Source organism: Choloepus didactylus, chromosome 7 (assembly GCF_015220235.1).
Source record: "Choloepus didactylus isolate mChoDid1 chromosome 7, mChoDid1.pri, whole genome shotgun sequence".
NCBI classification, from domain to species: domain Eukaryota; kingdom Metazoa; phylum Chordata; class Mammalia; order Pilosa; family Megalonychidae; genus Choloepus; species Choloepus didactylus.
Genome location: NC_051313.1, coordinates 122,206,398 through 122,278,486, shown reverse-complemented (window position 1 = coordinate 122,278,486; position 72,089 = coordinate 122,206,398). Strand labels below are relative to the sequence as shown.

The window sequence follows — 72,089 nt, the reverse complement described above, 5'->3', positions numbered from 1 at the left end:
TCGACAGATTATACATAGGGCCCATTTCCTAAAATCTGGAAGCCTGAAGGCAGGCTCCAGAATGGGAAAAGGCCAAAAGGTTTGCATGTCTGAAAGCAGACTGCAATTTAGATAGGGGAATAGTTTCTGAGCTCTTGCTGGGCTCCTTCCGTGCTCCTGTCTCCTGCCTCCTGCCCCCTGCCCCTGCTGTTTCCTGTCTAGCCCCCAAAGAAATTGTCCCTTCAGACTAAAGATATGTAAATACACCTCATGGCTTTGGAGAGAATGCACCCCTCCCTGAAATACCTGCGGACAGTCACGTAGGAAGCTACCTTGTATGCTATAAAGACCTGTAGAAATGAGTAGAATAAAACTTTCCTTTTGCATGGACACGGAGGATGGAGTGTGTTCCCCTTCCTTCACAGGTCTGGGTAGACAAAGTCCATAAATGGCTGCCATCATTCCTTCCCTCCCAGTGTGTGCATGTTGTTCCTCATGTCAAGCAGTAGAGTCTAATTCCCCTACCTTTAAATCTTGGTTGGGCTTAGTGACTTGCTTTACCGAGAGTATTCTGTAAAAGTAGTGTTCTGGAATTTCTGAGGCAAGGTCGTAAGAAGCCTTCCAGCTTCCCCATGGGTCACTTGAAACTCTCACTCTTGAAACCTTATGACCATGCTGTGAAAAGTCAACATACAATGCCCAGCAACAATTTGCCAGTCATGTGAGTGAACCATTTTGTCCACCCAACTCAATTGAGTCTTCAGATGACTATGTTCATAACTGACATCTGCCTGTAAAGCATAAAAGACCTCAAGTAAGAATTGTGCAGCTAAACCAAAAAAAAAATTACTAGAAAGATAGTAAGTTGACATTTTAAGTCACTTAGTTTTGGGTTGGTTTGTTATGTGGCAATAGACAACCAAAATAGAGACACAGTTCTTAAGGACAATGCTAAGATTACCATTCTGGACATACTAAGAGCTCCAAATCCCTGTTGAGATTTCTAGATTAATAAAATTTTAATATTACTTGAATACTTAGGAGAGAAAATTATTTTCTTGTATGTCTTTCTCTGAAGGAAAAAGCTTGTTAGATGTTCAGAAATCCTTGGAAGTGGGGAGGAGGGGCAAGGAAGACCACTTAGGGAAGGCAGAGGTGTGTTTACCAAAAGCCAGGGTAGAGTGGTCTTGATCATTGGGGCCCCGGAGTATCTCCTGTGTGCAAGGTCTCTGGATTTGACCCAGCCCCACCCTCTTCTTCAGCCATGTTGATGGCAGAGGCAGAGAAGATAAGAACTTAGACCTCACTTCTCATTGGAGAGGAAAACTTGTCATCTGGCCTTGCGGAGAAGGTTCTACCTTATGCTCATAGTACATTATCTTCACCATGTGCTAGGATATATTTAAAAGGCCAAAAAAAAAAAAAAAGAAATGTAAAATACTTGAATGAGCTTGTATTATAACATTAACATTATTGAGAGTATCTGCTTTCCAGGCTGAAGTGATCCATTCAATATTCTAGTCCTGCTTTAGTCCTCTGTAATTTGTGGTAATTATGCTTTTCTTTTTAATACAAAAAAAATATATAAAAGTAAAAACTTGAAAAGGAAAAACAAAAAAAAATGTTAATGATTAATTAAATTCAATTTGACAGTTAATATCTACTCTGAGTAATGCACTGGCCTCAGTGGTGTTGGTAACACAAACATGAATTAGATTTGAGTCACTCTTTCAAGGAGGTAACATTCTAACAGAGATTGCTAAAATAACTGAAAGGGGATAAATACCAATATATTATTACCAATCAGGTGAAGAAATATTCCCTAATCTTATTCCACTAAATTCCAATCTAATTTCATTTTGAGTGGGGAAGTAACAGCATTTTTTTTAAATATGCTCAATGATATTACCTGGATCCAACTATCATTATGAAAATCAACTCTTACAGCTCCAAAAACAAACCCTGATTAAAATAGTTAACTTCTATACATACCACTATGTCAAAACATATCTTTCCCTGAGGCTATCATTTCAAAAACATGTGCTTTTCCAATGGTTAAAAGAAAACACAAAATAGCATAGAAGAGACTTCAGTGTAAGCTATCATTTCAACTCAACCTTCCAACTCATTGTCAATGCTTGTCATTATTATGAGCTAATAATAACATTACAAAGGTTTAATATAAGTCCTCCATTTTTTGCTTGCCTCACTTCCTGCATTTAGGGACCAATCCTTCCCAATTAAATAATGAAAAAAGTATCTGGTGTCTCTGATGACACTGGACAAGGAAACATGCTCTTTGAAATAAAATAGAATTTAGAATATAGAGTTGCAATTTGCAATTTGTGCTTGTGAAGCTGGAGATAGAGATTTAAAAACAGGAAAAGTGAAAAATGTTTAGAATCTTTCAAAGATTGAGTAAACATAGTAAATCTTATAAGTAGCTTAAATTATCTGCAGTAGTATTCATTATAAGAGGGAACAGATCTGCCCTTTTATATATTAAGATCAGAAACAGCAAATTGGAAGCAGATTTGACTCAGTATGAGGAAGACTTTTTTAATGTTTTCACCTGTTAAATCCTAGATTATAGTGTCCTAAAGATATATTGAAGTCCTATAATTGGAGAATTCAATATAGGATTAACGACAACCTTCAAAGAGGTGAAAAAATGGATTTATAATTTGGATAGTATGTTGGTAAAGATAATCTCTAAACTTTCCTCCCATTCTAAGATCTTTGAGTTTGCAATAATGTCCAAATTTATAAGCATGAAGATCACACAATCCAAGTCACCTCTGCTTTTTGGCAATGCACAAAGGGATATGACTCCCCTATACATGCATTTACTTTGCATGAACAAATTGAAAAAGGGATTTAATCCCTTTTTATTGGGTGTTCCAAAATCTAAAACACAAATTACAATGCTTTTAAATAATTTGGTCCAATGAACACAAATAGACTGAAATTCCACTTAAATAGGTGTGATAATTAACAGAAAAATAGTCTACAGGAAAATTCCAAGTAATTGCAAGTTTGGATCCCAGGGTGTTTACAAGGAGTCCCAAACACCCAGAGCACTCAGGGGCCTCTCTGCTCATGTCAGAACAGCTACATAGCCTAACCTCCAGTGGCCAGAGAAGGATTGAAATGACTTTATTTTTCCTCTCCATAGACCAGATTTTACTGAAAGTGGCTGGATTGCAGAGATCTAGACATTCTGCTAAGCGGTAGCTGCTCACACTGACAGCTTCTCCTAAGTTTAGGAAGGAAGTTCCTAGCTATCTTCTGGTGAGTTTTCTTGGACTCTAAAAGAAAAGATCATTCTAAGTAACAGAAATCCAATGAATTATAGAGTTAGAATAGGCAGAATAAAATCTTGCATTGTCATTTAGCTCATAAAAGCTAAAATAAAAAACTAATGAGCTGTTGTTTGTTTAAATGAAAATAAGCAATCTGTGAGAAAGTTGTAAACTTAGACTCAGAAATATTTTGTGGAGTGCAATTTCCATCTTCCCAGCAATGGCTTCATTTGTGCAACTATCAAAGAAGAAATCCAGGGTGAATAGACCACGAGAAGATACTTGTATCTTCTTGTATTCTTATGTATTCTTACAAGTGGCTTATAAGAGATATGAGAGCCTTCCAATATTAGAGGTCAAAGATAAATTGTTCAAACATAGTAGAAAAGTGAAAAACTGAGGATGGATCAAAATATATAATGCCATCAAAATGACCATATTTTCCATTTTCATAAAATAAGGATCAACAAAGTTCCATAGAGAAAGATTGTATCATAATGATTGTAAGAAGCATGTAAGACCATCCTTCCTGTAGCTACTAATCATTCGACTTTCTTGTCTCTTCTATTTCTTAGGAAGAAATCCTGATGTACATGAAATTCAAGAAAATCTTGGAATGGCCAAGCTACGGTCCATATTTTGAGAAAAATACAGAAAATGATATGTGACCAAAAATAAATGGTAAAAATCATTATTTCCTTGTATAAGACTTTCTGTTATGCTTTTTAAAATTCAAAATCCACCTAAAACTAAGATACAGCCATGGAGATTTGACTGTCTCCTTTGGTAAAGGACAGTAATTAAGGAGAAAGAAACAGTCAGTGGGATTAAAAAAGCAAAACTAATGTAAAATCTTGCATCAATACTCAAAATTGAAAGCTAAAGAGGATTTGGAATTTCATAGAAGAAGAAAAGTGACCCCCTTTATCTTCTTAATACAGAAAGTGTGATTCATTCTTTAGCTTTTGAAAGTACTAATATCTTGTAAAGAAAAAAAATTTTTATGTGATATCAGTACCAACCAATGACATACTCAAAGTCCCTTTATTTATTTTCCTTCTTCTGCCCATAGTATCAAAGATAGATGAGGCACTAGTAGATTAAACAAGGCTTAGATAGGTATTTATATCCCATAATAAAGTTATTTTTACATAGGTAGATGATGATGATAGATAATAAATATATATTTATTTATTCAAGAAAGGAAAAAGGAGCATATAGAAAAGCATAATGAAGAAAAAACTGCACTCAATTCCACTATATGACCACAATATATTAACCAATGTCAGTAGTACACATGAATTAATGGAAATACCAAATGTGGATGGTCATTTGGGGATAAATCAAACAATACTTCCATACACTTGGAATGAAGTCCATTCTGTTGGTTTTCATGACAGAAAAATTAGCAACATTCTCCCTGACACATGGAAATGAAACCTTTCAGGGTCCCTCAAAACCTTACCTAATGAGTTACAGTTGCAAGAGAAAATGTCTCAGTATATGTGCCATTATAATCTCTAGAAGCATAAGTGGTATCCTCAATGTCTGTGATTAATGTCTGTGTGCACACACACACAGGCATGTTATGAGGCTGAATCAATTTATATATAAGATAAACTACATGTGTGTTAGAGACTACCTCTTCTGGGCCAGGTGCTCGCCATCAGTCTCAGACTTAATTCTGACATAGTATATTACAGAACATAATACATAGTACATCACAGCTACATAATCTACTACAGGCACATCCCTGGATTTAGTGCTGGGGAACAAAAGGGAGGAGGGCATCAGTTTTCCATCTATCTCTTGGGGTCAGGATAATAAAACTTTAAATCACCAGTAATAATTAACTCTTGTCATGTGATATATTTCCTTAGACTCTTTATTATATGTTTATTCTATTTATTTACAGAGAGTATATATACTGTATTGTACTTTTATTTAATCCAAAATTGTAGTCACTATCTCATTTCATGAAAAATGTGTCATAATCATAACTTTCAAAGCCACTTAGAATATTTAACAATCCTCAGTTTGAATATTTTAAGGCTTTTCCTTTTTTGCCACTGCAATAATGCTAAATGAACATATTTTTTCTTAAATAGTCATTATTCAGATGATTTAATAAAAATATTTAGCATAAAATTAATTGGTATAAAGTACAGACTGCTTTAAGGCTTCTGTTCAGTGAGTTGCTGTTTTTCAGAAAGTCAGCACAAATTGAATATCACAGCTGCATGTTTTAGCTCTTAGCTTACTCTCTGTGCAATAGCCTTGAGTATTTCAATTTTGCATGTTTACTAATTTGATTAGTTTAAAATTTGTATGCCATTGTTAAATTTTATTTACTTAAGAACAAGGATAAATAATTTTTGATGTTTTCATTAGCCATTTTATTTCATTTTAAAAAATATACCTGAAATATCTGGCCTTTTGCTATTATTCTAATGGGAACTTAGCATTTTTAAGGTCAATTTATGTGATATTCTATGTTAAAGGTAATGATTGTATATCACAACTGTGCAAGACACTATTAACATACTATATGTGTGTTTAATTTTCTCTATTTTTCTGAGGAGTGTTTACAGAAGAAGAAAAATACATTAGGAGTTTATTCTCTCATATATGAAACATTATAAAATTGCATTAATAAAACCAGTGTCTTGGTAGTGGTGGTATATGAATAGATAGAAAGATTAATGGAAATAATAGGTAACTCAGAAACATCTTTATAAAAGTATGTGTGTTTATACTGAATGAAACTTTTAATGTTTATAAAATTTAGATGCTTTATGTGTTTCCTTTCCTTTGATTGAAATGGAGACATTAACATTTATAATCTACCTCACCCAATCTCCCTTATCACTGAGGCTAAATCATTTAAAATTCCTTAATATAATGATCACTAAACCAAGCTAATTCACACTTATGCTAGGTTAATGATGAAGTGATGATCCTGACTTCATGCCTTAACTTCATTAAGTGGCTTAATGAAAATTTCTTTCTATTGGTTGCCATCCTGTATTTCAGGCAGCATCATTCTTGGAAACTGAGAAGGAAGATGGCTAATTTCACTATAATTAGTTCATTTCTCCTCATGGGGTTTTCCGGCAAGCCTGAGCTAGAAATCTTACATGCTTCTCTGTTCTTAGTCTTATACCTAGTGGCTTTAACTGGCAATATTCTCATTATCACTGCAACTTCTAAAGATCATAGTCTCTCATCACCTATGTATTTCTTCCTGAAACATCTCTCCTTTTTGGATCTGTGCTATATTTCTGTGACTGTACCAAGATTCCTTTACAACTCTTTCATGCATAATGGCAATATTTCCCTCTGGGAATGCATATTGCAGTGTTTTGCATACACTCTCTGTGGTTCTGCTGAGATGGCCATGCTCACAGTCATGTCCTATGATCGCTACGTGGCCATCTGCCTTCCACTGCGCTACGAAATCATCATGGATGTCACTACCTGTGTTCACGGAGTTTTAGCAGTCTGGATCAGTGGGGTCATCTCTGGAGTCATGCATACCGCAGCTACTTTCTCCATCCACTTCTGTGGTACTAATATCATTCACCAGTTCTTCTGTGGTGTACCCCAGCTCCTGAAACTCTCCTGTTCCAATGAGTATATCAGTGAGCTGGGGGTCACTGGCTTCCTGTCCTTGGTGGCCTTCCTTTGTTTCATCTCTATTGGTCTCTCCTACACACGTATTTTCTCTACTGTCCTGAAGATCCCATCTGCTGAAAGCAGAGCCAAGGCCTTTTCTACTTGCCTGCCCCACCTATCTGTTGTTACATTATTTCTCTCTACTAGTGTCTTTGAGTTTCTGAAGCCACCTTCTGACTCTTCAACTGCATTAGACTTTTTGCTCACTATTTTTTATGCTGTTGTGCCACCAATACTCAATCCAGTGATCTATAGCTTGAGAAACAAAGCCATGAAGGCAGCTCTAAAAAACGTTTTTAAAAGGAGTGTCCACCTCTTTTCCTGAGGCACAACTATTAATTCCTGGTTGGGAGGCAAATTCAAAAATATAACACAATCAACCAAGAAATTATAGCTAAAAAAGAATTCATTATAGGGAAAGTCCTCATCTGAATGGATTGTCTCTGAGCAATAAAAACACTGAAACATAGAGTTACATCAAATTACTCTCATAAATACAGTAGATTCAAATCTCACATAATAAAACCAGCTGTGGAAAAAAGGCAAGTTTCTGTAATTTCAAAGAATTCAACTTAATTTCCTTTCCTGGATTATTTCTATCAGGGTGATGGAAAACCCAGTCAATTTGAGATTCCTCCCTCATTTTTTCCTGAGTTGCACATGAGTTTGAGTATTATATAGTATCCAAGCATTGTGGAGAGCCACCTGGATCTCAAGCTCTTCTGGCAATTAAGGGGTCCACTAAGGTTTATTAACCTCTTAGGGCTCCAATTAGTAATATACAGAGGTCACTCTGGAAAAGTCTCATTATGTTATTTATATTGTCTCTTCAGATGTAATGGATTACAATGACACCCACGTGGTGTGATTTTTAAATAATACAACAATCCGATAGAGACTTTGAAATACAGGTTTTTAACTCTTAAAATGAATAAAAGAAGACATATAAACAATATGAAAAGACTAATACTCTAGTAAAAAAGGCATATTTGAAAATTAAGCAAAAAATACATAAATATAATGTATAATATTTGAAATTTAAAACTCATGGATAGATTAAGCAGGAGATAAAACACAAGGAATGATAGAATAAGTGAACTAAAAGGTAAGTCAAAGGATTTCCCACAAAATGAGCATTAAGAAATGAAGTGATTTTTTAAAAATACATGGAAAACAGATTGGGAATCACAAAAGATAGAAAAAGAGGGTTCAATATTTATCTAATGATAGTTCCAGAAAGATATATTGATTTCTTTGTCCATTCTTTGAGAGAATGAGTTAGTCAATATTCAGAGAAATAATTTCTAAGGGTTTTTCCAGAATTAATAAAGTCACAGTAAAAATTGATCAGCATAAATAAGATGAATCCATGTGTAGTTATATCATACTGAAACTATAAAATAAACCAAAATTTTTTTAAATCTTGAAGTATAACAAGAAATTTTAAAACAATACCAATAAAATATTCTGAAAGCTTTATTATTTCACCTTTCACATTTAGTTCTATAATCCATTGGAAAACAAGCTTTGTACATTGTGTAAGGTAGAGATCAGTGTTCATTTTATTCACATAGTTACCCAACTGAACCAGCAACATTAAATGAGAAATATCTTTTTCATATTGAATTATGGTGGTGTTTTTGTCATAAATTAGGTGACTGTGTATGTGCGAGAGCCTTAAATATGTTCAGTTAATCTATACTCACACTTACAGTATAAAACTCTATTAATTACTGTAGCTTTACAGTGGTTTTTATATCTTCTGACCTAAGTTTTCTAATTGTGCTCTTGCAGAGTTTCTGGGCTACTCTAGGTCTTTTGAATATCCATGTAAGTTTTAGAATCAGTTTTTAATTTCCAGAAAATACTTGCTAAGATTTTTATTGGAATTACATTGAATCTACAGATCAAATAGAGGAGAAATGTCTTCTTTAAAAGAATGCATCTTTTAATCCATGAACAGGGTACTTTCCTGCATTTATTTAGATTTTCAAAAATTCTCTCAAATATGATATATGGTTTTCCATGTAATGGTTTTACACATCTCTTATTAGATTTATTTCTATGCATTTGACGTATTTGGTGTTATTGTAAATTGTATTTTTAAATTTAATTGTTAAAATTGCTGTGTCTAGTATTTAGAAACACAATTGGTTTTATATATTGATCTTATATACAGTGATCTCGCTCATTTTACTTATAAATTCTAGCATATCTTTAATAGATTCTGTTGAATTTTTATGTACACATCATGTTATCTGTGAATAAAGGTTTTCATTTTTCCCTTTACAATTTTTAAGACTTTTATTTCTTCTAGTATTTTGGTGCTGCCTGGGAACTGTAGGCCAATGTTGAATAAAGGTGGAGATAGTAAATTTTCTTGTATTATTCACAAACTCTAGAGAAATACATTCAATATTTCAAGGCAGCTAACAAAGAAGTACTCAGTTTTGGGGTATCTCCAAGTGGCTCATAAATGGGTCGAAGAAAGATAGACTTGGCTCCATACATCTGACATAGCCAAGGGAAAGTTGCCAAAACAAGTCACTCTGCTAGTTCAACATGACCATTCTTGCTGTCTCATCACCTGCCTCCCTCACTTCAACCCCAGAGAAACCAGAAGCAACCTAGAAAATTGGAAGAATGCATAGAATTGTGTAGCTGGTAAATACAGAAAGTGTGAAAATGGCCCCTACACTTTCTGCAGATTTCCACCCTGAAATAGAGTTGAATTGGATGTGGAGAGAAGCTTAACTTTGCATGAAGTTCAGTAATTTGAGTTATTACATTGGATTGAGTATATTAAATACTAAAGAGATACTAATCTTGTGACTAACAGTGATTATAGGACTTTTATTAAATATGAGTGAGACAGTTAATTATAGAGTACAAGCAATATGGGAAATATCAATTCTATTTGGGAAATAGGGCCAAAAAATGTTTTTTTATTGCAATGGTTGAATCATAATTATTTAATAGATCAGTAGCAATAATTGTAATAATAAAGAGCTAATATCAATTAGAGTTAACATATGTAAGGCAAAGTGTTAAAAACTTTTTCTAAAGGTATCTCATTTTTCCTTCTCAATAACACTTCCAGGAAGCCATAAGGACCACACTCCCCTTTGTCTAGTTTATGGATGGATGAGTAGAAAAATGGGGGAAGGAAAAAAACAAACAAACAAACAAAGGCACCCCGTGTTCTTTTATACTTTAATTGCTCTTTTTTACTTTAATTATTATTCTTGTTATTTGTGTGTGTGTGGTAATGAAGGTGTCAGGGATTGATTTTGGTGATGAATGCACAACTATGTAATGGTACTGTGAACAATCGAATGTACAATTTGTTTTGTATGACTGCATGGTATGTGAATATATCTCAATAAAATGAATTTTTTTAAAAAAATTTACCATAAATGAAAAAAAAAAAAATAACACTTCCAGGTAGGATTTATTATTATTATTCCACTGTCATAAATGAATGATTTAAGCCAGAGAGAGATAAGTAATTTATCAAGATACACATAGCTATTCAAGTAGAGAGATGGGATATGATTCCAGAAAGTCTGGCTCCAGACTTTATAATTTTAACACTAACCCCACCCCTAAATTTAGATCTAATCCTCATCCTAACACTTGAAAATGGAAGCAGATATTGCTTGAATATTGGGAAAACAGTTTAATATGTGGATTCAATTTTAAAAAGAAACAAGATATCTGACTTACAAATATTTATTTTGGGTATTGAGAGGAAGAATGAGAGATAGAGAGAAAATTCTACAATTAGCATATCAAGTTTAACACATTTGATAAACAGACCAGCATGGACAGGGATGGAAGAAGGACCTATGCCAATAAACGTCTATTTTCTCCCCAAACCCAATTTTATCCATCTTCATTAAAGATACTTCTCATAAACAGTTAGTACATTTTAGCAAAAACTTGGGTGACAATTTGTAACAGTATACAGCAATTTTCCAATACCATGCCTGCACAGATTATTTTTTCAAAAAAGTCACTGCAGATGGCTGAGAGATTTCAAATGGAGTCGAGAGGCCACTCTGGTGGACATTCATATGCACTATATAGATAACACTTTTAAGGTTTTAATATATTGGAATAGCTAGAAGTAAATACCTGAAACTACCAAACTCCAACCCAGTAGCCTTGACTCTTGAAGATGATTGTATAACAATGTAGCTTACAATGGGTGACAGTGTGATTGTGAAAACCCTGTGGATCGCACTCCCTTTATCCAGTGTGTGGATGGATGAGTAGAAAAATGGGGACAAAACCTAAATGAAAAATAGTGTGGGATGGGGAGGGTGGTTTGGGTGTTCTTTTTTTATTTTTATTTTTTATTCTGATTCTGATTCTTTCTGCTGTAAAGAAAATGTTCAAAAATAGATTGGGGTGATGAATGCACAACTATGAACAGTTGATTATACACCATGGATGACTGTACGCTATGTAAATATATATCAATAAAACTGAATTTAAAAAAAATTCAGTCCTCATAAATAATAAAAAGTCCCTGTAGAATTCAAGGAGGTTTTCATTTGATGCTTTTAAACAGAAAAAGTTTATAGTAAGTGTGAACACATTCAGCTGGCCCTGAATTTATAAAATGAAATGAAAATTGCAAAATTCTCATACTGAATATCTATAATATAAAATTGTGTTACATTTTTATTGTTATCATTTCAATGTCATCCCTGGATAGTACAAATTGCCTGGCAATTTGGAATCCAATACAATTCATTTTGAGAAACCAGGTCCAAATAGGTCTTTGTGTTTAAGATAGTAAATTCTATTCTGGTGGAGGAGAGGGAATGAGAAGAGAATACAAATACTGTAAGAAAGGGAAGATTTCAGGAATGTAGTGTGAGGAGTTCACCCAGAAAAACAACTATTAAACTGCTCAACATTCACAAAGAAAATCATTCAGAGTCTCCAGATTTTGATCAAAGAATGTACAAAAATTGGGAAGCATTTATGCAATAAAGTATATAGAAAATTGGTAAGAACAGTGGGAGGCTGTGACACTCGAGATAGAGACTGCACCTATTCCCTCATAGTTCTTCTTCATTTAAGGGAGATTCCAGCAAGATAGCAGCTGAGTGGCAGTTTCCTATATGCCCCTAGGGTGGAAGAGCTATTCTGGGTTGATTTGACAGCCAGTGAACATGGCAAAATCACACTTTCTACAGCTCCATTTTGGACAAGGTCTATATTGACCAAGTAGTAGCAACTGTGTGGTGGCACCTGTTCTGCATCTCCAACTCCCATTATGTAGAAGGATCTGAGTGGAGCAGGGGTGAGGAGTGTAGTTCCCCTTTCCCACACAGCTCTGTCTTACATAAAACCTGATTTGGTGAGATTAGCAGCCAAATTGCAGGTCTTATATCTACAGCTGACTGGGGTAGAAGAGATCTTCTGGGAGATTTGGTAGCTGGTGTGATTGGCATGTTCCACACTGGGTCTGGGATACAGAAGATCTAAACTGAGTGGTGACAACAACTCAACAATGGCATTAGTTTGCACACACACACACATACACAAACACACACACACACAAACACACACACAGCTCCTGCTCTAAGGGAGGATCCAAATGGGACAGCCAGTGAAGAGTGAATTCCCCACCTCTCTCTCCAGCTCCTGCTCCATTACATAGAGGACCTTCCCAGGGAAAGGATAGGGCAAACCTCAAGAACTGGAAATACCCTGACCCTGTCAAGGGGCCCAGAATTATTTGAACCATATTGTAGACCAGACCAAGCAATCTATGCCCCAGTCTATTCTTGAAATCAATATAGAAACCAGCTAGCAATTAATAGTGACTGATACCTGAATGTGATACTGTGCAGGTTTGAAGCTGCTATGGACCACAGAAGAGCCATGATCTTTTAATCCAATCTTGTGGGTGGGACCTTTTGATTGAACATTTCCATGGAGATGTGACCCTGCCCAGGCAGGGTGGGTCATAATTAGATCACTGGAGCCCTTTAGGAAAGGTCATGGAGAGAAGGAGCTCAAAGAAGCTGAGAAAGAAATTTGGGAGAGAAGCTAAGCTATGTAATCCAGAGTTTGCCCTGGGAGATGCTAAGAGCTGACACAGACCCAGATGCTTGGAGATTCAGACAGAGAGATATTTGGAGATTCAAAGCTAAGAGATGAAGCCCAGAGTTTGCCCAGGAGAAGCTAAGAGAGGACCCACAGATGCTTAGAGAGAAACACCCTAGAAGAACAAGCAAGAATGCACAGGAGCTGAGAGAGAGAAGCTAAGAGAGACAGAAGCCCCGAGACATTTTGGAGAAAGCCATTTTGAAACCAGAACACAGGAACAAAGGACCAGCAGAGTCCAGCCACATGCCTTCCCAGCTGACAGAGGTGTTCCAGATGACATCAACCTTTCTTTGGTGAAGTATCCTCTTGTTGATGTCTTATTTTGGATACTTATATGGTCTTAGAACTGTAAATTTGTAACATAATAAATCCCTTTATAAAAGCCAATCCATTTCTGGTGTTTTGCATAACAACAGCTTTAGCAAACTGGAACAGATACCCATAAAGGAAGGCAAGCCAGAAACTTAACAGGAAAGGTAGAGAAAGAGACAAAAAGAGCCTAGCTAAAATCAGAGTCATCCCTGGTGGTTGAAAAGACTGGGCATATGCCCAAGACTGTCTCTGAAGAGTAAACAGAGAGGGAACTTATGAGTTGGTAGTCCCTGGCTGAACGTAGATCAACCTCCCAAACTCTCTGAACAGTGAAAGTAGTCTCCAATCCTCCCACATATTAAACAGAAATAGGTGAAAACATTTCCTGTTCAGGAGGCACAACCTCAGACCTTTCAGTGGATGACCACCATATGGTGCTAAACTAGGGGAGACCTCTAGACATCCTTAAAGGTAAAAAGTAAGGGGAAAATTAGATGCTTCAAACTGTGGGGTAAGACACAAACATTAATCTACCCAACAGAAAAAAAAAAAGCCTTTAAAAAATCCAAGTATTATAGCCACAATGAGATCCAAGACCAGACATTTCAGAGTAAAAATGTTGAAAAACAAAAGGAAAATAAAGGGGAGAGTGATATCAACATGATAGTGGAATGACAGCCTTCTGGGTTCCACCCCAAAAAGCACCATAAGAAACTGTCAGAACCAATTTTCTCACAGCTCTGGTAAACAAAGGAAGTGTTGCAATAATTATGCAAGTGCTGAATCAAGGAAAAGTCAACTTAAAAATAGTAGAAAAACCTCATGACACCCTTACTAGCCCTCCTCCCAACCCTTCTCTGGCTCAGTGAAGTGCCAGTCCATGTTTCCAGTACAAGTCCTAGTTTTAGGTCCCAAAGGGAGCAGAATAACCCTTGTGTGCATATTGAGGTGCATGTATGGATGTACCAATCCATTAGGTGGCAGCCTGAAGGATGGTTCCAGGACAGTTATCTTAACCTCCTTGGTTGCAGAACTTGCTCTGGACATAGAAGTGGCTGTCTGGGCCACTAAAACACAATAAGAACATAATGAAACCACAGCTGTCTGAGGCAAAGTATTACCAGTTGAGATATAAAATCACACCCAGGACCAGTAGGAAAGGCAGTGAATTTCCTAAGGGGAGTTGGGCACATACTGAGTATCCAAGTATCAGGGGAATTGATAAGGCTATGCACACATGCCCAGGAAAAATGCATGCTCACCAAAGACCAAAGAGAAATTTATGTTTTTGCCTCAGGCTATTCATTATGCCCACTATAATGCTTGCTAAATGCTGAAGGAGAACACAAGCACAGAACCAAGATACAAGTACTAGGAGAGGCTTTTACTTTTGTTATTTTTATTATTGTTTTCAACTCCTGGCTTTAAAGGTAATCTGTGTCATAACACTAGATAAATACAAGCTTAAAGAATAAGACTTCAGTAACTCCAAAGGTCAAAGAATACAGTCTCTCAATCTTTGCATAAATAGTTTGGAAATTTATTTTTAAAAACAGATTACTATAGCCTTCAGCAAAAAGAAAAAAACAGCAAATCTTGTGGAAGGAGAGAACCTAACTTCCAGAGTTAACATGTTAAAATATTCAAATGTCCAGATTTCAACAAAAGTTCATAAGGTACCCAAAGAATAAAGAAAAGACTCTCCTTTCAAAGGAACAAAATAAAGCAACAGAAACCATCAGTGAAGAAAACCAGACATTGGACATACCAGACAAAGACTTTAAAAACTGTTCTAAAAAGGCTTAAAGAGTGAAAGAAAAATATGAACAAAAACCAAAGGAAACCAGAGAAATGATATATGAAGAAAATTAGAATTTCAGTTAAAATGTAGAAATTATAAAATTGATAATTTAAATTATCCAGTCTCAGGAAGAAAGAAAAAAAATGAAGAAAAGTGAATAGAGTAAGAGGCCCATGGGATGTCATCAAGCACACCAATATACACATTTTAGGAGTCTCAGAAGATGAAGAAAAAGATAAAGTGGCAGAAAGAATATAGGAAGAAAAATGGCTGCAATTTTCCCAAATTTAATGAAAGATATGAATATACACCTCCAAGAATCCTAACAAACTCCAAACAAATAACCTTGAAGAGCTACAGGCCTGGCACATTATAATTAAACTGTTGAATGCCAAAGACACAGAGAGAATCCTGGAACCAGCAAGAGAGAAGCAATATGTCATGTACAAGGGAGTCACAATAAGAATAAGTGCAGATTTCTCATCAGAAACCAGGGAGGAAAGAAAGCAGTGGGGTGACATATTTAAAGTGCTTAAAGAAAATATTGTCAAACAAGAATTCTAGATCTAGCAAAACTCTCCTTTTAAAATGAGGGATAGATTAAGATATTCCCAGATAAACAAAAGCTGAGGAAAGCATGTCACCATCAGCCCTCCAAAAAATGCGGAAGGGAGTTCTTCAAGTTTAAAGGGAAGATATTAGACAGCAGGTCAAAGCCATAAGAAGAAATAAAAAATCTCTGGTAAAGGTAACTACATTGGTAAATGCAAATGCTCAAACTATCGCTTTTGGTTTGTAACTGCACTTTTTGATTCTTACATGATATAAAATACAAATGAATAAAAAGTAATTATAAGTTTATGGCACTGGGCACAAAATATATGAAGATGTAATTTATGACAAAATACCATAAAGAAAAACTGAAACATCCACATATATGAGTAAATTAAACAATAAACTCAAACAACCAATGGATCAAAGAAGAAATCAAAAAGGAAATTAGAAGAACCTTGAAATTAATGAAAATGAAAATGCAACATATCAAAACTTATAGGATGCTGCCAAGGCAGTGCTCAGAGGGAAATTTATAGATATAAACACTTATATTAAAAAATAAGAAAGATATAAAATCAGTAACCTAACCTCACAACTGGAGAAGCTAGAAAAAGGAGAGCAATATAAACCCAAAGTTAGCAGATGGAAGGAAGTAATAAAGATTAGAGAAGGGATCAATGAAATAGATAGTAGAAAATCAATAGAATCAATGAAACCAAAAGTTGGTTCTCTGAAAGTATCAACAAAATTGACAAACTTCTAACTAGACTGACAAAGAAAAAAAAGAGAGAGAGGATGAAAATGACTAAAATCAGTGATGAAAGCAAGGACAATACTACCAAACTTACAGAAATAAAAAATATTATGAGAATACTAGAAACAACTGTACACCAACAAATTATCATCTTAGATGAAATGCACAAGTTCCTAGAAACACACAAACTACCTAAGCTGATTCAAAAATAAATAGACTATCTCAAGATATCGGTAAGAAGTAAAGACATTGAATCATTAATCAAAAACTTTCTAACAAGGAAAAGTCCACAACAAAATAGATTCTCTGGTGAATTTTACCAAGCATTCAAAGAATGACACTGATACTTCTCAAACTATTCCAAAAAGTTGAAAAGGAAGTAACACTTCCTAACTTATTCTATGTGGGCAGCATTTCCCTGATACCAAAGATAGAAAGGACTTACAAGAAAAGAAAGGTGAAGATATATTGTATACATCTTATATAATGTATCTTGTACAAATATATATCAAAATTCATATATCTTTATGAATATAGATCTAAAAATCTTCAACAAAATACAGGCACACTGAACCCAAGAACACTTTAAAAGGATCAGACACCATGTCCAAGTGAGATTTATCATAGGAATACAAGGGTGGCTGGATATAAATAAATCAATCAACATAATATACCATATTTAGAGAACGAAAGGGAAACAACACATGATTTCTCAAATGATGCAGAAAAGGCACCTGAAAAAATCCAGCATTCTTTTTTGATGAAACACTCGGAAAACTTAGAAGGAAACTTCCTTGACATGAAAAAGGACATGTATCTTAGATTGTCATGCTGCTATAACAAATACTATCCAATAAGGTGGCTTAAGCAACAAGAATTTATTGGCTCACAGGTTTAGAGACCAGAAGTATCAAATCAAGGCATAGGTGAGGCCATGCCTTCTGCCAGGTTCAGAAACATTCTGGAGATGGCAGTCCTCCAACACATGGTAATGTCCTTAGTTTCCCCTTGTGTAGTTTTCTTTGACTCACTGTGTCTGATTTTCTTTTGCTGATAAAGGACTCAAATAATACCAATTAAAGTCTATCCTGATTCAGGTCTCAGAAGATCCTATTCACAAATGAGTCAACATGTTAACTGGTAATACATCTAAAAGCTTCCTATATACAAATGGGCTCACACAGGGATGTGAATGAAGATTAAGAACACGTCTTTTTTGGGGTACGTAATTCAAACTACCACAGCATAGATGAAAAACCCATAGATAACATCATATTTAATGGTGAAAGACTGAAAGCTTTCCCACTAGGGTCAGGAACAAGATAAGGATACCCACTTTCACCACTGCTGTTCAGCATCATATTGGAAGTGTTAGCCAGAGAAATTGGGCAATAAAAATAAATTAAAGTAGTCCACACTGGAAAGGAAGAGCTAAAATTATCTGTACTCACAGAGGACATGATCCTATAGATAGAAAATCCCATAGAATCCACAAGAAAGCTACTAGAGCCAATAAATGAATTCAGCAAATTGGTTGTGTACAAGATCTATACTCAAATATCAATTTTGTTTCTATTCACCAGCAATGAAAAGAATTCAATAAAACAATTCCATTTACAAATCATATTAAAGAATAAAATATCTAGGAACAAATTTAACCAAGGATGTGAAAGACTTGTACACTGAAATCTACAGAGCCCTACCTATAGAAATTTTTAAAGAGCTAAATAAATGGAAAGACATCCTATGTCCATGGATTGGAAGACTTACTATGGTTAAGACATCAATACCACCCAATATTATCTACAAAAATTTCAGCAGACTCTTTTTCAGAAACAGAAAAGCCAATTATCAAATCTATATGGAATGGCAAGAGGCCCAGAATAGCCAAAACCATCTTTTAAAAGAAAAATAAACTTGAATGCTTCACACTTCCCAATTTCAAAACTTACTACAAAGCCATAGTAATCAAAAGTCTGTGATATTGCCATAAGAACAGAAAAACAGAACAATGGAATGGAATTGAGATTTTAGAAATAATTCCACCTACCTATGACCAATTGATTTTTGACATGTAAGCAAAGTCCATTTGATGGATAAATAATAGTCTCTTCTTAAAATGGTGCTGGGAAAATGAGATATCCACCTGCAAAAAATGAAGTTGAATCTCTGCTTTAGATTCTTTTGGGTATATACTAAGAAGCAGATTTGCCAGGTCCTATGGTAATTCTCAGCTCAACTTTCTGATGAACTGCCAAATTGTTTTGCACAATGGGTGACAATTGTATATTCTAACCAGAAATGCATGAGGGTTCCTATTTCTCCTAATATGGTATATTACATTGATTGATTTACTTATATTCAACCACCCTTGAATTCGTATGATAAATCTCACTTGGACATGGTGTCTGATCCTTTTAAAGTGTTCTTGGGTTCAATGTGTCAGTATTTTGTTGAAGATGTTTTAATCTTCACAGGTATATACCCTGTATTAGAGCATAATAAAACTTAAACCAAATGGATCAAAGCCCTAAATATAAGACCTCAAGCCATAGAACTCTTTGAAGAAATTGGGGGGGGGGGGGGGTAGGAATCTTCAGAACAAGGTATTAGGCAATGGATTCTTGGAATGACACCAAAGCCATGAGCAACAAAAGAAAACTAGATAAAATTGCCTTAATCAAATTTAAAACACTTCTTGCATCAAAGGAGATTATCAAGAAAGTGAAAAGACAGCCTACAGAATGAAACAAAATTTTTGGAAATCATATAATCTGATAATGGTTTAATATCCAGAATATATAAAGAACACCTACAACTCAAAAACAAAGAGACAAATAACTTGATTTAAAAATGGGCAAAGGACTTGAATAGACATTTATCTTAACAAAATACACAAATGACCAATAAGCACATGAAAAGGTGCTCAAAATCATTAGCCACTAGGGAAATGCAAATGGATACCTCTTCTTACCTGTTGGGATTGCTGTTATATTCAAAATGGAAAATAACATGTGTCAATAAGGATGTGGAGAAATAGGAATCCTCATGCATTTCTGGTGAAAATGTAAAATGGTCACCCATTGTGCAAAACAGTTTGGCACTTCCTCAGAAAGTTGAACTGAGAATTCCCATAGGACCTGGCAAATCTACTTCTTGGTATATACCCAAAAGAATCTAAAGCAGAAACTTGAACAGATATTTTTATACCAATGTTCATAGTGGCATTATTCACAATATCCAAATTGTGGTAGCAACTCAAATGTTCATCAACAGATGAATGGATAAACATAATGTGTTGAACATGTATATGTGTGTGTATATATATAATATCATTCAGCATAAAATAGAATGAAACATTATACTAAGTGAAAAGAAGCCAGACATGAAAGGACAAAAATTGAGTGGCAATTATTACTTAGTAGGTGCAGAATGTCTTTTGAGGTGATGAAAAAGTACGGATAATGGATATTTTTGATCATAGCACAATAGTATGACTGTTATCAATATCACTGAAATGTTTACTTGTAAGTGGTTAAAATGGGAAAATTTGAGTTGTGTATATGTTACTACAATTAACTGTTTTAAAAATTCAGCCAAAGTAGCTATATTAATTTCAGACAAAGCATATTTCTGAGCAAGGAAAATTATCAGGGATAACAGGGTATTACATAATAATAAAGGGGCCAATTATCCAAGAAATATTTATATATCTTTCCCAATGTTAGAGAACATGCCTTCTTTTCTTCAAAGGCACATGGAGCATTCACCAAAATAGATCATATTGTAAGCAATAAAAAGTCAATAAACTCTAAAGGACGTAAATCATACAGAGCAGCTGTCTAACCATTTTCAACAGAATTAAATTAGAAATTGATAGTAACAAACAAAATATTTGGAAATTAGAAAAACACTCCTGAAAAAAAAAACTGTCATTTAAAGAACAAAATATCAAAACTTACACAATCAAAGCAGTGCTTATAGGAAACTTCATAGCTTCAGGTGTCCACAGTCAATGATCTAAGCTTCCACTTTTAGAAGCTAGAAAGAGAGAAGCAAAGTAAACCCAATGAAGTGGAAATCAGTGAAATAGAAACCAAACAGTAGAGAAAATACAATAAAAATTGGTTTGTTAGAAAAAGATTAATAAAATTGATAAATTATTTACAAAACTTAAAAAGAAATGCCAATATTAAGAATTAAATATAGGACATTGAGCTACAAGCAACTGCAGGGGTGCCTTTAGGAGTCAGAACTATGGCAGAAAACATCAAGACCAAAGTCAAGAACTACTGAACTGTCCCTTTTGATAGCTACTTGCCCAGCCAGAACCACACCAGGACCTGCCAGCAGAACTACCTGGATTTCCACCACTGTGAGAAGGCAATAATGCTAAAGGGGATGACACCTCCATGTGTTCCCTTTTATTATCTATACTAATTTTATCATGTCTTTTTAAAAACTTTTCTTATGTAATTTTTGAACAATAGGCAAAATAACATAATAAATTCTTTTGTACCCATCAAGAAAAAAGAGTTAAATATGAAACACCACTACAGGTCCAACAGACATTAAAGGATAGTAAAGGGATATGATGACCAAGTTAATGTCAATAAATTTGATACCTTAGATGAAATGGGCAAACTCCTTAAAAACTTGCATTAGAAGCAACAGAACATTTTAAACAGTGCTCTATAAAGGAATGGAATTTTTAGTCCACAACCTTTCTGTGGTTCAATTTTCCAGGAAACAGACTTTAAGAATAGATTTTGTGCTAGAGGTTTATTAGAAACTGCTCTAGGGATCAATATCCATGCAATGGAGGAAATGAAGCAGAATTGGGATGAGGGAAAAGTCAAATCCTTTAATTCAGACTCAAAGGAAGCTTTAGCTGATCTTGCAGAGTTCTAAGGATAGACTTTTGTCCTTCAGAGCTCTTCTGAGGTTGCCTAAAAGGGCCAGGGTTTTACAGCTTCACCTCAATTAGTTGCAAATTGCAAACTGCTATGGGAAGGTGGTTCCAGTTTAGCTAAAGCAATCATTGAGCGGGGCAGGCTGAGAAATAGCTTCTGGTAGCACTCTGAGCAGTTAAATTAATAAATCCTTTATATATGAAGAGGAATTTTGGCAGCTCATCACAGTGTCCACTACAAACTTCCTCAAAGAAATCTCTACGCCCAGATGGCCTCCCAGAAACTTAAGGACTGGTTTAATATTTTGAAATCAATCATTATAATATGCCACATTAGCAGAATAGAATGAAAAATCACATGATCATTTGAATAATTAAACAAAAGACATTTAAAAAAATTCAATAACCATTTATGGTTTTTAAAATCACCATTAACAAACTAGGAGTAGAAGGAAACATCCTCAATCTGATAAAGAACATCTATGAAAAACCTACAGCTAACATTTTATGATAAAAACAGAAGGAAAAAAAGATAAATAAAAGGCCCTAATATTGGAAAGGAAAAAAATAAAATTATCTTTTATTTGCAAACATCAGGACTGTATACACAGAAAATTCTATGGAATTCATGAATAAAAAAATCTACCAGAAGTAATAAATGAATTTCACAAAGTAACACAATACAAGGTTAACATAAAAACTTAATTGTATTGCAGTATGTTGGCAATGAGCAATTGAAAATGAAATTTTTAAAAATACCATTTACAACAGCTTGAAAAATAAAATTCATAGCAATATATCTAATAAAATGTAGGCATGGCCCTGTATTAGATTCCTCTGAATGCTGTAACAAATTACCACAAACTGGGTGGCTTAAAATAACAGAAATTTATTCTCTTTCAGTTTTGGAGGCCAGGAGTCCAAAGTCAAGGTGTCAGCAGGGCTGTGCTCCCTCTGAATGCTCTGGAGGAGAATTCATTCCTTGCTTCTTCCACCTTCTTTGGTTTCAGGTGTTCCTTGGCTTCTGACTGAATAACTCCAATATGTCTGCCTCCATTTTGCAGAGCTTCTCCTCTGTCACAAATTTCCCTCTGCCTTTCTTTTTTTTCTTCATTAGAGAAATTGTGGATTTACAAAACAACCATGCATAAAATACAAGATTCCCATAAACCACTCTATTATTAACACTTTGCATTCATGTGGTACATTTGTTACAGTTGATGATAGCACATTTTTATAATTGTACTTTTAACCATAGACCATGGTTTAACTTAGGGTTAACTGTTTGTGAATTTACATTTTTTAAAATTTTTATTCCGTTACCATACATAAAATCTAACATTCCCCCTCCTAATCACATTCAGACATACATTTCAGTGGTGTTAATCATGTTCCCAATGCTGTGCCACCATCACCACCATCTGTCACGAAAACACTTCTATCATTCCAAATAAGAGCGCACTATATTTGAAGCCCAATTTCTATTCCCTATTTCCACCCCATCCCCCAGAAACCTTTATTCTAGATTCTGACTCTATGAAAGATTATTTATTCTAATTATTTCAAATAAATTAGATCAAGTTGTATTTGTCCTTTTATGTCTGGCTTATTTCACTCAACATGATGTCTTTTGGTTATATACTGAATAGTGGGATTGCTATGTCATATGGTAGTTCTATATTTAGCTTACTGGGGAACCATCAATCTGTCTTCCACAGCAGTTGCACCATTTTACATACCCATCAGCAGTGAATGAATGTTCCTATTTCTCTGAATCCTCTCTAACACTTGTTATTTTCCATTTTCTGATAGCAGCCATTCTAATGGGTATGAAATGTTCCCTCACTGTGGTTTTGATTAGCATTTCCCTGATAGCTAATGACATTGAGCAACACTTCCAAAGCTTTCTGGCCATTTGTATATCTCCTTTGGAGAGATGTCTATTCAAGTTTTTTGCCCATATCATAATTGGGTTATCTTTTTGTTGTTAAGTTGAAGTATTTCTTTATATATTCTGGATATTGAACATTTATTGGATAGAGAATTTCCAAATATTTTCTCCCATCATGTAGGTTGTCATTTTGCTTTCATGAGAAAGTCCTTTGAGACACATTTTTTTTTATTTTGATGATGTCTCATTTGTCTATTTTTCTTTTGTTGCTTGTGCTTTGGGTTTAAAATCTAAGAAACCATTGCCTAACACAAGGTTCTGAAGGTGCTTCCCTCTTTTCTTCTAGGAGTTTGATAGCCCTGGCTCTTATATTTAGGTCTTTGATGAATTTTGAGTTGATTTTTGTATAAACTGAGAGGTGGGGCCCTCCTTCTTTTGCAAATGGAGATCTGTCTTTCCCAGCACCATTTGTTGAAGAGACTATTCCTTCCCAACTGAATGGTCTTTGCCTCCTTGTCTAAAATCAGTTGGCAATAAATGTGAAGGTTGATTTCTGAGCTCTCAATTTGATTCCCTTGGTCTATATGTCTGTCCTTGTGCCAATACCATGTCATTTTGATTACCATGGCTTTATAATAAGTTTTAAGATTAGGAAGTGCAAGTACTCCAACTTGACTCTTCTTTTACAAGATGGCTTTAGCTATTTGGGGCCCCATACCCTAAATAAATTTGATGATTGACTTTTCCATTTCTGTGAAGAAGGTTGTTGGTATTGGGATTGGAATTGCACCGAATCTATAAACTGCTTTGGGTAGCACTGACATCTTAAGGATATTTAGTCTTCCAATCCATGAACACAGAATGTCCTTCCATTTATTTAGATCTTCTTTGATTTATTTTTGCAGCATTTTGTAGTTTTCTGTGTAAACATCCTGTACATCCTTGGTTAGATTTATTCCCTAGATATTTGATTCTTTTAGTTGCTATTGTGAATGAAATATTTTCTTTAATTTCTTCTTCTGATTGTTCATTGCTTGTGTATATAAACACTACTGATTTGGGGGCTGTGCCAGTTTGGATGTATTATGACCCCCAAAATGCCATTATCTTTGATGCAATCTTGTGTGGGCAAATATTTTAGTGTTGATTAGATTGTAATTCTTTGAGTGTTTCCATAGAGATGTGACCCACCCAACTGTAGGTGATAACTCTGATTAGATAATTTCCATGGAGGTGTGCCCCACCCATTCATTATTGGCCTCAATTGGTTCACTGGGGCCTTATAAAAGCTCAGACAGGAGTGAGCTTGCTACAGCCAAGAGGAACACTTTAAAGAATGCACAGGAGCTGAGAGAGTAGCAGCAGATGAGAGACAGTTTGAAGACGGCCGTTGAAAGCAGATTCTTGCCCCGGAGAAGCTAAGAGAGGATAAACACCCCAAAAGCAACTGAGAGTAACATTTTGAAGAGGAGCTGTGGCCTAGAGAGGAATGTCCTGGGAGAAAGTCATTTTGAAACCAGAACTTGGAGCAGATGCCAGGCATGTGACTTCCTAGCTGACAGAGGTTTTCTGGATGCCATTGGCCATCCTCCAGTGAAGGTACCGATTGTTGATGCATTACCTTGGACACTATATGGCCTTAAGACTATAACTGTGCAACCAAATAAACCACCTTTACAAAAGCCAATCCATTTCTGGTGTTTTGCATCCCAGCAGCATTAGCAAACTAGAAGAGGGACATTGATCTTGTACCCCACCATTTGCTGAATTCATTTATTAGCTCTAGAAACTTTGTTGTGGCTTTTTCAGGATATTCTATAAATAGGAACATGTCAACTGCAAATAGGGAAAGTTTTACTTCTTCATTTCCAATTAGTATGCAATTTTCTTTCTTTTTCTTGCCTAATTGATCTGACAAGAATTTCCAATATTTGCTGAATAACAGTGGTGACAGTGGGCATCCTTGCCTTGTTCCTGATCTTAGAGGGAAAACTTTCATTAAGTAGAATGTTAGCTGTGGACTTTTCATAAATGCCCTTTATTCATGTTGAGGAAGTTTCCTTCTATTCCTAGAGTTGTAAGCATTTTAGTCAAGAAGGGCTGCTGGATTTTGTCAAATGCTTTTTCTGCATTAAGTAACATGATCATGTGTTTTTTTCCTTCATTCTGTTAACGTGGTGTTTCGGTTTGCTAAAGCTGCCAGAATGCAATATATCCAAAATGGACTAGCTTTTATAAAGGGGACTTATTAAGTTACAAGTTTACAGTTCTAAGTCCATACAAGTGTCCAAACTAAGGCATCAACAACAGGATACCTTCACTAAAAAAAGGCTGATGGCGTCCATAACACCTTTGTCAGCTGGGAAGGCACGTGGCTGGTGTCTGCTGCCTTTGCTCCTAGGCTGCACTGCTTTCAGCTTCTGATTCAAGTGGCTTTCTCTTCAAGCATCTGTGGGTTCTCTCTTAGCTTCTCTGGGGCAAACTTGGGGTTTCGTCTCTTAGCTTAGCATTTCCAAACATCTTTCTCTCTGCATCTACAAGTGTCTGAGTCTGAGGCAGCTCTGAACTTGTTCTCCTGAGCTCTCTTAAGGGACTCCAGTAAACTAATTAAGGCCCCCTTGGATGGGATGGGTCACATCTCCAGGAAAATAATCTAATCAAAAGGTCCCACCCACAGTTGGGTGGGTCACATTTCCATGGAAACAATATAATCAAAAGATCCCACCCACAATATTTCTGCCCCCACAAGACTGGATTAAAAGAACATAGCCTCTTCAAATGGAGTTGAGAGGTCACTCTGGTGGGCACTGTTACATACTATATAGATAGCCCTCTTTAGATTTTAATGTATTGGAATAGCTAGAAGTAACTACCTGAAACTACCAAACTCCAACCCAGTAGTCTGGACTCTTGAAGATGATTGTATAACAATGTAGATTACAAGAGGTGACAGTGTGATTATGAAAACCTTGTGGATCGCACTCCCTTTATCCAGTGTACGGATAGATGAGCAGAACAATGGGGACAAAAACTAAATGAAAAATAGTGTGGGATGGGGGGGATTATTTGGGTGTTCTTTTTACTTTCATTTTTTATTCTGATGCTGATTCTTTCTGGTGTAAGGAAAATGTACAAAAATAGATTGGGGTGATGAATGCATAACTATATGATGGCACTGTGAACAGCTGATTGTACACCATGGATAATTGTATGGTATGTGAGTATATCTCAATAAAACTGAATCTAATTTAAAAAAGAGCATAGTTGCGGGACACTGTTATCGAGTTCCGACTTGGCGGGCCTGGGCCAGGGGAACTGATCAGCCCCTAGGAAAGGTAGTGGGGCACGGGTGGTAGCGCCCTCCACGGCCCCCCGGGCCTGAGAAAGTGGAGCCGAATGCAGGCCCCATTTCCTCACCCCAAAGTACAACCGTTGGGGAAGGCTTGCCGGAGAAAACCCCCCACCCCGTGCCTTACCCGCACCCTCCACCCTCTTCGTTACCGGAGCAACTCCCGCCCCTTTTCAAACAACCTCCGCGCCCTCTCAGAACCAATCCAAGCCTTTAACCTCTACAGCTACCCCGCCCTCTAAACCGCCCGATATAAGCTTGTACTCTCCCCTAATAAACTCTCTTGGCTTCATCACCCTCAAAGAAACATGTCCCGCCTGTTCCTTCTCGCCGCCCTCCACACCTTGCACGCCACCGCCGGGGACCGGGCCCAGTCCCCCGCCTCGCCCTCGCCTCCGGGAAAGAGCCCCCGCCGCCGGTACCCTCCGAGCAATCCCGAGAGCCTAGGATTTAGCAACCGGCCGCCACCCCCCCCCCCCAGACGAGTCAACTGCGACCGCAACTGGCGCCCAACGTGGGGCAGGTCCTCTCCACGCAGCAGTCCAGTAAAACCACCCGCTCGCCCGGACGCCTCTCCAACTCCCCTTCTCCTCGCCTGCAAGGTAAGGGCCGCCTCTCCCTCGCCGCCCCGCGGAGCCGCCTCTCCCTCGCCGCTCCACGTCCGGAGCCGCCTCTCCCACGCCGCTCCGCGCCCAGGCCGCTCTTCCTTTCCCGCATTAACCTGGCTTTTGCCCCCGACTACCTTTCGTCTTCTCTTCCTATGTCCCCCCATTCCTCCTAACACTCTTCCTCCAGTAACTTTCCCTCTTCCCCTCCATTACTTTGCTGTGGTCCTTTGTGTCTTTGTTTCTTTGTTTGGCGCCGTGTGCCTCTTTGCAACCGCCCCTCCCCCCAAACTGCTCTCGCTACCAGAGGATCCTGCTTTCTATTCTCGCCGTCTCCTTCGGCCTCGCGGCCACGGTTTGCCTCATTTTCTTTACTCAATAATCAACCCCCCCCTTTTTTTCTCCCTCCGCTATGGGTAATCGTCTATCTGCACGCCAAGCACCTCAAGTTCGCGCTCTAGCGGGTCTCCTAGACACACATCGCTGTAAGGTGTCTGTCCGGCAGCTGCAAGTATACTGGGACCTCCTGCTGCCCTTTAACCCATGGCTCACCACTTGCCATCTTTGGGACCCTGTTACTTATAATCGCCTTATTGATCGGGTCACCAACGCCATGGAACATGAGAGCAAGCGCTTCCCTCCCGGCTTGCTCCCCACCTTAATAACCGTCCGCTCCTGCCTTCAAGGCTCCCTCCCCCCTGATCGAGGCCCCATTAAATCCAAGGAGGCCCTATCAACTCAGTCAACAGATTCAGACAGCGAGACCAGTGCAGACCACGATTCGGACGCAGAATCCTTAGTCGAGCAGATTAACAACGCGCTCGAAGTCGCCCCCCAAAAATAAAGCAATACTAAGTCTCTCCAAAATGGCGAACTTCCTCCTTCTTCTTCCACTGAGGGGAGGAAGTGCTCTAGTGATGACATCAGCCCTAAGCCGGGCCGGAAACCGCATGCGCTTTACCCTGCCCTTTCACAGGGCGGAGTTAGTCCGCCATCTTATGCCTTGGGCCCCGCCCTTTCACAGGACGGGGCTAGTCCACCATCTTATGCCTTAGCCACTCCCACCGCGCCACCGTCTTGCGACGCTTGGGGCCTCCCACTTCCGCCTCCCCCTTCGGCGAGCTCCCCCTCGGAGCCGCTACCGGCAGCTGCCGCGCTCCTCCCACCCTGCCGACTAACAACCCCTGGCTGCCTTCTACACCTCAAGGCAACCCTTGGGACAACGCTCCCCCTACCCCCACTCCCGTGCCAGGCCCTCTGCAAGCGCGTCCTCCTTTCTCTCGTGCTTTTCGCTGCTTTTCTCTTAACCTTACCCCCACACCACAGAAACCGTACGACTGGTATCCCATTGACTCAGATACTATCAAGCAGCTTCGCAGGGCCCTCAAGGAAGACGGGTTAGGTAGCCCATACGCTTCCCAATTACTACAGGATCTCGCCATGGACTTTTGCCTCCCCCAAGACTGGGCCTCGCTTGCCCGTACCATCCTTAACCCCGGCCAGTTTGTTGATTGGCGTGCTCACTTCCAGGCGGAAGCAGCTAAGCAAAGCGAGCAAGACGCAGCCACTGGAGTCTATCATCACCCCGAAGCCTACTTGGGCACGGGAGCGTTTATAAATGCATCCGCCTATATTAATGCGCCTGCCACCTTTTGGCCTATCCTTTGAGGAATCGCCTTGCGAGCTTTTGCCAACTGTTCCGCCTGTCGGCCTACTAAATTCACCAAGCTCCTCCAGGAGCCAAATGAGCCTTTTGCCACCTTTGTCTCTAGGGTTGAAGAAACCTGCGCTCGAAAGGTTAATGATCCCCAGGCCCAACTGGCTCTCGCTCGAGAACTCATTCTCGAGGGAGCCAATCCCCCTTGCAAGCAGGCTATTCTTCCCCTGCGGGAGAAAAGCCTATACGATTGGGTACTCGCCTGCAGCGCCTTTGACCCAGCTGCCGCGTCCCTAGCCCAGGCTGTCTCTGGCGCTGTCACTGCCGCCTTAGCCGCCACCACCGGTTGCTTTAAGTGCGGGCAGAGCGGTCATTTTGCCCGGGAGTGCCCCAATGCAGAAGTCAACCGCCCGCCTTCCATGCAGCGCAATGGGCGCCCCCCTCCCACTCCTTGCCCACGCTGCCAGCGTGGCTATCACTGGGCGCGCGATTGTAAAAATAACCCCAAAAACCTCTGCCGCTGCCCTGGTGTCAATCAGCGCCAAAACGCTGAGCAAGCTTTAAACTCCAAGTGGGGCAAGCCTCAGCCCCGCCCCTAAGAGGCAGCGTGCCGGCCGGTTCTAATAAAACTAATCACCTCACCGGCAATAAAACGCTTCTCTGGACAGTGCCTATCACTCCAGAAAAGCCTACTCGTAAGTTAAGAATAGAGGGGCAATGGTACACGGGCACGCTCGATTCAGGGGCAGAAGTCTCTTGCATGCCCGCTCAGTATGCCACCATGTGCATGGTTCTCGATGGTCCCTCAGTAGTGGGAGCCACTGGTACCTCCACCTCTCTCCAGGCCATAGGGCCCATTAAGTGGGAGGATGAAGAGGGCCACTCAGGCACCTTCTGCCCGTTATTTCTACACACCATAGACCAAATTTTATGGGGCCGTGACATCCTCGCCACCTCCGGGGCAGTGCTTACCACACAGCCCCCCCAATAATGTGCGCCACTGCTCGTTTAACACCTCCAGCGCCCGTTCCTCTGCAGTGGGATACTGAGGAACCTATATGGGTGGAGCAGTGGCCCCTTCCCACGCACAAATTAGTGGCACTTCAAGCCCTTGTCCAAGAACAATTGGACGCTAACCACATAGAACCTTCTACTAGTCCCTATAATTCGCCAGTGTTTGTTATTCATAAAAAAGCCACAGGGAAATTTAGGCTCCTCAATGATCTGCGGGAGATCAATAAGCATATTCTTCCCATGGGTTCCCCGCAGCCTGGCCTCCCCCATCCGGTGGCAATCCCGGCCCACTATCATGTAGCCACCATTGACATCAAAGACTGTTTCTTTTCCATCCCGCTACATGAGCGAGACCGCCCGCGCTTTGCCTTTACAGTTCCCGTCCCCAATCACGCGGGCGTGGCTAGCAGGTACCAATGGAAAGTCCTCCCTCAAGGGATGCGTAACAGTCCGGCCATCTGCCAAATGTATGTTAATCACGCAGTGGCCCCCCTGCGAAAGCGGGCCATGCTCATCCATTACATGGATGACATCTTGGTGGCCTCTGAGGACGCCGAGGCGCTTCCTCTAATCCTCAAAGACCTCACCACTAATTTAGCTGACCTCGGCCTTAAGGTTCAGCCCGATAAAGTTCAGATTGTGCCACCATTAGCCTTCTTAGGGTTTAGTATTGATAAAACCATTGCCCCGTCCGCTCCCCAGCTGGACATACCGGATCAGGTCACTATCACTGAGCTTCAACAGCTCTGCGGTCAGATCAATTGGCTCCGCTCTGCGTTGCCAATCACCACCGCGCAGCTCCAACCACTCTTTATGCTGCTGAGTGTCCCTGAAGCCCCGCCGCTAGCAGTCTCCCGGCGCATTAAGCTCACCCAGGAGGCAAAGGAAGCCATTGCCGCAATTAACAAGGCACTCGCCGCCTGCTGTCTCAACAGGTTCAGCACTAAAGAGGGCAATCTTATAGCACTCATCCTTCCTACGCCCGGCACACCCATGGGCTGCCTGTGGCAGGAAGGCCCTCTACTTTGGGTGCACCCTGCTAAAAGCCGGCTTAGAAAAATTTGCCCCGCAGTGCGGCTCTGGATCAGCCTAGCTTCAGATCTAGTCACCCTGGCTGTTCATGTATTTGGAGAGCCGCCAGAAAAAATTGTTTGGCCCCTAGACGCAGGCCAAACCCGCCTGCTTATACGTGATAACCCGGACATACAAATCCTCTTAGAAGGATTTCAGGGAGAATTCAGCTGCCACTATCCTAGCCATCGGCTGTTACAGAGACTCGCCAAGCTTCCCTTCCACAGCCCCTTCCATCCTTTCCCCTCCTCTGCACCCATCCCGGGTGCCACCACCGTCTTTACTGACGCCTCCAAAACCCGTTTCGCCTTCCTCTCTTATTCACAGGACCACCCGGAACCCCGCCTATTCAGTTATGTCAACCTTCATTCAGTCCAGGTGGGGGAAATTCTGGCGGTGTCATACGCGCTAAACGCCCACTGTAACCACCCAGTAAACATTTTCACTGACAGCCTCTACACTTATCAGGTCTGCCGAGTCCTCGCGTTTTCCACCTTTTTCCCCGGGGACTCGGCCATTGATAAAGCACTTTTTAACCTCAGGAGCATCCTGGAGCATTGACAGGATCCTTGGTTCATTAGCCATATTCGTAGTCACTCAGGCCTTCCGGGGCCCTTGGCTAATGGCAATAGTATAGTAGACCAAGCGGTCTCAGCTCAGACTACCCAAGCTATGCTAACACACGGCAGCCCCTCCGGGGGATGCTGTTAACCAGGCTAAGTTATTGCATTCTAGATTTCACTTTTCGGCTACGTCGTTGCATCATTTATGTGGCCTCCCCCTAGATACCTGTAAACATCTTGTCCGCAATTGTGCAATTTGTGCGCCCTTTGCGCCGCTTGGCCCCTTGCAACTTCAGGGAGTCAACCCACGAGGCCTAAAACCCAATTCTAGATGGCAAATGGATGTAACTCATGTTCCATCCTTTGGGCGCCTCAAGTATGTGCATGTAATGATTGACACCTTCTCAGCCATGTGTTATGCAGTCCCCCTCGCCGGGGAAACGGCCAAACACTGTATCAAGGCCCTAAGACAGGGAATTCTCTTCATGGGAGTCCCCTGGGACATAAAAACGGACAATGGGCCTGCCTATCGCAGTGCCTCCTTTGCGGCCTTTCTTCAGTTATATAACATCACCCATCATTTCGGCATCCCCTATAATCCACAGGGGCAAGCCATTGTGGAAGCAGTCCATCGCCGCTTGAAAACACAAATTGAAAAAGAAAAGGCAATGCCCCCCCAGGCAACTCCAGGGGACCTTATCATAGCAGCCCTTATTCACCTTAATCTACTCACATTCAATAAAGAAGGGCTTTCACCCCTACATAAACATTGGGGTCCCTCGTATAGGCCCACCCAGGCCCCGATGGTCTACTGGAAAGACCCAGAGAATAATGCCTGGAAGGGTCCCTCCCCACTCCTCACCCAGGGGCGCGGGTTTGCTTGTGTTTTCCCAGATGATGCATCACAACCAATCTGGATCCCGGGAAAAGCAATCCGACCCGCCACCAGCAGCCAAACGGCCGACAAGACGAGAACGCCGCCGTCTCCGCAGCCTAACATACCAGATGACAACCTTGCAACTGGACCAGGAAGGCCATCCGAGAGCACCCCCGGAGAGGCCTGAAAACTCGCAAGAAGAAAGACAAGAAATCGTCCAAATCATGCGCCTATACAGACAGGCAAAAGCCAGCCCCCTACACCTTCACAACCCTCACCCAAGCATAGCTTCTCTTCTAATAGCCATGTTAACCCTCGCCTCTTCTACTCAGGCCAACCCCCACCAGCCTTGGAAATGGACCTTGGCACGATGGGAAGATTCCAAGATTGTGCAAACCCACGTTACCGCAGGACGCCCTTCCTTCGTCATTTACCCCTGCGACCTAATCCTGTTCCCGGAGGGCACACCTTGCCTTAACCAAGCCCAATATTACATGTGCCCATCCTCAAACCCCGGGAAACAGTACTGCAATGCTCCCAACCAATACTACTGTGCATACTGGGGGTGTGAAACATTAGCCACTACTTGGAAGCCTTACGCCCCTGATCATTACCTAACTTTAAATTGGGCCCCTTTTGGTTGCAAGCCCCGTGACCATTCCATCAATCCTTATTACGATAAATATAATTGTCAGAAACTAAATCTCACCGTACAGCTCCCTACTGATCCTTCTTGGCTACTCGGTCGAACCTGGGGCTTCAGAATCTATTGGGAAGGAGTCGACCCAGGTTCCCTTATTTTAATAAAGAAGGAGGCTGTACTAAAAAACCCCTCTGCCATTGGTCCCAATAAAGTCATTAACCCCCTTTTCCACAGCCCTCCAGCCGCACCTTAGCTTCAACCAGCCGCACCTCAGCTGCAAACAACGCATCGCCAACCCCACCACCCCAACCTTTTCTACCCCCCTCTCATTACTCCTCTCCCCTCTTCAGCCTTATCCAAGCAACCTTCACCTCACTAAATGTCTCCTACCCCAATCTTACCTCCTCTTGTTGGCTTTGCCTCTCCACCTCTTCCTCACTGTATGAGCCCGTCGCCTCCAACCTCTCCTTTTCAGAAAATGCAGAAGACAACCCCTCGGAATGCAATTGGAATACCTCAGCCGTCCCCCTAACCTTTCATTCAGTCTCCTTTACAGGAAAGTGCATCCGCCCTCACTCAAGTAACTCTCCCAACCTCACAGCCTGTGCCAACTACTCATCTCCCAGCAGCTCTGCCAAGTTTCTTATTCCTCACAACTCCTCCCAATGGCTCTGCTCCTCTACAGGACTTACCCCCTGCCTTAACGTGCAGACCCTCAATACAACTCATGAAACTTGCCTCCTAATTGTCCTTATCCCTAGGGTCTTATACCACAGCGAGGAAGATTTCTTCCTCCGCCTGGAAAGAACTGCAGTTCCTGCCACTCTGCAAAAGCGAGAACCCATCACCGCCCTCACAATTGCCTCCCTCCTAGGTCTTGCAGGCGCTGGCACCGGAATCGCTGCATTAGCCAGTCAAGACTCCGCCCTAACTCACCTCCGGGCGGCTGTTGACGAGGACATTCGTCACCTACAAGACGCTATTTCCCATCTTAAAAATTCTGTCAATTCCCTCTCTGAAGTCGTGCTCCAAAACCACCGAGGTCTCGACCTTCTCCTCCTCAAAGAAGGAGGCCTTTGCGCCGCCCTAGGAGAAGAGTGCTGCGTATATGCCAATTCCACAGGTCTCGCCGAAGACAGCCTAAAAAAGGTCCGAGAGGGACTAGAACAACGCAAAAGAAACCGTGAAGCCACCAACTATTGGTCCCACATCTTTACCCCCCTCCTCCCATACCTCCTCCCTCTCATCGGCCCCCTACTAATGATTATTCTAGCTCTCACCCTAGGGCCCTGCATTATCCGCAGAATTGTCCAGCTTGCTAAGAACCAAGCCAATGCTGTCTTTTCATCATTTGTGCAAGTCCAGTATCAACAACTTGCCTCCACTGAAGAAGCTGACCGTCCGCAGCGTCGCCACCCTCGTCCATCCCGCAAGCAGCGAGGCCCCTCTCGAACGCCCGGGCGCCACACCAACGTCGAGCTCCAGCCTCTCTAACTACCATCTACCCCTATCCCTTCCCCCACCTCCCCTTTCCCTCATCCCTTGGCGGATCTCTCCGGTAAGCTTCTTCCTCTAATTAGAAAAGAAGGGGGAAATGCGGGACACTGTTATCGAGGTCCGACTTGGCGGGCCTGGGCCAGGGGAACTGATCAGCCCCTAGGAAAGGTAGTGGGGCACGGGTGGTAGCGCCCTCCACGGCCCCCCGGGCCTGAGAAAGTGGAGCCGAATGCAGGCCCCATTTCCTCACCCCAAAGTACAACCGTTGGGGAGGGCTTGCCGGAGAAACCCCCCCCCCCCCCGTGCCTTACCCGCACCCTCCACCCTCTTCGTTACCGGAGCAACTCCCGCCCCTTTTCAAACAACCTCCGCGCCCTCTCAGAACCAATCCAAGCCTTTAACCTCTACAGCTACCCCGCCCTCTAAACCGCCCGATATAAGCTTGTACTCTCCCCTAATAAACTCTCTTGGCTTCATCACCCTCAAAGAAACGTGTCCCGCCTGTTCCTTCTCGCCGCCCTCCACACCTTGCACGCCACCGCCGGGGACCGGGCCCAGTCCCCCGCCTCGCCCTCGCCTCCGGGAAAGAGCCCCCGCCGCCGGTACCCTCCGAGCAATCCCGAGAGCCTAGGATTTAGCAACCGGCCGCCACCCCCCCCCAGACGAGTCAACTGCGACCGCACATAGTCTCTTTTTAATGCAATTTTTTTGAGATATAGTCACATGTCAGTAATTCTCCAAAGTGTACAATCAATGGTTCACAGTATCATATAGTTGTGCATTCATCACAATTTTTGAACACTTTCATTAATCCAAAAGAAAATAAAAAAAGAACATCCAAAGCATCCCATACTCCCTACCCCCCCCCACTATTTATTGTTTGTCTTTGTTTTGTTACTCATCTTCCATACACTGAATAAAGGGAGTGTCAGTAACAAGGTTAAGGTGCACAGTCACACCTTAAGAGCTATATAGTTATAGAATAATCTTCAAGAATCAAGGCTACTGGATTACAGTTCAACAGCTTCAGGTATTTCCTTCTAGCTATTCCAGTACACTAAAAAATACAAAGGGATAGCTACATAATGTGTAAGAATAACCTCCAGAATGACCTCTTGACTCTATTTGAAATCTCTCACTACTGAAACTCTATTTTGTTTCATTTATCCTCCCCCTTTTGGTCCAATAAGGCTTTCTCAATCCCTTGATGTCAGAGCTGAGCTCATCCCCTTGAGTCATGTCCCATTTTGCCAGGGAGATTTACACACCTGGGAGTCAAGAACATAATCTTTTATGGGGCACCTAACAGTTTCAAACCACCATATGGGGTGTATTACATTAATTGATTTTCGTATGTTGAACCAACTGTGGGCCATGGAGTAGCCATGGTGGAAAGCATGGAGGCTATGCATAGACCCAGCAGTATGGACTGTCTCATACCAGGGCTGATATAGAAACTGACACTGCTGAATGCATGGCCTGTCTGATGCCTAGAAAAGCACAATTCAATGCTGAGCCCTTGGTATGCTACCAGACATTGAAGAAATCAGTCTCTTGGTGGCAAGTTAATCAAACCCTTTGACCCTGCAGTGTGGAGCTATTTTTCCTTAAAGCACTGACATTTACTCGAGATATGGGTTTGCTTTACTTACCTGAAGTACTCTTCTAGGACCTCCATGCCCAATTTATTGACATTTGATCCTGCTTAAAATTGCCTCAAACTACGGATCCATTTTATATTGACGGAAGTGTGACAATGAGTATGTTACCATTGAATCCACTGTTCCTACTATACATATTTAGGATAAAATTTCCCAGGAAGGAGACTCAGGGATGGAGGTTAGATTCAGGAAGTTAATTAGGCAGTGTTTCTTGGAACAAAAACTTTGAAAAGAAAGGAAAGGAAGCAGGATTAAGCAGAGGGAGAAGTCAGGTTGTAATACGATCTCTACTGAAGACTCAACTAACCACAGGGAGTCCCGAATATGGGATGACCATTCAGAGACGTTTTTAGTTGTGACAAGTGGCCCAGCCCTTAAATACTCTTCTTGATCAGTGTTGAAGGCAAATGACCTGGAAAGGTGTCATGATTTTAGGTGAGGCAACTTTCTTTAGCTGAGGCAATCCAGAAAGGAGATCTAAGCTGAGACCTGATTGCCAGTAGCACATCTAGCATCTAGGTTCATAATGCCTTAATTCCGGAAGTGGGATCTGAGCAGTGCATTATAACTTCCAATACAGTCTACCTCTTTAACTGCTGGATCCACTCTTGTACCAGTTCTGGGAAAAGATCCCACAGGGTTTTGGTAAGCCTCTATATCTGGGGGAAACTCAGAATGAACCACCACTGCACCTGGTTTCAGGTCCACAAATGATACTCATCGTCTCCCTCTTCTACTATTTATTCTGTATTCCCTTCACCTGGTTATGACTGAAATGCCACATGGACCAAATTTTGTTGCCTCCATGACAACTTGTCACAGTAATCTTGGAGAGGCTGGGAATCCAGTGCTTAGCATTCAGCCCCACTGGGTTCACCACCCAACAATCTTTCCTGGGAGGTCCTGTCACCACCTTCTAGCACTGCAATGGAGCACTCATGTCCTAATTATTAGTGAAACCCCAGAACATCCTTCTCTTTCTGAAATACAGAAATATTTTTCCTTTCCCTCCCCTGCTGGGACACCTAACATCACTTCCTCAACGCACTTAGGCTGTAGAAAATAAATGGCAGGGAGAAAGATTGTCTTTGAGTTACTTTACTTTAGGCTTTGGTTTCAAAACTTCTGAGTAAAGGGTAAACTTTTTGGCTTGAAAGGGTAAAACACAAAGAAATAAAAATACAACCCCCATTTTTCTAATTTTCTAATAGCAAAAATAAATACAAAGTCAAGTCAGAAAAACTCAGGAGCCACTTGAATAAACTTCCACTGACCGAAGACAGGATGATTAGATCATGAATAAAGACGAGTGCAATCAAATATGTTCAAATTCAAGAGTTTACAATGATGGGGGGTGAGGACCTTCATAGTCACATTGGAGGATACTAGAGAACCAACTTCTTATTTTGAAAACTGGTAAATTGAAGGGAAAAAAATTAGGGATTCATCTTTCCTTTTGTATATGAATTGCATCTCAAACTAGATGAGAAATGTCTTTTATAAAAGAATTCTAGCTGATAAATGAGGAAAGATTGATAAAATTAAAATATCACCATTTGCAAACTTTAGTGAGACATTGGTCATCCAAAGCTGTTCACATCACAAAGAGAGAGGACCAGACTTACACGCCGAATACAGCACTATGTTTGAATTAGTACTGCCAAAAAAAAAGAATTGAATCTGAATCTGATCAAAGTCTCTACATCTAATGACCAAATTACAGGAATGCAGGAAGGAGAAAAACATATTAGATGACACCATGAAGATGGAAAAATTCTAACTCTCCAGGACAAATGACCCAATTTCCTCAGCTAAAAAGAAAAAAATGAGAAAGAGGGTGAAATGAAAATTGAGAGACTTAAGAGGCATATTAACCAATGGACCTCATTTGGATCTGAATTCAAACAAACCACTAAACATATTTCATAAGACAACAGTACAGAAGTGAACAGTGATTAAGCATTTTATGATATGAAAGAATTATTGTTAATTTTTAGGCAAAGTAATGATAGCCAATACTACTTTTTTTAAAAAGAGCCCTTACTTGGACAGTTCATAGATATGTTATCCACAATAGCCAAAAAGTAGTAGCAACCCAAATATATATCTGCAGATGAATGAATAAACAAAATGTATTATAAACACATATTAGAATATTACCATTGTGACATAATTGGGACATATGAAAAAAATGGAATATAGACCGAAAGCTGTATCAATGCATTAAGTTCTTGAACTTGATAAATGTACTTATGGTGGTTACTTACGGTGGTTACATCCTTGTTCTTAGGAAATGTACACGGAAGTAATAAGTGTTCAAGGAACATGGTGTAAATAACCTACTCCCAAATATTTAGAAAACTGATAGATGGATTGATACAGTCTATGGATAGATAGAATGATAAAGCAAATACAGAAAAATGTTAAAATTGGTGGATCTAAGTATCTGAGGTGGGTCTGTTGGAGTTCTCTGATGGGTTCTATATTATTTTTGCAACTGTCATGTAAGCTTGAAATTATTTCAAAATAGAAATTTTAAGAAAAAAAGAGCCCTTATATTTTATATATACATACCAAAATATTTGCCAATGAAATAAATGATTTCTTGGATTTGCTTTAAAATAATTTAGATGGTGAGGGAGCAGTGGGGGGAAATATAAATGAAACAAGATTTTGTGTATGTTTGAAATTTTTCATAATAAAAAGTAAAAAGAAACAAGAGTTAGTATCCAAAATTATCCTTCCACAGTCTGCTTAGAGTGAACATTCATTATTTGTGGCTTCACAACATCTGTGAACCCCCTCACCACACTAATCAATTCCCAGATTCCCAAGCAGTTGAGTACAGGCATGGGAATTAGTTTCTACCAATCAGAAATACCACATATGGTGAATGCAGTCTTCTCTGCATGGGCCAGAGGACTCGGTTTCTTCTGGGGCACCAGTGGCAGATGCAGAATTTAGTCCCAAGAACGCTAAAAGCTGAATAATGATGACAGTGGTATTTTCTGCAGACAGACCCTCTCAGAGTTCCCAGATCTCATTCCTGTCAGAATAACTGACTCTGACTTTTTACCTCCAGAATAGTCTGTGAGCTACCAAATATCATTTAACAAATAATTATTGCCTTAAATTAGAAAGTTGGATTTGTTGTTTTCAACTAAGAGCACTGACCTCAAAATTCTCCACATCCACACCAAGAAAATTAAGTCTTCTTCTCAACGTCTAACTCCTCATTTTAGTTATACACACAAAGAGTGGATGGAGCCTAGATGATTTTTAGCATAAATATCTCGTTTATTCTAACTGGAGGGACTTCTTTCTTATGACCACAGCATTATTGAGTTTTTGAGAACAACCCAACATTCATTCACACTTTGCCTCCTCCACTTCTGCAAGCAAAATATAAATGGAGATTGTTTGTACTAGTTCTCTCCAATTTCATTCCACCATCTTTCTATGTAAAGTGTTTAGAATGCTAAGATTCCCCTGTGACTAGGATTCGGATTAAGAATTATGGTCCATCGATTAGATACAGGTGCATAATATTTGTAAGGTAGAAGTGAAGTGAGCACATTTTTACATGACTCCTGACTATTGCTGATAGGAAAAAAAAGTATAGATTACATCAGACTGCAGTGTTCCAGGCCCATTCTCCTGTTTTCTGGATATGAGGAGCAGTTGCAGTGTCCATGGCAAGAACAGTTTCAGCATCTTCTTGCCTGTAGCATGGTGCTAATGATGGTCTAGAGGTAGTATTTCCTTTTATATATCTAGGTTGTCCAGAAGTCATTTCAAGATGCCACCCTAGAATCTGCGTCTTCAGTCCCTCCAACAATTTTGCAAGCACTTAATTCCCAGTATTAAATCTGTTCCTTTCTAAATACTCTCAGTGAACATTGTCTAATACTTTTAAAAGCCTTAACTTTTATATGACAATTTGGAAGGGGGGAGTGAAGTGTGCATCCTACCAAAAAATGTCTATCTTCTCCAACAGCAAGACAAAAAGAAGTATACTCATGCTCCTGAAATTTTGAGTGTCTATCCTGAAACATTCAGGAAACTGGACAAAGCTCTTTCTAGAAACCCTAAGATCTTATTTCTTGGTCAGTTTTGCTGTCTCTGCCCCAAGCTACCTCATGGATGGCAAGTCAAGGAGCACATCCATCTAATGGGATGCTGTGGTCCCATTGCCTGAGCCATGATCCTGATCTCTTAAGAAGCTTTAAGAAGAGTGCTCACAGGCCTGTATTCAAAAACCAGTAGAATGCTCTGCATGGGCTGGTTGCAGAAGGGGAGAGGATGTCCGTGAGTGCATACATCTGCTCTTGCTTAGGAGGGGAGCATCAACAGCAGCACCATGGCAACAGAAGAACCTTGAAGGCTATGTGGGATTTGCAAATATCCCAAATCAAGTATACAGAAAATCTGTGAAGAGAGGTCTGAATTCACACTTATGGTAGTAGTTGAATCTGGATTGGGAAAGTCAGTGTTATTCAACTCGTTATTCATCACAGATTTGTATTCTCCAGAGTATCCATGTTCTTCCCAGAGAATAAAAAATACTGTACAGCTGGAAAAATCCAAAATTTTAATCAAAAAAGGTGGTGTTCACTTGCTACTCACAGTATTTCATACCCCAGGATTTGAAGATGCACAGATAATAGTAATTGTTGGCAGCCTGTCATTGACCACGCTGGTGTTTGAGGACTACCTAAATGCAGAATCTTGAGTGAACAGATGATGGATGTCTGACAACAGGATGCAGTGCTGTTTATATTCCATTACTCCTTCAGGACATGGACTTACACCATTGGATTTTTTTTTTTTTTTCAGTAGAAAGAAAAAAAAAAAGGGATTTTTTTTTTATTTAGTTCTATGGCATTATTAAAAACAAGTATGCAAATGAACTTGCAATGTCATAGTGTTCTATTACATGTTCTACCCCTACATTTTGTTGCTTAAGAATCAGAGGAGGAACAGAAAGTTTCTATTTGTAACCAGGATGGGTTCCTCAAGTGCATTTGCTATATGGGACTTACTATTGGCACCTTGGAATACGGAACAATATTAAGAGACAATTTTCAGGTCTTCCTACTCTGAACTCAACTTTATAACTTCCCTGAACCAGGTTCATTCCTTATTAATAAATATGACAATGATGTTGATGATGATGATGAAGATGATAGTGATAATACTTGGTGGTATGCACTATTCTGGGAGTTTTATAACATTTTCTAATTTAATCTTCACAATAAACTGATGTGAAAGATGCAATTATTATCTCCCCTTTTGCAAATGAGGAAACTAAAATTCAGAGAAGGAAGTAATTTATTCAAGGTCACAGAGCCAGCAAATGATGGATCCAGATGACAAATCCCAATCTCCTTGACTCTTAGAGTCTATGCTCTGTCTAGGCTACATTCCTCGGAAGCCCATATTACCAATACCTTGTTTTAACTGCTCAATCACAACATATGAGGGAAACATTAGCTATGATAGCTATCTGATATTAAAGGTAGTGCAGTATAATTGTTAAAGAGTAGGAACTCTTAGCAGAATGCCTGAGTTTACATTGGGTATTGAGTTCATGAAGTGCTTACATGAAAAAAGTGAATACCATCCCACTAATTGCCAAAGCAGACACGCTCACACCTGAGGAGTTCCAACAGTTAAAAAAACAGATAATGAAAGAAATCCAAGAACATAAAATTAAAATAAATGAATTTCCATAAGCAGATGATGAAGAAAAAAAGCTTGTTAAAAAGATCAATGACCGTTTACCTCTTGCTGCAGTGGGTAGTAATAGCATCATTGAAGTTAATGACAAAAGAATCAGAGGAAGGAAGAATCCTTGCTGAAGTTGAAAATAGTGAACATAGTGTTTTGCAATTCTAAGAAATATGTTGATGAGAACGCACATGCAGGGACTTGAAAGATGTCTTTAAAATTTGACATACAAGGGAGTTGATAATAGCAAGAATAAACGGCAGCTTACTATGAGCCCTCTAGGACAGATGGAGGAAGGAAGAAGGGAGTATGCAGCCAAAATGAAGAAGATGAAAATGGAAATGGAGCAGGTGTTTGCAATGAAGGTCAAAGAAAATGTTCATGAACTGAAGGATTCTGAAGTTGGGCTTCAACAGTGCCATGACCAAAGAAAAAAGAATTTGGAAGAATAACACCAAAAATTAGAGGAAGAAATGTCTGCAGTTTGAGGATCAACAAGCAAACCGGGAAGCTCAGCAATGGATATTAGAAAAACAGAACTGTTTGAGAACCTTGGAAACGAAAAAGAAGAAAGGGAAGATTTTTTAAACCCTCTATTGACCACCAGTTACTGTTAGTTGCCAATATGCCAGCTTGGACATCAGTGTTTGCTGGATCTGTATGATCAATTTGCACCAGTTTTATCCATAATGATGGATTTAACAGAAAGACAAAAATTATTTTGTTGTTGTTCTTCTTAATGGAGATTAAAATACCTTGAATTGTCTAGGGTTGTTGCGTACTTAAGAAAGTGACAGCTCTAAGTACCTTTCCTACTTTTTTTCCTTTTTGTTTTTAAACAGATGTCTTCAATTTAATGCAAGAGAACACTTTACTGGTGTACAATCATGTTCTGGTGGTTTGATGTTTACAGGATATCCCAAAATAAAAGGACTTTGGAAGGTTTTCATTGAGGATAAACTGCCATAATATGATGCAAACTACACTTCTCTTTGACAATTATAATTACAGAAGTTCCATTCACTGCAGCATATATAATAATGTAATTTGTTCTAACATAGTTGACCCTATTTTTTTACACTTCCATTGTTTAAAAACACACATGGAAAAAAAACCCATATGTATATACTGTACCTAGGGCTTTTTCACAGCAACATTTTTGTTCATTTGTTTGTTTGTTTTGGATTATTTAACTAGATACTATTCTCATTTAGTGCCCTCTTTAGCAAGAATCTCATTACAACTTCATTTTTGTAATAACATTTAATTTAGGTATTTTCTTATATTGGCCCTGATAAAATAGAGTATAGCAGCTTCTGTATGGTAGGAACCAACAAGGAAACTTTCCCTTAACTCCCTTTTTTACACTTTATGGTAAGTAACAAGGGGGAAATGCATTTATAGATCATTTCTAGGCAAAATTGTGAAGCTAACAACCAACCTGTTTCTACCTATGTGTAGTCTATGTTACTAGAAATGGGAATCATGGCTTGAGGGGGGAAAAAAAGTCACCATCTGCACTTAGCTTTAGTCATATAGCCCATTTCTGTATTTTTTTGTTTGTATTGTAAAAATTCACATAGTAAACAAAAGTTGTGATAAAAAGAAAAACAGTAGAGTGTAGGAGTTTCACTTGTTCTAACTAGCAGGGCCTGGACTGCTCCTGTAAAATCAGCTGATCTGGCCTTGGCTTGCCTCTCTCATGGAGAAGAGCAACTACATTTTCCCTTTTTACAAACTCTAGTAATTAAGAAGTTTGAAGAGTTTTGAATTCAATCAAACTGAGATTGGAGTTAATGTCCCACTTAATCTTGTATGCCCATGATTTTTATTTAATCTTTATTTTTATCAAAGTAAAATAGCTATGTACTTTTAAAAGTCATGCAGTACTCATAGCAGAAACTGCTAGTTGTCCACTGTGGACTTTTTATCCCCTGTCAGTTGGTTGTGGTCATGTGATTAAGTTCTAGCTAATCAAATTAGGTGGCTATTTGGTGGTGGAACTTCTGGGAAAGCCTCTGAAAAGGGATCAAATAGCTGGAACAGACACACACACACACACATACACACACTCTGCCTAGAAAACAGCAGAATTACCAGAATTAAAGAAACTCCATTAGATAACTCCTCTTGGGAATAAAATCCATATGCAAGGAACACAGAAGGAAATTTGGACTTTAATGACCCTTGGAATCCACCACATTCTCCCTAGACTACCTACATCTCGACTTCATCTATATGAGAGAAAAATAAACTCTTACTTGTATAAAACTCTGTATTGTCAGTCTCTGTTACCAACAACTAAATGTGATTCCTCTCCAGCTTGAACAAATGGATGTACCATAGAACCACCTATTAAAATGGGGACTATTGGATGAGAAACAAGGAGGAGGAAAGGGATTGGAGCCAAAGATCTCATTTGGATAGAATTGTTTGGTATGCTTGTCAGGTATCTAATGGGAGATGACAAATAGGCCTGAATTTTTGAACCTGTATTTAAAAGAGGGCTATCTAAAATACACACACACACACACACACATCAATAAAAGTGGTTCCTATCAAGGGCCATGAAATATTATGAACATATGTCAACTGCTTCATGCAATTCTGACTTAAGGAAACAAGGCAGTGACTAGAGAGGGGTTATATGTTTTCAGCATTCTTTCTGATTTGATTTCCAAATCAATGTTGGTGTTAGACTTTTGTTTAACTGTTCATTTTATTCCTCAACACCAACTGTAGGCGATTTTCTTGATGGAAGTTTCCTCCAGATTTGCCACTAATGAATAACTCTGGGAACTCAGTCTCCAAGGCCAAGAAAGATTCCTTCTGCAGCCCAATCCCTTCTGGACTCTCAAGAGATGAAGACTGATAAGCTGAAGTCCCAAGCTTCATCATCTATACCTTCTCACATGATCTCACCAATGTAGGCAAAGGCCCTGGATTTTCCGGTCTAAGGTTACAACTCATGGGATGGATAGTAGAGAAGCCCACAAGTAAGTGTGGAAGGTGGCATTTGAGAAATAGAGTAATGAGCTCAGAATTCATAGTGTCACATAGAGAGTACAAGTTCTGCACTTTGGAAACTGGATAGATTTGAAAGGCCGTTTCATATGTTATCTATTTCCAAAGCAGTGTGTAAACCATTCCAGCTACGAGATAATATCTTGCCTGGTAAACTGCTACTAGACATTCATATGGAAATATCTAGTTGCAAGTTAAATATATGGATCTGGAGTTTAGGTGAGAAATTGGAATTGAAGATAAAATTTGAGAGTTATTTGTTTCTAGATATTTAAAGACTATAACTGGAAAATAGAGAAGAGGTCCAAAAGTGGAGTAATCAAAAGGAAGAGGAACCCGCAAAGGAGACTGAAAAGGAGCCACTGGTGAGTTCACTGGAAAGCCAGGAGAGTAGGTGGGTATCCTGAAAGCAAGGCAATAAAGGGTTTGAAGTAAGAAAAGAGGGATCAACTGTTTTAAATCTTGTTGAGAGATCAAGTAACCTAATGACTGAGAAGTGAACTTTGACATTGACAAGAGTGATTCACTGAAAGGATAAGAGCAAAAGCTTGATTAAACTGGGTTCAAGAGAGAATGGAATGTGAAACAATGAATTTGGAGAAGATTGAACAATGAGTAATGGAGACAATGAGCTTTTTGAAGAGCTTTGCCATGAACAGCAGGGAAGTAGGGCAAAAGCTAGAAAAGGCTGTGGGAACACACTAGGATATTGGGATATGGTCCACCTGAGACTGAAATTTTGGAGATGGAGAAAGAAGACCTCACAACTCCAAAATGCTAAAATATTGTTCAGGTGACCTCAGTACTGAGCCTCACTTGGCCTGAGATCCAATGTGAACAATATATTTTCCAGATGAATAAGCTGGAGGCAGATAGAATAGCAACAAGGGTACTCAAGAAAAATATCAAGAAGATTCAATCTGGGAAAAGATGTAAAAATGTGAGTGGTATGGCCTTTGTCTGAGCTAAAGAAAGTTTTGTTCCAAAGAGATAAAGCTGTAGGGGAAGTTTTAATCTTGCAGAAGCTGGGGAATCCTCCAGTTCCCTATAAAAAGGAGGGGAAAATAGAAATAGAGGAGAAAGAAAAGAAAGAATTACAGAGGTGTGGTTGATATAATGCCCTATATTTTGAATTCTAATTAGCGAACTAGGAGTATCAGCATCACCTAGGAGCATATTAGAAATGCAAATTCTCATGTCCCACTTCAGACCTACTAAATCAGAATTTCTGGCATGGAGCCCAGAAATCTGTGCTTTAACTAGCACTCTGTGTGATTGTTATGCACACAGAAGTTTGAGAAACACTATTGTCAATTATTCAGAGATGCTCTACATACAGAGGGAAAAGGTTATTTTCCTTTATCCTACATCTCTTACTCTTTGAAGCATTTAAAGATTGCTAGAAGCAAGAAGGTAATAAGTATTTACATTGTGAAAGAAAAGAAAACTGCCTGTCAAAAGATCCATTATAAGACTCTGATTATAGACTGTACGTTGAATGTTGAAGAACATCTACTCAACTCACTGCAGTCAGAGCTGTAAAAGTATTTTATTCATGTGTAATCAATTATTTAATCAGAAACATTAACTATGCATGACACAACTCTTCATGGTGGTTGACCCAAACAGACATGAAATAGATGTCCTCATTATTATAAGCTAGTCATTGAACAGTAATCCTTGGGACAGAAATATGTTGCTCAGCTGTTTAGCTGGTGTTACAAAGAATTTTTTAAAAGGAAACATGGTCCCTATTCTCAAGGAATTTATAATGTAATTGTGAAGAGAAAACATATACAAGAAAAATTAGAATTCACCTTCAGACAGTACCCAATTTTAAAGACTTGATCATTTTATCTACATATTTCAGAAGATATAAAATATGAGGAATAGAATATTCATGGATAACTTCATTGTGGAGAAGGGGGTAAAATTGCAACTAAGCCCTGAAGACCTGGTAATATTTGGGTGAGAAAGGAAAGATACCAGGAGAGAAGAGGTTTGGGCTTTAAAGTCAACAAGAGTAAGAATGCTAGATAGAAATGGAAATATTCATAGAACCACAAGGTGATCAACGCAAGGAGAGAGGAGACTGAATGCTGGTTCATAGTACCTACATAGTAGGAAATCCTATTTCATAGGTAAGTGAATGGATCCAGTTGTTGAAGTTCTCGCTAGCCAGGCACAGACATGTATATGCAATTCAATAGTAAATAAGATGTGAGAAGTATTTGAGCAAGCAAGAAGTGGGCCAAAAGCAGAGTCATGCAATTTCTGGCAGATGCTTGCTGCACGATCTTAGTAATTTAAAGACTGGAGTCAGTGAAGCCAGTTAAGCTGCTGATTAAATAAGCTCAAAATTAGTTGCTGACAGAAAGCCTATAGAGGGTAACTGTGAAAATGGTGAAAATGGGGCTGAAATAAGGGACATTTTGTAGGGAAAAGGTTATAGCACTTAGTCTGCACTTGAAGTATAAAGGAAATGGATGAATAGATATTTCTAACCCATGTAACTGAGAGAATATTTGGAGAAAAGTTTATTTTTGAAATGTTGAAACAGAAGAGGACTACTTAGGGAGGACCACATATTGCACTCTCCTGCCTTCAGTATCCACTAATTAATTTTTTAATTGACGTTTTGACAAACACTTACTGCCTTTTGCATGCCAAGCACTGAGAATAAAATGGAAAGAAAAAACAGATGCAATCTCTGCCATAATGTACTTTATGGCCTTGTGAGGGAGACCAACATTAATTACATAACAAGTAGTTAAACAAAATAAATATGATTACATCCCTCATATTACAACAGGGGTAAGTTCTATGAAGGTGCTATAACAACATATAAAAGGTAGGAGGCAAGGGGGGACTTCCCTAAGAAAGTGAGCAACTGACCTGCAATTGGAAGGACAAGCAGAAGTTAACTCGGAGTGAAGGAAAGGGACATGATACACATGAGGGAATGAAAGGCAGCCAGAGTGGCTGGGAAGCAGAGACTGGGTGGACTGTGGTACAAGATGAGGCTGCTAAGGTATGTCAGGGTCAAAACACACTGAGACTTATAAAACATGTTATGCATGTTTGTATCTATCATAAGAGCAATGGTTCTCCAGAGAACTATTTTTAAACAAAGAAATGATATGATCATATTTTTTTGGAAAAGATCACTCTAACTGCCTTGTGGAAAATGTTTGGGTTCCTTCCTAAACTTAGAGAACTCCAGGAACCCTCTGTTATTTCCCTCATTCCCTCATCTTTGTGCCTCCTCACTTTTATTATCTTTATGAAATCCAACTCTTATTCCTCCCATTGATATTTTGGTTTCTTTTCTCCATTCCGCAGGGTGGTAGCATAAAGGAAACCCGTTGCCAGGAGACAGGATCCAGGGTGCGGCACCCCTGTACCTGACAGTGAATCCTCTTCACACTGATTCCTTTCTTGCAGCATGCTAAGACCCAGAATGAACTGCAGTAAGACCCCTGACTTTGTCCTCTTGGGGCTGTCCAGTGACCCAAAGCAACAGCAGCTTCTCTTTGGGCTCTTCCTGGCTCTCTACTTGATGGGCCTCCTAGGGAATTTGCTACTTCTGCTGGCGATTGGTGCTGACATGCACCTCCACACTCCCATGTACTTATTCCTCAGCCACCTCTCCCTAGTGGACCTCTGCTTCACTTCTACCACAGCTCCCAAAATCCTAGAGGCTTTGTGGACCAGCAATGGATACATCTCCTTCTCTGGATGTCTGGTCCAATTATACTTCTTTGCTGTTTTTGCTGATATGGACAACTTGCTTTTGACTGCCATGGCTATTGACCGCTATGCAGCCATCTGCCATCCTCTGCGCTATCCAATCATAATGACTCCTTGCAGATGTGGGCTGCTGGTGAGTGGGTCATGGGCAGTGGCCCACTCCATCTCTCTGATCCATACCCTGTTGCTATCCCAGCTATCCTTCTATACTAATCAAGAGATTCCCCACTTTTTCTGTGATCTTGGTCCACTCTTAAGGCTTTCCTGCTCTGATGCCCAGCTTAATGAGGACTTGGTGATGGCTTTGACTGGGCTTTTAGGAATCAGCCCTCTCCTCTGCATCATAAGCTCATATGCCCATATTTTCCATGCTGTGGCTAGGGTTCCATCAGCACAGGGGAAAAAGAAAGCCCTGGCTACATGCAGCTCCCACCTCTCCATGGTCATCCTCTTCTACAGCACAGTCTTTGCCACCTACTTGAAGCCCCCATCAACCACTCATTCCTCTGAGAAGCTGGTTGCTGCTGTTATGTATACCCTGGTAACTCCTACTCTAAACCCTTTCATTTATAGTCTAAGAAATAAGGATGTGAAGAGTTCACTGAAAAGGATTCTGGGCATGGAGAGTTCTCAGGATTAAAGAGTCCCCATAGCCAATGGAAAAATCACTCCCCACTTCACCACCACATTTGCAGTCAGTCACTTAACAACACGACTGTCACAGAGTATTACATGATCTATTGGAAAGAATACTAAAATAGAAACCATGGGAACTAGGTTTGCAGTTCCACTCTAGATGCAGGTGTTGATTTATATTCACACATAAGGACTTAGCTGTTCTTTATATTGCCTTCTAACACTAATATTATGAATCTTGATTAACCACTGCCAACACTACCACCAGTCTGATCACCATTGCCACCTCTATCAGTGGTTTTAATAATCAAGATCCTCACCACCACCTTTACAACAGTCAATTTCATCATTGTAGTCACCAGAGTTGCTGTGCAAATTACCATCTTCAATCTTATCCCTATCAATATCACCATTAATCAAAGAAAATAAATTTGTTCTGTATACTTTTCCTTTACACCCTCCTTTTTGCAGGATGTTTTAGATATTTGTGTGTTTGTGCTATGTTTGGGAGTTTCTGAAGAGTTTCTGGTAGTTATGGCTGAAATTTTGACGATAAGCAAGAGTAGGAGAATTTTTTAAATACCCTGTTTTTTAATAGAATAAAAGAATATTTCCCATATAAGTTCCTCTTTATAATGCAGTACAAAAATCCTTTCTTTACGTCATCTTTTGATAGTCTGTATCTGAAAGAAGAATCCATTCACTGAGTATTCATAGAGCATTTTATTTTTGCAGAACAAAGTCATGAATAAAACTTATATAATTGGGAACTGAATAATAGATGGATCAGGCTGAATCTACTAGTCAATAGTATAAATAACATTACCAAAAGTGGCACAACCAAACAGTGTGTGCCTCAAGATGCCAGAGGAATAGTATAGCAACTTTGGCATGTCCTTGCTGAAAAAAATTAACTGAGATATAATCAAGCATTTATAGCTTATTGCTAGTCTACGAAAATGCAAAGTATTGAGAAAGAAGTTAAAACAACAAGCAAGCAGTAAGCCTAATTTAGAATATGGGACATTCTATGGGATAAATACCTGATTTCTCCAATAAGTCATTGGTATAAAAAAATGGAGGAAAAAGGACTGCTATAAAATAAAGGGGACTAAGAAGCATAAGAAAAAGATGCACGATGTGAACCTTATTTGGATCCTAATTTTAAGAAATAATTTAAAGGCATCGTTGGGTAACTGGAGAAATTTGAACATGATTTGGGTATTAGATATTATTAAGGAAATACTGATAGTTGTGTTAAGTATCATAATGGCACAGTGGGTACATAAAGAAAATGAATAAAAATTTCCTCTTATATGCACTCCTGGAAGAATATTATTGCTTTGATAAGTCAATGTGTAAATGCTTTGATAGTAACCAATTCCTAAATGGAAAGTCTATTAGAATTGGCTATAAAATTTGGTGTGGTACAACCACAAAGAGTTATCTAGTTTGGTTTGACCCCTATCAAGAAGAATCAAATATGAAGGCAGATAAGCATCTTGATCTTGGTTTAGATGGAAATCTAGTGATGAACTTTGCAGACATTCTTTTAGAGAGAGGTCAGTATTCCTATCACCTGTGTTTTGATACCTTCTTTACAAGTATCAGATTGGTGTCAGCCTTGAAGAAGAAGGGGTTGAAGGCAACCAGAGCAATTCATGAGAACAAGTCTGAAAAATGTCCCCTTATGCCTAAAGAACATATGAAAAAAATGAAGAAGGGGCATTTTGGTTTCCAAATGGAATAAAATGATGAGATAATTCTGTGTTATTGGCATGGTGATGGCACTGTCAGTCTGTGCTCCAATGCTGCAGGCATAGAACCTGTAAATGAAATAAGCTGCTGTTTTGCCAACAAAACAGCAAAACAGCAAAACAGCAAAACAGCAAAACAGCAAAACAGCAAAACAGCCTCCCAGTAAGTCAGCAAAACAGCAAAACAGCAAAACAGCAAAACAGCAAAACAGCAAAACAGCCTCCCAGTAAGTCAGCCATCCATAGTGAAATTGTATGATGAATGCAGAGGAGGTGTAGCTAAAATGGATCAAAACATTTCCAAACACAGAGTGAGAATAAGAAGCAAGAAACTTTTGGTGAACTCACTTTTGGTGAACTACATGATTGACGTAGCCATGAACAATGCATGGCAGCTACACAGAGCCTGTAACCCAGGTGCCTCTCTAGACCTCTTGGATTTTCGAAGATGTGTTGCACATTTCTTCTTGGAGCACAATGCTAACCTGTCAGATAAAGGCAGATAAAGTGGACACAATGTAAACATCAACAAGACACAAAAAAAAATCACAACTATACATCAGATTGTACCCTTCCAAAGCAAACCTGATGTATGTAATGAAATAACTATTTTTTTAAAAAATAAAACATGAATATAGAGTTTCAAAGACTATTATAACAAGTAATATTAAAAATTACCTATAAGAATGTTGAACTCCAAATATATATATATGCGCATATCCATAGACCTGGCAATTTATTCCTACAAATTTATCCTAGGAAAATCACTGATGTAAAGATGTTGTATAGGAGAGATTCAAATACAACTAAAATTTCCTAATAATAGAATATTATCTAAACAAATCATGTTTAGCCATACTATGAAGCCAGGAAGAATAAATAAGTAGATATTTATTAATATAGAAAGATGTTCGTGACATAGTATTCTGTGGAAAACTAGATTAATTCTTTGATCCAACTTGTTATATGTATATACATATGAAAAGAACAAAATTCTAGAATGTCATACAATAATAACATAAATAGCCAATATATCTAGGTTTGTTTTGATAGTGCCATTTTTGTTTATCTTCATTTTCCATTTTTCTATATTAAATATTCATAACCCTTTTAATAAAGAACTAATAAAAGTTTAAAATAATTTTTTTTATCTCACACTTGAAAATCATTGCCCTACCATCCTCACTTTTAATATAACTATAGAAAAGGTCAGAAGGGAGCATCAGAATAGAACAAAGTTATTCTTCTCCAACTAATCTTGGAAGACTTCCCAACAGAGGTGTCCAAAGTCCAAATAAAATCTTCACCACCCTCCTCTTTCAATCAAGTGTTTCAGTTTGCTTAAAGTAGAGAAGCCGCCGCAGTGCCTGATGAACCTCCCTGTTCCTCAGGGTGTACATCACAGGATTGAAGATGGGGGTGACCACAGTGTAGAGCAGGGAAAAGACCTTGGAGAGGAGCAGAGAGTGGACAGCAGAGGGTTCGATATACAAGACCATGAGAGTTCCATAGAATGTGGACACTACAACTAGGTGAGAGGAACATGTGGAGAAAGCTTTTCGCCTGCTGGCCCCAGCAGGAACTCTCAGCACAGCCACCAGGATCCGGGCATAAGATGTCAGAATCAGTCCAAAGGGAACAGTGAGGCAGACCAAGGAGAGAACGAATGTTGTCACCTGGGCCACTCTGTGATCTGAGCAAGCCAGCTTCACCAAAGGCATGAAGTCACAGTAAAAGTGGTCAATGTGGTTGGGGCCACAGAACTTCAACTGCGCCATCAAGGCCACAACCAGTCCATCTACCATGAAGCCAGAGAACCAGGCTGTGGCCACCAGCCCCAAGCACCATTTCGGACCCATCAGGAGTGGGTAGCGGAGTGGAAAGCAGATCGCAAGGTAGCGATCATATGCCATGACAGCCAGCAAGAAGCATTCAGCCGTGGCCAGAGAGCCAAAGGTAAAGAACTGGAACAAGCAACCTGCCACGGAGATGGCTGCCTCCTGCAAGAAGCCCTCCAGCATTTTTGGCATCACTGTGGAAGTGTAGAGGATCTCCAGGAAGGATAGATTACCCAGAAAGAAATACATAGGTGTATGGAGCCTCTGGGAGCTAATCACTGCCACAATGATTAACATATTCCCTATGATGATGGAGGCATAGATAACAGTGAACACAATAAAGAAAAGGAGATGCAGTTCAGGGATGTTGTAGAAGCCAAGGAGGACAAATTCAGTAATTGTTTGGTTTCCTAAGGAGACAATTCCCATGTGGATCATCCAAGTTTCTCCTTGGCAGTTATTAGAGCAGTGATGAGATTTTAATTCTTCTCTATATCTTCCACACTAAATTTAGGACAAGTAGGGCTAAAAAGAGAAGAATCAGGATGAGTATCCAGAATAAGAATCACTTACACAAGCCCTCACCTTTCCCCCTTTTTAATTCCTTCCCCCACTCCAATTCCTTTAATTCCTTCCCCTCTCTAATTCCTCCCTGCATTCCCTAATTGTGGGTATTCTCCAAGGCTCAGGATGTTTATCCAAACTCACTGTCAGTCTTTCACAGTCCTTTATCCTTTAGTTCAATCCAATATGTCTAATATATCATGAAGTTTACCATCCCAATCTATATTACTAGCCATAGGATCCCCCTTAAGCACAATCAATACAATATCTCCCAAAAGCTCACTAGATACATCCATTGAGATATCCCAACATCAGCTCAAAATCAGCATGACCAACACCAATCTCTGTTATCTTCCCTGGTCACAATCAACTACTCTATGATAGGGTTGAAAATTCTGCCGGCTACCCAAGCTGACTACCTCATAGTTGTCTTTATCTTAACTCTCTCTTTCATTCCCCATCTCCCAGTCAGTGAAATTTCATCAATTGTTTCTTGGAAAATTCTTAAATACTCCTTTTTCTCAATCCCACCATTAACCTCACAGACTCTTCATGCCTATCTCACCACAATAACCTCTTGTGTAGCCTTCCAGTCTCAATTTTTCCTCTCCCTTATCAAAATAATATACTTTAAATACTGGTATCATCAGGTCATTCAAGAGTCTATAGTGCAAATGTGATAAATTTCAGGTGAAGTATAGGTGGTGCAGGAGCAGAGACCAAATCCAGACTGGGGACTGGAAGTGTGGGGAGCAGGATCGGGAAAGGCTTCCTAAAGAAGGTAACATGCAGCTAAGTTTGAAGGATAGGTAAGAGTTGCCAAGGAAAAGGACTGGGGACTGGGGTCAGCAATTCAGGTAGGAGATTCCTATGTGAAAGCAAAAAGGTGTAACTGAGCAAGGCACCTTTGAGAATATGTCTATGTACTGCAAGGAGGGCCTCATGCACTATCTAAAGGAAATTGTGTTTTATACTGAAGACAATGATAATCCATTAAAAGATATTCATATATATGAATATATACACATGTATGTGTGTGTGTGTGTGTGTGTGTGTGTATACTATGTCTTAGTGTTATTTTCTAGGTTCTGGAATTAATATGCATATATTACATTTGTTATCACATACAATAGGTTATCTTTAATAAAACTGCTTAGAACATTGGTTGCCTAAGGGGTGAAAAACTCAGTGGCTAAAGGCTCAAGGTAGGTGGGAGACTTTTTGCTAAATACTATTGTGTAATTTTGCCTTAGGTCAAATGTGCCTTTTGCATAGAATGCAACTTCCAATTCCTCTATCCATTCCTATTCTTAAAATCCTCAAAGACCCAGTTTAAATTTCATCTCCTTCTTAAAGCTTCCTTGACTAATGGGACCCTTTATTTCTTCAGCAATCATGTACTAAGTGTATAATGTATAGAAGATAATAAGCCAGGTTCTGAGGATATTAGTTCAAATAAAACCAGTTCATGCCCTCAAGGAGCTTACAATCTTGTGTGGAAGATGGGCACATCAAAAGATAATTGTAATACACTAAAAAAGAGTTAATGAAGCCAACATGAAAGAAATACTTGTGGGTGGAAGTGATGCTAGACTGACTAGTGATGGCTGTGGAAAATGGGAATGTGTGGAGGTGAGGGCATTTCAGGTAAAGGAACAACTATTAATAGACACTGAGACATGGAATGTGAGAGGAGAGGGAGGTGGCTGGGGTGGGTAGCTAAGGAGAGCTAAAATAAAAAATCACTGCTGAAGAAGCATTAGGGCTGAGGTCAAGAATGTCGGAAGATAAGGCTTGAGAGGTGGACCAATATCAGAGAATAGAGAGCCTTTCATATCATGACAAGGTGCTATAACTTTATATTGTAGGCAATAAGGCATACCTGAAGGCTTTTAAACAGTAGGGTGGCATGATCCAACCTGCATTTAGGTAGTATTGTGCAAGCTAGACCTAAGGTAACAAGAAGGGCCCCAGAGAGCTGAAGCCTGATGTGCAAATGCATGTTGCCTTGAATTGTATGCATGTTCTCTTCCCCAAAAGACTTCAAGCTCATTTAACACAGGAACTAAATTTTTATATCCAGTATAGCACCCAACAAACTCCTACACAAAGATGAAGTCTTAATAAATACCTAATGTTTAAAACCACCTGTAACCTAACAGAAGACCATATGGACTGATCAAAGAGGGGTCCTCTACTTCATGAACTTAAAAATCCCACAGGTTCTTTTACTACCCCACAAACTCCTACCTCTGAAAGCTATTCCCTTACCCTCTGCCCCCATCTTCACCTCCTTGTAACATGAATTTGTCACTCCTGCTGTGGACTTCATTTAAATTTAAATACAGGCTATTTTATCTAGCCCAATCTGAGGCTTGGATTCTTTCCACAACATTCCAGCTCAGTAGGAGAGGTAGGAATTCAAACCAGGCTATAACACCTCCAGTAACAAACAACTTACCACATCAGCTCCCCAGGCAATGAATGCCTTCATTGGATAATTCTGACTGTTAACAATTTCTTCCTATAGTGAGCCAACATTTACTTCCCTGAAGCTTCCATTCATTCATCTTCCAGGTCATAAATAAAGTGTAATTCTTCTTGTTCTGTGACAACCCTTTAGCTAGTGGAAATTAGGAAGAGGTGAATTGGAGGACTGGGTATTAAGGTCAAACATAAGTTTCATGATTTTGTTGCAAAACTGATATGTGAGTATTACAATCCACTTCATGACTTTGTTCAAAAGAAAAAATTTTATCATCTCTCTCCTTCCAAACATCCTGAAGAGTATTTTTCAGGGAGTGCGGAATGAGAACAGGAGAAAGTAAAGAGAAACAAAGGAAAGGAAGTTCCATTGAACTCTAATCCAAGAAGGTAAATAAAGGGTGGCAGTCAGAGGCATGTGTCCCTGTGTGCCAATCTGTGGGCACCACAAAGACTCCAATGTTTGCAAACCCCAGCTCCAAATCCCGTATGACAAGAGAAAATATAAATATATTGCAATATCTCCAAGCACCATTTCTCTTTTTTATGCCACTGAACAAATGCTAAACAATGATGACTTGTTTAAGAGTGTGATTATAAAATGATGTTTTAGATAGGAATGGAAGCAAAGCATGAAATACAAATATTATGGGCATATCAGGGTATTAAACTGCTTTTGAATGAGGCCAAAGATTGTATGAGCTCAAACAGAAGAAAAATTCTAGTTCCTATCCCCAAATTGAACTGCTAATTAAAACACATGTATAAATACATACACATACACACACACACACACACACACACACATATAAAATGCCACAGAGTCTGCCAGCCGAGTGTGTGTGGAAATATGATTGTATTCCATATCCACCACCAGCTTGTGGTTTGGAGTGTTCTAAAAGTCCCCTCATATGAAAACTATTTTCATATCATAATTTTTTAAAATCCTGAATTTTTAGAACACCGCATTCTCAACCCTACTTTTAAAGGGTAAGGAGAGAAAGAGGAAGGTAAAGGGAAGGCAGAGGGAAGTGAGGACTGTATGGAGAAACGGGAAAGACAATATCAGCAGGGTGGATGAGAGGCCATTATTCTCTTAGAATCCCTCTTAGAGAGGGATCAGGGCATAGCGGAAGAAGCTGAATTTAGAGTTGGAAGACTCCGAGGAATGCTGGAAGACTTTGAAATCAAAATTAATTTCACCATACAAATTGGTGGGGAAATGAGCATGGTACAAAATACCTTTCTATTGTCTGAAGGAAACTTAGTCATGGACTCAACTCTCTACATGTAAATGCCATGGCCCTCATCTTACCCAGACCCTTTGAGATAGCATAGAGCCCTCAAGTAAAACTATCACTTCTGCAAAAACTATTAAAAAACATTCAAAAATTTTTGAAGAATTATATACCAAGTTGAATTTTAGTTATCTTTGGAAAATGAGAAAATGTTATTCTCCTATATATTTTGCAATAGCTGCTCAACATCTGTAATTTTGTAAACAGAAAACAAACAGTAAAGAAGTTTTAATTTACTTCGATTATGTAACACCCTTCAAACCTATTCTGCAATTACTCCATAATAGCAGAAAAATATACTTTAAAAAGTTTAAAAGAAAACAGCATTAACTTAGGTGTATCCCAGTTTTGTTACACCCTAAGAAAGTAGGACAGTCTCACCATGAAAAACAAATTGGTGTGGGGGTCTCCTATCTCTTCCTCCTATGTAATATAGCTACTGAAACTTGGAGAGCACGAATTTCTACTGTTCTCCATCTCCAGGAGACAGGAAATAAAGAAAATAAGCTGGATGCAACAGGAAAGATTAGATATTGATTTTTTTAAGGTCCGATGGAGGAAGTAGCAACAGAATTCCAGAGGAAGACAGGGATTTCCTAAAATGCCTTTGAAAAGAGACTCTTTGATTCTCTGGGTTAATTGAAATATGTTACTGACTGAAGGAGAAAGGCCTATAAAAACCAAATTTTTTCTTTTTTCTTAAAGGATCTTTGAAATAAGCTCTAAAGAAATATACAAAAATAAAAACCCACCTGAAATAGCAATCCTGCTCTTTAAAGGCAAGAATCTGGAAAAAAAAAATGTGTGCTGAGACTTGCTGAGGACATCAGAATGTTAGTGTTTCCAACTTTTGGCTCCCTCCCTCCATGAGATCAATATAAAATAAGGTATGATGTTGATTAGAAACATCACCTTTGTCACCTACATTCTCCAGAACCATCCTCTCCTCCATCCCCTTTTCTAGTTCCCTGACTATTCTATCCTTTCATTTTAGGTCCTTCCCTTTATCACAAGGGAGGGCTGACAATTGCCGAGAGGAGAGAAGCCCCTGAGAACCAATTACACACTTACTGTAAAGCAGCTTAAATGAACAAGAAAGATGCAGACCCTTGAAGCCCTTGTCCTTTCCAGAAGAGGTTCCTAAACTGTTGGCTGGAACAAAAATAGAGCATAAACCAAAAGAGCCATAAAGGAACTCACCTTTCCTTTCCTTTGGGAAATAATGCTCTCTACTCCACCAAATATCTCCCAATCCCCTGTCTCTTTCCCAGCACTCCTAATTCTCTTAACTCTCTGCCTGTCTTTAAATCCTCCACCACCAGTAGCAGTACACTCAGAAATCTGCCCTTAACTTTCACTCCCCACCATACAGCCTCCCAGCCCTCTCACCATGCCAGATGACTGTCTCAGCAGAGACCACCATTAACAGGAATATTTTACATAGATCAGCTAAGTCTTGCCAATGCTGGGCCTGCTTTAAGAAGAAGGAACTTGGCACATTGTTACAAAGTAAAATTCCAGGTGACCATGTGACATTTGAGCATCCTCCATCCCCTGATGCCTCACAACTTTGTCTCTCACTGTAAACCCTCCAAAAAAATCAGGCTGTTATTTCACTTCTCAGCCCCAGGGGTATATTTAAGCCACTTCCCCATCATTTCTAAGCCAGACCATTACTTCAGCCACACTTTCTCCCTGATTAACAAACACAAAGTTAAAACTCTCTTCTCTGAACTAATACAGGGTTTATTGTCTGTAGCCCACAGTAAATGCTACCCTACTTTTTAGTTTAATAGTTTAAATCATAAATATGATACAGTTTTATTGTAAATTTTAAAATAGTAATATCTAAAGAAAAATGAATATTCTCTCTTCCTTCCCCACAAACACTTCATCCGACTCATGCAACCACACAATTAAGATGTTGGTATCTGTTGAAAATCAATTTTTGCATGGTTTCAAATAAATTTGATATGGCCTCATAGAAATACATAAATTGTACATTAATTTTTAATTATTAAATAGTTTAATTTAAAATAATTACATTGAGAGAGGCAGGGCAAGACGGCAGACTGGTGAGCTGTAAGTTTTAGTTACTCCTCCAGGAAAGTAGGTAAAAAGCCAGGAACTGCGTGGACTGGACACCACAGAGCAATCTGTCTTTAGGCATACTTCATACAACACTCATGAAAACGTGGAACTGCTGAGATCAGCAAAATCTGTAAGTTTTTGCGGCCAGGGGACCCACGCCCCTCCCTGTCAGGCTCAGTCCCGTGGTAGGAGGGGCTGCCAGCTCCGGGAAGGAGAAGGGAGAACTGCAGTGGTAGCCCTTCTCGAAAACTCATTCTACTGATCCATACTCCAACCGTAGATAGACTGAGACCAGACACCAGAGAATCTGAGAGCTGCCAGCCCAGCAGAGAGGAGACAGGCATAGAAAAAAAAAAAAATAACACAAAAAACTCCAAAATAAAAGCAGAGGATTTTTGGAGTTCTGGTGAACACAGAAAGGGGAAGGGCAGAGCTCAGGCCTTGAGGCGCATATGTAAATCCCGAAGAAAAGCTGATCTCTCTGCCCTGTGGACCTTTCCTTAATGGCCCTGGTTGCTTTGTCTATTAGCATTTCAATAACCCATTAGATCTCTGAGGAGGGCCCTTTTTTTTTTTTTTTTAATCCTTTTTTCTTTTTCTAAAACAATTACTCTAAGAAGCCCAATACAGAAAGCTTCAAAGAATTGCAATTTGGGCACGTCAAGTCAAGAGCAGAACTAAGAGAGCTCTGAGACAAAAGGCAATAATCCAGTGGCTGAGAAAATTCACTAAACACCACAACTTCCCAAGAAAAGGGGGGTGTCCGCTCACAGCCACCATCCTGGTGGACAGGAAACACTCCTGCCCATCACCAGCCCCATAGCCCAGAGCTGCCCCAGACAACCCAGTGTGACGGAAGTGCTTCAAATAACAGGCACACACCACAAAACTGGGCGTGGACATTAGCCTTCCCTGCAACCTCAGCTGATTGTCCCAGAGCTGGGAAGGTGGAGCAGTGTGAATTAACAAAGCCCCATTCAGCCATCATTTCAGCAGACTGGGAGCCTCCCTACACAGCCCAGCAGCCCAGAACTGCCCTGGGGGGACGGCACTCACCTGTGACATAGCACAGTCATCCCTCAACAGAGGACCCGGGGTGAACAGCCTGGAAGAGGGGCCCACTTGCAAGTCTCAGGAGCCATACGCCAATACCAAAGACTTGTGGGTCAGTGGCAGAGACAAACTGTGGCAGGACTGAACTGAAGGATTAGACTATTGCAGCAGCTTTAAAACTCTAGGATCATCAGGGAGATTTGATTGTTAGGGCCACCCCCCCCTCCCCGAATGCCCAGAAACACGCCCCACATACAGGGCAGGCAACACCAACTACACACGCAAGCTTGGTACACCAATTGGGCCCCACAAGACTCACTCCCCCACTCACCAAAAAGGCTAAGCAGGGGAGAACTGGCTTGTGGAGAACAGGTGGCTCGTGGATGCCACCTGCAGGTTAGTTAGAGAAAGTGTACTCCACGAAGCTGTAGATCTGATAAATTAGAGATAAGGACTTCAATAGGTCTACAAACCCTAAAAGAACCCTATCAAGTTCAGCAAATGCCATGAGGACAAAAACAACAGAAAATTATAAAGCATATGAAAAAAACAGACGATATGGATAACCCAAGCCCAAGCACCCAAATCAAAAGACCAGAAGAGACACAGCACCTAGAGCAGCTACACAAAGAACTAAAGATGAACAATGAGACCATAGTACGGGATATGAAGGAAATCAAGAAGACTCTAGAAGAGCATAAAGAAGACATTGCAAGACTAAATAAAAAAATGGATGATCTTATGGAAATTAAAGAAACTGTTGACCAAATTAAAAAGATTCTGGACACTCATAGTACAAGACTAGAGGAAGTTGAACAACGAATCAGTGACCTGGAAGATGACAGAATGGAAAATGAAAGCATAAAAGAAAGAATGGGGAAAAAAATTGAAAAACTCAAAATGGACCTCAGGGATATGATAGATAATATGAAATGTCCAAATATAAGACTCATTGGTGTCCCAGAAGGGGAAGAAAAGGGTAAAGGTCTAGGAAGAGTATTCAAAGAAATTGTTGGGGAAAACTTCCCAAATCTTCTAAACAACATAAATACACAAATCATAAATGCTCAGCGAACTCCAAATAGAATAAATCCAAATAAACCCACTCCGAGACATATACTGATCACACTGTCAAACACAGAAGAGAAGGAGCAAGTTCTGAAAGCAGCAAGAGAAAAGCAATTCACCACATACAAAGGAAACAGCATAAGACTAAGTAATGACTACTCAGCAGCCACCATGGAGGCAAGAAGGCAGTGGCACGATATATTTAAAATTCTGAGTGAGAAAAATTTCCAGCCAAGAATACTTTATCCAGCAAAGCTCTCCTTCAAATTTGAGGGAGAGCTTAAATTTTTCACAGACAAACAAATGCTGAGAGAATTTGCTAACAAGAGACCTGCCCTACTAGAGATACTAAAGGGAGCCCTACAGACAGAGAAACAAAGACAGGACAGAGAGACTTGGAGAAAGGTTCAGTACTAAAGAGATTCGGTATGGGTACAATAAAGGATATTAATAGAGAGAGGGAAAAATATGGCAAACATAAACCAAAGGGTAAGATGGCCGATTCAAGAAATGCCTTCACGGTTTTAACGTTGAATGTAAATGGATTAAACTCCCCAATTAAAAGATATAGATTCGCAGAATGGATCAAAAAAAATGAACCATCAATATGTTGCATACACGAGACTCTTCTTAGACACAGGGACACAAAGAAACTGAAAGTGAAAGGATGGAAAAAAATATTTCATGCAAGCTACAGCCAAAAGAAAGCAGGTGTAGCAATATTAATCTCAGATAAAATAGACTTCAAATGCAGGGATGTTTTGAGAGACAAAGAAGGCCACTACATACTAATAAAAGGGGCAATTCAGCAAGAAGAAATAACAATCATAAATGTCTATGCACCCAATCAAGGTGCCACAAAATACATGAGAGAAACACTGGCAAAACTAAAGGAAGCAATTGATGTTTCCACAATAATTGTGGGAGACTTCAACACATCACTCTCTCCTATAGATAGATCAACCAGACAGAAGACCAATAAGGAAATTGAAAACCTAAACAATCTGATAAATGAATTAGATTTAACAGACATATACCGGACATTACATCCCAAATCACCAGGATACACATACTTTTCTAGTGCTCATGGAACTTTCTCCAGAATAGATCATATGCTGGGACATAAAACAAGCCTCAATAAATTTAAAAAGATTGAAATTATTCAAAGCACATTCTCTGACCACAATGGAATACAATTAGAAGTCAATAACCATCAGAGACTTAGAAAATTCACAAATACCTGGAGGTTAAACAACACACTCCTAAACAATCAGTGGGTTAAAGAAGAAATAGCAAGAGAAATTGCTAAATATATAGAGACGAATGAAAATGAGAACACAACATACCAAAACCTATGGGATGCAGCAAAAGCAGTGCTAAGGGGGGAATTTATAGCACTAAACGCATATATTAAAAAGGAAGAAAGAGCCAAAATCAAAGAACTAATGGATCAACTGAAGAAGCTAGAAAATGAACAGCAAACCAATCCTAAACCAAGTAGAAGAAAAGAAATAACAAGGATTAAAGCAGAAATAAATGACATAGAGAACAAAAAAACAATAGAGAGGATAAATATCACCAAAAGTTGGTTCTTTGAGAAGATCAACAAAATTGACAAGCCCCTAGCTAGACTGACAAAATCAAAAAGAGAGAAGACCCATATAAACAAAATAATGAATGAAAAAGGTGACATAACTGGAGATCCTGAAGAAATTAAAAAAATTATAAGAGGATACTATGAACAACTGTATGGCAACAAACTGGATAATGTAGAAGAAATGGACAATTTCCTGGAAACATATGAACAACCTAGACTGACCAGAGAAGAAATAGAAGACCTCAGCCAACCCATCACAAGCAAAGAGATCCAGTCAGTCATCAAAAATCTTCCCACAAATAAATGCCCAGGACCAGATGGCTTCACAGGGGAATTCTACCAAACTTTCCAGAAAGAACTGACACCAATCTTACTCAAACTCTTTCAAAACATTGAAAAAAATGGAACACTACCTAACTCATTTTATGAAGCTAACATCAATCAAATACCAAAACCAGGCAAAGATGCTACAAAAAAGGAAAACTACCGGCCAATCTCCCTAATGAATATAGATGCAAAAATCCTCAACAAAATACTTGCAAATCGAATCCAAAGACACATTAAAAAAATCATACACCATGACCAAGTGGGGTTCATTCCAGGCATGCAAGGATGGTTCAACATAAGAAAAACAATCAATGTATTACAACACATTAAAAACTCGAAAGGGAAAAATCAATTGATCATCTCAATAGATGCTGAAAAAGCATTTGACAAAATCCAACATCCCTTTTTGATAAAAACACTTCAAAAGGTAGGAATTAAAGGAAACTTCCTCAACATGATAAAGAGCATATATGAAAAACCCACAGCCAGCATAGTACTCAATGGTGAGAGACTGAAAGCCTTCCCTCTAAGATCAGGAAGAAGACAAGGATGCCCGCTGTCACCACTGTTATTCAACATTGTGCTGGAAGTGCTAGCCAGGGCAATCTGGCAAGACAAAGAAATAAAAGGCATCCAAATTGGAAAAGAAGAAGTAAAACTCTCATTGTTTGCAGATGATATGATCTTATATCTAGAAAACCCTGAGAAATCGACGATACACCTACCAGAGCTAATAAACAAATTTAGCAAAGTAGCGGGATACAAGATTAATGCACATAAGTCAGTAATGTTTCTATATGCTAGAAATGAACAAACTGAAGAGACACTCAAGAAAAAGATACCATTTTCAATAGCAACTAAAAAATCAAGTACCTAGGAATCAACTTAACCAAAGATGTAAAAGACCTATACAAAGAAAACTACGTAACTCTACTAAAAGAAATAGAAGGGGACCTTAAAAGATGGAAAAATATTCCATGTTCATGGATACGAAGGCTAAATGTCATTAAGATGTCAATTCTACCCAAACTCATCTACAGATTCAATGCAATCCCAATCAAAATTCCAACAACCTACTTTGCAGACTTGGAAAAGCTAGTTATCAAATTTATTTGGAAAGGGAAGATGCCTCGAATTGCTAAAGACACTCGAAAAAAGAAAAACGAAGTGGGAGGACTTACACTCCCTGACTTTGAAGCTTATTATAAAGCCACAGTTGCCAAAACAGCATGGTACTGGCACAAAGATAGACATATAGATCAATGGAATTGAATTGAGAATTCAGAGATAGACCCTCAGATCTATGGCCGACTGATCTTTGATAAGGCCCCCAAAGTCACTGAACTGAGCCATAATGGTCTTTTCAACAAATGGCGCTGGGAGAGTTGGATATCCATATCCAAAAGAATGAAAGAGGACCCCTACCTCACCCCCTACACAAAAATTAACTCAAAATGGACCAAAGATCTCAATATAAAAGAAAGTACCATAAAACTCCTAGAAGATAATGTAGGAAAACATCTTCAAGACCTTGTATTAGGCGGCCACTTCCTAGACTTTACACCCAAAGCACAAGCAACAAAAGAGAAAATAGATAAATGGGAACTCCTCAAGCTTAGAAGTTTCTGCACCTCAAAGGAATTTCTCAAAAAGGTAAAGAGGCAGCCAACTCAATGGGAAAAAATTTTTGGAAACCATGTATCTGACAAAAGACTGATATCTTGCATATACAAAGAAATCCTACAACTCAATGACAATAGTACAGACAGCCCAATTATAAAATGGGCAAAAGATATGAAAAGACAGTTCTCTGAAGAGGAAATACAAATGGCCAAGAAACACATGAAAAAATGTTCAGCTTCACTAGCTATTAGAGAGATGCAAATTAAGACCACAATGAGATACCATCTAACACCGGTTAGAATGGCTGCCATTAAACAAACAGGAAACTAGAAATGCTGGAGGGGTTGTGGAGAAATTGGAACTCTTATTCATTGTTGGTGGGACTGTATAATGGTTCAGCCACTCTGGAAGTCAGTCTGGCAGTTCCTTAGAAAACTAGATATAGAGCTACCATTCGATCCAGCGATTGCACTTCTCGGTACATACCCGGAAGATTGGAAAGCAGTGACACGAACAGATATCTGCACGCCAATGTTCATAGCAGCATTATTCACAATTGCCAAGAGATGGAAACAACCCAAATGTCCTTCAACAGATGAGTGGATAAATAAAATGTGGTATATACACACGATGGAATACTACACGGCAGTAAGAAGGAACAATCTGGTGAAACATATGACAACATGGATGAACCTTGAAGACATAATGCTGAGTGAAATAAGCCAGGCACAAAAAGAGAAATATTATATGCTACCACTAATGTGAACTTTGAAAAATGTAAAACAAATGGTTTATAATGTAGAATGTAGGGGAACTAGCAGTAGAGAGCAATTAAGGAAGGGGGAACAATAATCCAAGAAGAACAGATAAGCTATTTAACGTTCTGGGGATGCCCAGAAATGACTATGGTCTGTTAATTTCTGATGGATATAGTAGGAACAAGTTCACAGAAATGTTGCTATATTATGTAACTTTCTTGGGGTAAAGTAGGAACATGTTGGAAGTTAAGCAGTTATCTTAGGTTAGTTGTCTTTTTCTTACTCCCTTGTTATGGTCTCTTTAAAATGTTCTTTTATTGTATGTTTGTTTTCTTTTTAACTTTTTTTTTCATACAGTTGATTTAAAAAAGAAGGGAAAGTTAAAAAAAAAAAAAAAAAGAAAAACAAGGAAAAAAAAAAAGATGTAGTGCCCCCTTGAGGAGCCTGTGGAGAATGCAGGGGTATTCGCCTACCCCACCTCCATGGTTGCTAACATGACCACAGACATAGGGGACTGGTGGTTTGATGGGTTGAGCCCTCTACCATAAGTTTTACCCTTGGGAAGACGGTTGCTGCAAAGGAGAGGCTAGGCCTCCCTGTATTTGTGCCTAAGAGTCTCCTCCTGAATGCCTCTTTGTTGCTCAGATGTGGCCCTCTCTCTCTGGCTAAGCCAACTTGAAAGGTGAAATCACTGCCCTCCCCCTTACGTGGGATCAGACACCCAGGGGAGTGAATCTCCCTGGCAACGTGGAATATGACTCCCGGGGAGGAATGTAGACCCGGCATCGTGGGACGGAGAACATCTTCTTGACCAAAAGGGGGATGTGAAAGAAAATGAAATAAGCTTCAGTGGCAGAGAGATTCCAAAACGAGCCGAGAGGTCACTCTGGTGGGCACTCTTACGCACACTTTAGACAACCCTTTTTAGGTTCTAAAGAATTGGGGTAGCTGGTGGTGGATACCTGAAACTATCAAACTACAACCCAGAACCCATGAATCTCGAAGACAGTTGTATAAAAATGTAGCTTATGAGGGGTGACAATGGGATTGGGAAAGCCATAAGGACCAAACTCCACTTTGTCTAGTTTATGGATGGATGTGTAGAAAAGTAGGGGAAGGAAACAAACAGACAAAGGTACCCAGTGTTCTTTTTTACTTCAATTGCTCTTTTTCACTCTAATTATTATTCTTGTTATTTTTGTGTGTGTGCTAATGAAGGTGTCAGGGATTGATTTAGGTGATGAATGTACAACTATGTAATGGTACTGTAAACAATCGAAAGTACAATTTGTTTTGTATGACTGCATGGTATGTGAATATATCTCAATAAAATGATGATTAAAAAAATAAAATAAAATAAAATAATTACATTAAGTATCTTATTCTAAAATAATTTATTTAATTATGGCAATTAGACAAAATAAAGCAGGTTATATAATTTGTCCAAAGTTCAAATTCTTTCATGCCTTAACCTAGAGACAGACACTGAGTTAGTTTAGGGGTAGTAGTTTGGACAGTAGTTTAGGAGCAGTGACCTGCCTGAAATTCCTAGAAATAATGGTTCTTATTTCTGATACTGTTCTCAGTTTTCTCATGATGTTTTTTTAACACACAGTATTTTCAAGAAATAGTAATTTAAGAACACTATTTGAACCAATGGGACACCAAGGGTGGTGCAAGGGGAGTGGTCTGTCCCAGGTACAGGCAATAAGGGGATACATTATCTGCAGAGAATTTCAACACAATAATAAAACCAACTAACACCAGCCTGCTTTTTATTATAACCATGCACTGGCAATTCTAAATGATGTCAGTGACGAACTACTATTCTCAACACCCCCAAAAATCTTTTATTAGTCTAAGTTCTAAACAATTGCTGCAGTTATTGCTGAGCTTTAATAAGACATCTGTAAACTTAAACCTTAGTAAACATTGTATGCTACATGGAAATTAATTCAGTGAATTTCCAGTTATACAGTTGGCATCTGAGATATACAAAATTAGCTACGGATGACTTGACTCAGTTCAGAGTAAGTTCGTGACAATGTGGAATCTCCAGCTCATTCTAAGACTGTAGTTGGATTCTCCAACCCAGTGGTACTACGTATGTCCTACTTTTGAATGATAGTTTCTAAATAAACAATGACAGTAAAATGATTGTAACAAAGACAAAGAAACAGAACTTGACTTGCTTAAAATCCATTCCCTGTGGCCACTTCGCAGTTTTTGCATTTAAAATTTAAACTAGTAAAACAATGTTAACTGCAAGGTATAAATTTTAGTTCCTACATGAAACATTTTACTGAATATGTTAAAATTGAAATGTACTCTTTTTAATTACTCAAATTTTTATTAAACTGTATTACTGCAACAGACCAACATGTAAGTACAAGTTTTTCACTTTTTAATATATATACATTAATATATATTAAAACATTACTTTTTACTTTTTTTTATTTTCTTGTTCTGTCATGTTTATTTTATTGTTTATTGTTTTCATTTGGTTGGCATAAACACATACTCTAAGTTCAATGAAAGAACACTTTTCACTGCCTACATTTCCCTTCCGGTCATTAATATTATTAACCTCAATTCAATATTTTTACCAAAAATAATTTTATCATATGGGTGCACAAAGGGAAGAGTGGTAGAAATATGCTAGATACACCATCAACTTGCTCAACTGTCTGCATGTGCATGATTCTACCCAACATCAAAGACAGTGTCCAATAAGGGAATACAAAAAGAAAACCAAATAAAAACCTCTTATACCTATGGAACTTACAACACTCTCAATAACTCATATACCTGTGCCATCTATTAGCAAAAATAAAACTTCCTTTAAACAGTTCTCTCCACCATCAAAACTGTTTGAACTTGCCTGGTACCCTGTAGCCCAGGTGCCGATTCTCATGACAAAAAGCTGCATGGCCTTAGCACAGGTTAAGAATTCTCATCTTAACTGTCAGTTTGCAAAACTTTAACAAACAATGAAAATGACTCCCTTCAGTCCACGTGATGATCAACAATCCTTGGCAGGGAACACTGGAAAGCAGTGTAGATATTCCAGTCACCAAGAACATGGCACTGCTGTTGAGTGGATGTGCAACCATTAGAGGCAGAGCTGCTGGGCAGTGGCAGCTGTGTCAACCATCAGCAGCAGGTCTAATGACTACTATAATCTGTGAAGTAACAATGAGCATTAACAAGATTTTGGGATATGTGAAACAACTCTAATGTGATATGAAAGATGTACATATTTTTCATTGGTGACAAAGTCATAAGCACTGCTTATGCCACTGTAGTTTTTGCCAAATTCATGATTTAAAGAATTGTTAAGTTTAAATAATTTTTTAAAAAATTTAAAAGATACATTTTCCCCACTCAAGTTCGTAAATCCCTAGACCCACCCAGGTTAAGCACCCCTGTCTCATAGCAAGGTGGGAAAGGAAGAGAAAGTTTCCATAATTAACACTTATGGTCTTGATAATCTGACAGAACCAGCTTCAAATTCCAGATAGGTCACTTATTAACTACAAATTTCTTGAGATGTCTTAACCTCAATTTCCTCATTTTAAAATAGGATTACAATAGTAACTTCCGAGGGTCGAGGGTCGTTGTGAGACGTAAATTATATAAAGCTTGTAAAACACATAGCACATTCTGGAACAAAGCCATCACTCAAATATTCATGATAATTATTCCTTTGGGTCATAAATTAGTGGGTGAGATAACACAGAGCAAGCTTTGAAAGAGGTCCATAGTAAAATTATTTAATACGAAGACATATCCAAAGAAATGGTAGAGAACAAAATGATCAAGACACTAAATTAGTCTGAGGCAGTGTGCATGGTTGTGGATTGCAGCTCACCATTGCCATCCTGTGGCAATAGGCCTACACTGCTACAGCTTTCTGATGAAGGGAACCCACTGGTATCGTTTTGTGACCTATTTTATTTTTAGCTTGTAGTGCCTTTTGCAGGTTTTTTTTTTTTTAAGTTCTGAATAATTAAAATAGAAATTACTTTAATCCATCCTAATTAATATACTAAAGCTAATCTACACAAGATAGCGTCCAACCCTGGAGAAGAAAAAACTGAGATTATAGTTCAGCATGTATGCACACGTACAATTCTTTAAAACATGGATAAAGAAACATATCTCAGTTTATTTCATGATGGATATTATCTTAAATATAACACTGAAAAGAAAAACAAAATAAATAAATTTTAAAAAATAAAAAAATATAACACTGTCTAGGATTAAGAATGAGAGAGGAGATAACTAACTAAAAATTTACTGTGATAAATGCATAACATACATTACTTATTCTTCACCATAACACAAGATAAGTCGATTACACTCCACTTTCACATCTAGTAATTTGGGTCTCTGGGATGTTAGGTAATTGCTTAAAGTAAAAGAGATACTAACTATCAGAGCCAAGATTTGAAAACAAATTTGTCTGTTTCCAAATAACATGAAGTTTCTACTATCGCAAGTTGATTCTTCAGTATTCAAAAGACATCCATGGTTAATGTCATCTATAGTTACCTCCATAGTTAATGTCAATTAATGCCCAGATGTTGGTGGTGTGAAATATAGGCTTATCCCTGGTTTTATCCCACCCCTCGCTTCAAAGTTGATGAATATAGTTTCACATTTACTGGTCACCACTCTCTCCATTCAAATATGCTTCAATCCCCTAAAATCTAGTTTTGACCCTGAGTTGCTGATGATTTGTTAAACAAGAGACATTCCAAAACCCACTCCTCTTTTGACACCTCCCACTTTAGGGAAAAGAAGCTAGATGGCCAATTTCCCATGCTCCCATGCAGCTAGGAGACATCAGTTGAGGTAGAAGAGGAATACTATTATTGGGATTCTGGGAAATCTTTTGTTTTTATGATGCAAGGGATAGATGCAACTAGCACCTACACTTGCCTCTTCTTCCTGACTTCAATGCAAACATGATAACTGTAGATGCAACAGTCACTTTGTGACCATGAGACAAAAACAATGAAGATGAAAGGCCAGCACACCAAAGATTAGAGAAGTTAGAGTCATAGACCATTGAAGTTATCTTTGAGCAACTAAACCAACAGAAAAAACTAGATTTCTTTTTTATTTTTCAGCCACTATTAGATTTTCTACAATCCGCAGTCGAAAGCATTCCTAATAGAGACCCCTATCACTCCACTAACTACGTTCTCCTTAGAACTAATTGCTAGATCCAATGGATGTTTTCAGTTTTTATCATTCTTTGTCTTTCTATACCTCAGCACAGGCTGAGAACTCTTGTTCCAGGGTGTTAGGTTCATGTGTCAATTTGGCAAGGTGATGGTGCCCAGGTGTCTGGTCAAGCAAGCACTGACCTAACCATTACCACAAGGACATTTGTGGCTGGTAATAAACCAGGTTTATTAAATCATCAGTCAATAGACTGCATCTGTGGCTGCTTACATCAATGAAGGGAGCGTCTTCTTCAATGAGAGAATGCAATCATCTGGGTTTAACCCAATCAGTTGAAGACTTTTAAGGGAGAAGAGAGAGAACTTTCACTTCTTCAGCCAACCAGCCTCTCCCAGGGATCTTCTATTGAAGACCTTCATCGGGGTTGTCAGCTCACTGCCTGCCCTATGGAATTTGGACTTGTGCACCTACACAGGTGCATGAGACACTTTTATAAAATCTCATATTTACAGATATCTCCTGTTGGTTCTGTTTCCCTAGAGAACCCTAACTAAAACACAGGGTTTGTTAGGCTCTGCAGACTTACAGGTCCAATTCCCAGCCAGCATGTCTCCACTGCAACCAAGGATGAACAAAAGAACTGCACATTATCATCCTCTGATATATCCTAAATGTGAAACTGCAACCCAAGAGAACTAAAAAATGTAATATTATGTGGAGAGTGATGGTTATCAGGCAACCACTGTCCACACCAGCGCAGGTGCATCAACATGTCCTAAATATAGATTCTTGATATAGAAGAGAAGAGACCAGGCTGCAAGAGGAAAATGTTTATATAGTCTGGAATTAAAGGCATAAACTACTTCAACAAAGCCTAGTAATTGAAGGGAGGAAAAGGGAGAAGGTAAGTAAAACATTTAAAATGTTTTACCTATGGAGGGAATGAGGAAATAAAAGAATCCTGGAGATCTCATCTTCCTGCAAAAGGAAACACTAGGGGAACAAAACAGTTGGATGGGGGGAAATGAATGTTCCCTTTATGTTTTCATAT

The 72,089-nt window shown here is 39.2% G+C and overlaps 3 protein-coding genes and 1 pseudogene across 3 annotated transcripts; 3 read left to right on the top strand and 1 right to left on the bottom strand.

The window, feature by feature from the left end:
• Nucleotides 1–6,345: 6,345 nt before the first annotated feature.
• LOC119540734 (olfactory receptor 14J1-like) lies at nt 6,346–7,281 on the top strand. Its single transcript, XM_037844700.1, has one exon. It carries the CDS (start codon nt 6,346–6,348, stop codon nt 7,279–7,281), a length of 936 nt encoding a protein of 311 aa, XP_037700628.1.
• A 33,268-nt stretch (nt 7,282–40,549) lies between these two features.
• LOC119540003 lies at nt 40,550–42,565 on the top strand (annotated as a pseudogene).
• A 5,875-nt stretch (nt 42,566–48,440) lies between these two features.
• On the top strand, nt 48,441–49,391 carry LOC119540279 (olfactory receptor 1361-like). Its single transcript, XM_037844386.1, has one exon. It carries the CDS (start codon nt 48,447–48,449, stop codon nt 49,389–49,391), a length of 945 nt encoding a protein of 314 aa, XP_037700314.1. The 5' UTR covers nt 48,441–48,446.
• A 3,072-nt stretch (nt 49,392–52,463) lies between these two features.
• On the bottom strand, nt 52,464–53,411 carry LOC119539023 (olfactory receptor 11A1). The gene has a single exon (XM_037842113.1). The coding sequence runs from the start codon at nt 53,409–53,411 to the stop codon at nt 52,464–52,466; it is 948 nt and encodes a 315-aa protein (XP_037698041.1).
• Nucleotides 53,412–72,089: the final 18,678 nt, after the last annotated feature.

Bases quoted from the DNA above. Each gene is read 5' to 3' on its own strand.
- LOC119540734 (XM_037844700.1), top strand. From the start codon at position 6,346: ATGGCTAATTTCACTATAATTAGTTCATTTCTCCTCATGGGGTTTTCC.
- LOC119540279 (XM_037844386.1), top strand. From the start codon at position 48,447: ATGCTAAGACCCAGAATGAACTGCAGTAAGACCCCTGACTTTGTCCTC.
- LOC119539023 (XM_037842113.1), bottom strand. From the start codon at position 53,411: ATGGGAATTGTCTCCTTAGGAAACCAAACAATTACTGAATTTGTCCTC.